At 40.4% G+C, this 72,089-nt stretch overlaps 2 protein-coding genes across 2 annotated transcripts; one reads left to right on the top strand and one right to left on the bottom strand.

Moving 5' to 3' along the window:
* The first annotated feature begins 13,320 nt into the window (after nucleotides 1-13,320).
* Nucleotides 13,321-45,955, top strand: LOC134215783 (LIM homeobox transcription factor 1-beta). The gene is made up of 4 exons (XM_062694900.1): nucleotides 13,321-13,714; nucleotides 41,514-41,718; nucleotides 43,860-44,566; nucleotides 44,903-45,955. Exons 1-4 carry the CDS (start codon nucleotides 13,606-13,608, stop codon nucleotides 45,202-45,204), a joined length of 1,323 nt encoding a protein of 440 aa, XP_062550884.1. The 5' UTR covers nucleotides 13,321-13,605; the 3' UTR covers nucleotides 45,205-45,955.
* Nucleotides 45,956-66,076: 20,121 nt separating this feature from the next.
* Nucleotides 66,077-67,593, bottom strand: LOC134215782 (U6 snRNA-associated Sm-like protein LSm2). Its single transcript, XM_062694899.1, has 3 exons — nucleotides 67,437-67,593; nucleotides 67,316-67,383; nucleotides 66,077-66,346 (listed from the first exon to the last, which is right to left on the bottom strand). The coding sequence occupies exons 1-3, from the start codon at nucleotides 67,437-67,439 to the stop codon at nucleotides 66,130-66,132; spliced, it is 288 nt and encodes a 95-aa protein (XP_062550883.1). The 5' UTR covers nucleotides 67,440-67,593; the 3' UTR covers nucleotides 66,077-66,129.
* Nucleotides 67,594-72,089: the final 4,496 nt, after the last annotated feature.

Below are 72,089 nucleotides of genomic sequence, written 5' to 3'. Positions count from 1 at the left end.
AGTAGTGATCTAACTATTATATACAAGTGGTTAGTAGTGTAAAAAAAAACGATAGATACCAAAAAGAAATCTAAAACCTATTGTATCTTAAAGCTAGGGTGGTGTTTCAATGCTAGTTCCCCCCGTGGCGTGTAACTAAGTACACTGAAGATCGAATAGAAAAAGGTAAATTTTCAATATGCCGTATGAATTCGAAGATATACTAGTCGTTTTAAGTGCGCTTGTGTTCTACGAAAAAAACGTGGTCTAAATCTAATATGGCGGGTAGGTCCAAGACAGGACCTTTTTCTTTTATATTTCGGTCCAGCTATTGTCTGCGACGCCATCGCGGTCGGGCAAACAACGGATAGCACATTATAATAGCGCAGTGACGAAAGGCGAGAAAGAGAAGGAAAAATCACGATACGAGGTCGCCATCTTGAACTCGGATCAGAAGTGCGGAGTGGATCGAAAGTCCAGCGGCAATATCGAGGCCAAGCCGGTCTGCCCCCGCAATAATTCGCCAGCCTCGGGAAGGGTCCTGAGTAATCGCGAGCACCCTGGGGTTCTCACAACAAGACGCTGTGTCATCCGTTTCGTCGCAGGCGCTCAGAGAGTGTCCTACCGTCTGACCTCGAATTCCGGACCACTGGTCCGAAACCGTCACCATCGTCTGCTATCACCATCACGTACCACCAAAACCTAGACCTAACAACCGCAAGTAGAAACTGTGACGTCACATAGTTCGTAAGAAATGGCCAAAATTAGATACCAAATGTAAAGTTTGTAATTATACGTATGTGCATGAATTCGATCGCTTTAGTACAATTTCAGTGTATTGAAAGTTTCACTATTAGTCTGGTTTGTCCCGTTTTATCCCGGACCCAGAAAGGGGTCACCATGCCTCACTCTCTAACGGTCCTATTAGAATTTTGTTCGCCGTGTGGCCTTTGAGTGGTGCAATCATAAGAAGTGGCTTGGGAGTTTCACCCATCCGAGTTATGCTGATGGATATGTTGCACCTTAAAGTGAGTTCCCAATAGAGGTGGATCATCGAGTGACGTTGAGTTTGTTGTGTCGATTCCCCTTCTTCCGACCCTGAAGATCCCCTTTTCCACTGAGCATAGTCTAGGGGGTTATAAATTGGCGCCCAGCATAAAAAACTAGAATATTAAATTTGTTGAGTCGATTACAACATCGTTCCACTCCGGTGAGAGGGAGAAGAAAAACAGCGAAGTCTGTTTTCAGAGCTTTGCGTTCTCTGAACGGCAATTTATTAGGTTTTATTTTACAATTTGCATGCGTTGCGTTTCGAAGCGTTCATCGATGCACCCCCGGTGCGATTATTAAAATTTGGTTTGGTTTTGTTGCATGTTTACATTCGTGTTGAAGTAGATTTTTCAAATTATTTTATGATTTTAGGTATTGGCGGAGAAGTTTTCGTGCTTGTTGAAGGTGTTCAGGAGGTAAGAAGTAAGCCCGTGAATCACAGAGGCCGTTTTAAAATCGTCCTGGAGTCCGGTTGAATGAAATCGCGACTGTGAAGGGTGAGTACAGGTGGATATAAGAGGGAGTCTGCAACGGGCGCAGATGATGATCTGGCCGTGATTCAAGCACTACCTACATCCTGACCACCCCAACATCACGCAGATTATTCAGCCATGGATTCGGAAATCCAGATAAAATACAAGAGCCTACTGGTACACCATTTAGAAAAGGAAGAAGTAGAATTCGAGCTAGATGTAAGAGCCGTAGCTTTCGAACAAACGGAAAGTGTAGGAGTTCTAAGGAGGCGGTTGAGAGAAACCTTGAAGCAGGAAAAGAACAAGCAGATTGAACTAGATTTTGCTAGATGCGTAAACCGGTCAATAGACAACGAAATTAAGTTGATCGATGACAGTGTAAGGGATATAAAAGACATTCTAGAGAAGAAAAAGAACTTTGAGGGTACTAAGGATGCGTTGAAGACTCGCTTAGTACATTATTTTGCACGATGTTCGACCATTCAAGAAGCCGCCGAAGAAGATGCAGATCTTGAAGATCTGGATAAGATTTTGAGCACAGTTCGTCAGTTATACAATAGTTTTTTCACCATTTTCACACCAAATGAATCCATTCGGAAGGAAATCATGTTGCAAATTTCGAATTCTCTCACTCAGCTTCAGTTGGCCCAGCCTGGTACCTCGGGAGTTTCGAAGGAAGTTCAAAGTAGGTCACAGGGTACGCAGACAGATGATGATCTGGTCGGTCATAGCGATGATGGCGCTGGAGCTCGCCCAGCGAGAAGACAGCTTAAATCAAATTTTGACCAAGTCGAGGAATTTCGAACTGCTGATCGAGTTCCAACACAGTCGCAACTACAGTCGGGATTGAATTCCAATCGATCGGAAAACAGAGAGATAGTTTTAAACCGTTTTGATTTGTCAGGTAACGTTCGAAATTCTGCCAGAAAGAATTATCGGAAAGTAGATTCGGATTCGTCCTCGTCATTATCTCCACCGAATAGATTCAATTCCAGATCACAAAGGTCCCATGCGAGACGTAGTAGACCTGTGTCGGATTGGAATTTGCGATACGACGGCAGAGATGGTGGTCAAGGTCTAATGCGGTTTATTAAGGAAGTGGAATTCTATGCCAACTCAGAAAACATTTCTGAGAGAGAGCTGTTTCGTTCCGCAATACATTTATTTACGGGCGCAGCCAAAATTTGGTTCATGTCCGGCATGGAAAATGGAGAGTTCGCTTCATGGAAGGACTTGGTCTCAGAAATGAAGAAAGAATTTCTAAGCCCAGACCATGACCATGTCAGTGAGTTTAGGGCTATTGAAAGGAAGCAAAGACCCAAAGAGAAATTTCAAGATTTCTTCTTTGATATGCAAAGACTCTTCAACTCTCTTACAAAGCCGATTTCCGAGCGCAAGAAATACGAGATTGTTTTCAGGAATCTCAGGGCTGATTACAAAGGTTACGTTGTTGCAGCTAGCATCGATAACCTGGCCGATCTGAAACCATTTGGCCGAAAGCTTGATGCCACATTCTGGTACAAGTATGAGAGCCGCAACATCGAAGAAAACACTAAAAATCGACATCAGGTTAGTGAACTAAACACAAACCTCAAGTCTAAACCGACGAATTCGGTTAGTCGTCCAGAGAAATCCTGGCTGGAACAGAAACCAATCAGCAAAGCTACCGAGGAGAAGAATTCGAAAAAGGCTAATGCGGCAGAGTGTCAATCCGTCGAGAGGAATCAAGGGCACAATAATATTCAAGACAAGGGATTATTGGTTCGGCTGGAGAAGTATATAGTTCCCAAGCCTGGTATTTGTTTTAACTGCCGGATATCAGGCCACCATCAATCGGAGTGCAGGGCTCCAAGACACAAATTTTGCTTTAGGTGTGGGTTCTATAATGTCGAAACGGCGGATTGTCCATACTGCGCAAAAAACGCCTGAATACCCGTCTGAAGGGGCAGGCGGCAGTAGAAGACATTCCCAAAATCCCTACTATTTTAGACTGTACAGTTTGCTCACTTGGTCAACGAGAAGTAGACGAAGATGAATACATGCACTGCTCGAGCGTAGAGATCAGCGAGCATTTTCTTAAAATTGCGGAGGATGATAGACCGTTTGTGAGAATCAATATTTTGGATATACCCTTAATCGGCTTGCTCGATAGCGGAGCGAACCGGAGTATACTTGGCTCAGGAACCACATCACTAATAAAAGCCTGCAGACTTCGCATTCAGCCGGTGAACATAGATATCTCTACCGCCAGCGGTCAGAAATTGAATGTTGTTGGTTGTGTGGCATTACCAATTACGTTTAGAGGAGTGACAAAGATTTTGTCGGCCCTCGTTATCCCATCAGTTAAAAGAAAACTGATACTCGGTTCAGATTTTTGGCAATCATTCGGGATTGTGCCAACGGTGGCAATCCAGGATGAGTCAATTGAGGTGAATGAACTCGACGATCACGGAGAGGAAACTCCTCTATCGGATTATCAGCAAAGAAGGCTTGAACAAGTGATGGAATTATTCAAACCAGCGATTGAAGGTCGACTCGACACTACGTCGATGATCAACCATCGTATAGAGCTATCGGAAGAGGCCAGAAAGCTTCCCCCGGTACGTATCAATCCGTTCCCAACTTCCCCTATTCGCCAAGAAAAGATAAACAAGGAACTCGATAATATGTTACAGTGTGGCATTATTGAACGGTCATACAGTGACTGGGCACTCCGTCTTGTACCCGTTGACAAGTCGGATGGATCGGTACGCCTGTGTCTCGATGCCAGAAAGCAATGAGCGAACTGTCCGAGACTCCTACCCTCTCCACATGCAGATAGAATTCTTAGTCGATTGGGACCCAGTCGTTACATCTCCACTATAGATTTATCTAAAGCGTTTCTACAGGTGCCGCTACACCCACGGTCCCGGAAATTTACTGCATTTTCTGTGTTAGGGAGAGGGCTGTTCCAGTTCACTCGAATGCCTTTTGGTCTGGCCAACAGTCCAGCAACCTTGTCCAGACTGATGGATCGGGTATTGGGTGGGAGTGAACTGGAACCAAGCGTATTTGTTTACCTCGATGACATCATCGTGGTAAGCAATACGTTTGAGGAGCACCTGGACAAGCTCACAGAGTTGGCAAATAGGCTCAGAGCCGCGAATTTGTCCATCAATCTGGAGAAATCCAAATTTTGCGTACCAGAGGTTCCTTACCTAGGGTATATTCTTGGTCGAAATGGACTCCGTCCAAATCCAGATCGCGTCGAAGCAATCGTAAATTTTGAGAGGCCCAAAACTCTCCGAGCTGTTCGGAGATTTTTGGGCATGTGTAATTACTACAGGCGATTTATCGCCACTTTCAGCGAGATAGTTCGCCCTTTAACCGACCTATTGCAAAATCGACCCAAAACTGTGAAATGGAATGACGAATCAGAGGCCGCATTCATCAAAATCAAAGAGCTTTTGATCAGCGCGCCTATTTTGTCAAACCCGGATTTTGCGAAACCGTTCAGCATCCACTGCGATGCTAGCGATTCAGCGATAGCCGGAGTGTTGACCCAATTACACGACGACATTGAGAAACCAGTAGCGTATTTCTCACAAAAATTGAGTGCTACTCAACAGCGTTACGCGGCGACCGAGAAGGAAGCCCTAGCCGTTTTGAACTCGTTGGAGAAGTTTCGATGCTATGTTGAAGGGTCAAGGTTCACGGTGATAACCGACGCCTCCGCCTTAACCTACATACTTCGAAGCAGCTGGAAAACGTCATCCAGACTTAGTCGATGGAGTCTCGAGCTCCAAAAACATGATCTAGAGATCAAACACCGAAAGGGAGTAGACAATATAGTCCCGGACGCTCTGTCTAGAGCCGTTGAGGAAGTCAGTTTGGTGTCGGAGAAGGCCGACTGGTACAATTACATGGTTAGAAAGGTTCAACAAGAACCAGAGAATTTTAAAGATTTCCGCGTTGAAAACGGCATCTTGAAAAAATTCGTTTCTAATCCCGAAAATATCGACTATCGCTTCGAATGGAAGGTTTGTGTACCACCCATTCTACGTGAGAAAATCTTGTTCGAAGAGCACGACGAAGTCTTACACATGGGAAGCGAAAAGACACTGGCAAGAATCCGTAAGAAGTTTTATTGGCCACACATGGCCAAGGAGATTAAAAGTTATGTGCAAAGGTGTAGAATTTTCCAGGAGAGCAAGCCCAGTAACCAGTCCCAACAACCCACGATGGGACAGCAACGGGTCACGACGAAACCCTTCCAAATAATCGGATTGGATTTTATCCAATCGCTTCCCAGAAGCAAATCCGGAAATTGCCACCTCCTGGTGGTGATGGACTTATTTTCAAAGTATTGTTTATTGTTTCCGCTAAAGAAAATATCTACGTCACAAGTTACCAAAATCTTGGAAGACAATTGGTTCCGCCGCTACGGCGTACCAGAGTGTCTTATTTCAGACAACGCGTCGACCTTTCTATCGAAGGAATTCAAAGCGCTCCTTGAGAAGTTTCGCATACGGCACTGGGCTAATTCCAGACACCATTGCCAAGCGAATCCCGTCGAAAGACTTAACAGGACGATTAATGCGTGTATTCGTTCCTACGTCCGAACTGATCAAACTATCTGGGATTCACGTATCTCAGAGATAGAACACGTCTTAAACACAACTCCACATAGTTCTACTGGATTCTCGCCATATAAAATCATTTTCGGCCACGAAGCTTTGGGAAGAGGTGACGAACATCGAGCAGATAGAGACGAACAGGAAATTTCGGAACAGTCTAGACTAGAGAACAAATTTATGATAGATCAGTCTATTCGCGAAATAGTTATTAATAATCTAAAAAAAAGCTACAATAAAAATTCACACTATTACAATTTACGTAGAAAACAAGCAGCTCCAGTGTATAAAGTAGGCGAGAGAGTCCTGAAGAGGAACTTCAGACAGTCCTCTGCCGTTGACAAGTTCAACGCAAAATTAGCTCCGTGTTACAGTCCGTGTATAGTCAAGGCTCGGGTGGGTACAAGCTCCTACGACCTTGTCGATGATTCAGGAAAGTCGATCGGTATCTTCTCATCAGCTGATTTGAAACCGTGTACCTAGAAAATAGAGAAAATAGAAAGGTAAAATAACTAAACTTTTTGGTCAACATCAGCTTGACGTGAATGGAAATAGGATACTTAGCTTGATTGATGATTTGATGTTTTCCTCGACTGCAGACCGGTGGAAACTGAAAAATTGAGAATGAATGATTGAATCAATGAGACAGTCAACAGGAGTTACACAGTGAAGGATAGAAGTACTTACCGATGGTCCAAAACTACTTGGTCCGGGGAATTTTGATTCAAAACGATCTTCAACACGAACGCAGAATGGCAACAAAACCGGATAATGATCATAGATGGAGGAATCGTCAATATTGAGCTCTAAATGATTAATTTTCCGCGGATCGATTTGTTTTGTTACGAATGAGATTTAGGATGAACGATAACTGACAGCTGGAAATACTGAAGTAACTCACGTAGGTTGAACTTCTCAGCTTGAACTCACGGGAATTAAGTAGGGTGAACTACTAAGTTTTGACGTGTGTAACGAAAAAAAGAACGCAAATTGAGCAACTATAACTTATTCTATGCCGTTTGTTTAATTCGATGGTAGCTCTTACTGGGCGAAAAATAGTATTATTTCGCAGTTGGTTGGAGGAGTATTGTAACCGACGGCTACATAATTCAGGTTTGTGACTCGGTCACAAATAATTTTCTATAAGTACTTGATGCGACTCTGGGCAATGCTCAAGGGAAGAAATGAGCGATCTCCCATTCTCCCACTGCCTCTCCCTATTTCCACGACACACTCACTCTCGTTTCGGTAGATTTGCTGACAGCGGTTAGAACAACTGTGGCAAAAAACTCAGCCAAGATTCCGTGCAACATCCAGGGCCGGACAAGGAGCGGTAGAACTCACGTAGCACGTATAGAAAATTCGTCAAACTCGGGTTTGGTCGGATTCTTATGAGAATGTATTAAGGTCGTACTCGGCATGCTAGCACGGTGAAATTAATTCTGCTCGGAACGTGCTAGAGAGCAGTAAGTGCGCGACGTGAGTAAAATCAAAGTTCGCAAAAAGTGCGTTTTCAGACTTATAGTGATTTTTTTTAAATATATCTGTATTGTTCTTTCTTAGGTCTAGTGGCATTAAATAGCTAATTACGCTATAAATGGCAGCTAAATAAATTTTCCATTTAAAATTAGAAATTTTCCATAAACAATTAGGAAATTGCCAATAAAAAAATCAGGGTATGAGCAATAAATAATTATAAAATTTCCACAAATAAAACAAAATTTCCATAAACTATTAAGAATTTTCCACAAAACAAAAATAAATAAGCACTTTTAAAAGCAAAAATAGCAATTATAAAAGAAGAATTTTCCATGAAGAAATGAGAATGTTCCATGAAAAAAATACAAAATTTCCATAAATAAATCCATATTAGCAATAAACAATTACAAAATTTTCCACAAAATAAATATTTTTTCCCATAAAAAATTAAAAATTTTCCACAAAATAATCAATAAAGAGCAAAAAAAAATTAAAAAAATTCCATAAAAAATACAAGAAAACAATAAAGCTGATGAAATTTTACATGAACTTTAAACGCTTTTGAATAAGGGGTTATCTATGGAAAAAAAAACACAGTTTGATTGCTTTTTTATATTTCTTTATGGAAATTTTCTTATTTTTTTATTGATCATTTTGTGGAAAATTTTTATTTTTTTATGGAGAAAATATATTTATTTTGTGGAAAATTTTGTTATTTTTATTGCTAATATTGATTTATTTATGGAAATTTTGTATTTTTTTTCGTGGAACAATTTAATTTTTTTATGGAAAATTCTTCTTTATAATTGCAATTTTGCTTTAAAAGTGCTAATTTATTTTTGTTTTGTGGAAAATTTTAATTGTTTATGGAAATTTTGTTTTATTTGTGGAAATTTTATATTTATTTATTGCTCATACCCTGATTTCTTTATTGGCAATTTTCTATTTTCTTATGGGAATTTTCTAATTGTTTAGGGGGAGTATTTATTTTAGTCCGCTATAAATAGTATGAGTAGTGATCTAACTATTATATACAAGTGGTTAGTAGTGTAAAAAAAAACGATAGATACCAAAAAGAAATCTAAAACCTATTGTATCTTAAAGCTAGGGTGGTGTTTCAATGCTAGTTCCCCCCGTGGCGTGTAACTAAGTACACTGAAGATCGAATAGAAAAAGGTAAATTTTCAATATGCCGTATGAATTCGAAGATATACTAGTCGTTTTAAGTGCGCTTGTGTTCTACGAAAAAAACGTGGTCTAAATCTAATATGGCGGGTAGGTCCAAGACAGGACCTTTTTCTTTTATATTTCGGTCCAGCTATTGTCTGCGACGCCATCGCGGTCGGGCAAACAACCCGGTAAAAATCGTTTACTCATTAATGGGTACTTTTTCTCTGCTATCTCTTTCTCTCTGCAGAAAAATTCACCCCATTTTGGAAGAATAAGTGGATTTACTCATTTAAATGAGGAGATCCACTTATGCTCCCAAAATGGGTAAATTTTTCAGCAGAGAGACAGAGATAGCAAAGAAAAAGTACCCATTAATGAGGAAACGTGTTTCTCCGTGAACGGACAGCACATTATAATAGCGCAGTGACGAAAGGCGAGAAAGGGACGGAAAAATAACGATACGAGGTCGCCATCTTGAACTCGGATCAGAAGTGCGGAGTGGATAGAAAGTCCAGCGGCAATATCGAGGCCAAGCCGGTCTGCCCCCGCAATAATTCGCCAGCCTCGGGAAGGGTCCTGAGTAATCGCGAGCACCCTGGGGTTCTCACAACAAGACGCTGTGTATTCCGTTTCGTCGCAGGCGCTCAGATAGTGTCCTACCGTCCGACCTCGAATTCCGGACCGCTGGCCCGAAACCGTCACCATCATCTGCTACCACCATCACGTACCACCAAAACCTAGACCTAACAACCGCAAGTAGAAACTGTGACGTCACATAGCTAGTAAGAAATGGCCAAAATTAGAAAAATGTAAAGTTTGTAATTATACGTATGTGCATGAATTCGATCGCTTTAGTACAATTTCAGTGTATTGAAAGTTTCACTATTAGTCTGGTTTGTCCCGTTTTATCCCGGACCCAGAAAGGGGTCACCATGCCTCACTCTCTAACGGTCCTATTAGAATTTTGTTCGCCGTGTGGCCTTTGAGTGGTGCAATCATAAGAAGTGGCTTGGGAGTTTCACCCATCCGAGTTATGCTGATGGATATGTTGCACCTTAAAGTGAGTTCCCAATAGAGGTGGATCATCGAGTGACGTTGAGTTTGTTGTGTCGATTCCCCTTCTCCCGACCCTGAAGATCCCCTTTTCCACTGAGCATAGTCTAGGGGGTTATAATCTTGAAGAATTTAATACAGAATGTTATGTTGAAAACCCATCAAAAAAATTGAATAGGTGTTTTTTGAGCCACCTTATTGAGAATATTGACCCTCCCTTCCACCCCCTCCTATACCTTATGCTCGGACAATAGCCACCCAACAAACATTTACTAGTTGAACTAACATCAGTGTGATGATTTAATTCAGCGCTGTGTTGAATTATGTCTGTACTATTTCTTATCACAACTTCTGTTCGTTCAAGCTATGTTCACACAATTTTGGCGAAGTTATACAACTACAACATCCCATTTTGAAAAACTACTTTATTAACTGATTCGTTAAATCTTTAATAAGCATTTTACTAAGCCTCAATTCAGCTACATGTGAATTCTTCGAAAATAATAACGCATAGAAGGTACCATCAGTAAGATCTCCAATGAATGTATTTTGAAACAATTGCTATTTTTAAATAATCATTTTAAAATTTTCCTAAATCGGGTCTCGAACTGCTGTCATTTGATCATCCGCCGGTAACGTTGTCATCCGCGCCATCCTTGATTTGTTAGATATGGCTCACTCAATGCATAACATAAATAATCTTATTGCTGAATATGAATCATAATTGGACACTTATTCAATAAGTCGATCTTTCAAACTACAGTTTGTTAATAACTGTACAAGATTTTTATTTCAACCATTGTTCAGCCAGTCATAACCATCGCACACTAGGAAAAATACGTAAAAATAATGTCGATAAGCGATAAAATAAAATCCATCCCCAATGCTATTTATGAATTTATGAAAATAAAATCAATGTATATTCGGCCTTCCTCAGAATCTCTTGATGATCGGTGGGGATATGATTGTCAAATGCTGAGATTTTTCCAATTTCGCCGCAATAAAGATCAATATCCATGCGATTGTATTGGGATTCTACACATCAACGATTCAATAATTTTCCGATGTTATTCAACGGCGTTATGTCCGGCTTTTAGTAAATTTAGTTCCGCATGAACGCATGATTTTTTTTTATTGCTCCAGAAGTTTTGTTCGTTATAATCTCCGACAGTTTAATAAATCACGAAAATAAAAAGCATGTCTTGAAAATAAATCATTATTTTTCTATAAATCAAATTTCCCAGATCTAGAATCCAGATTTTCTCTCAAACTGAAAAAGCATGTGTGATAGATCAGATAAATGTGAAATCCAATGGTTAAGAAGGACAAAGGTTAAGAAGGATGTCTAATTCCTGCTTATTAAATTACTATTCAAACTCAATTCGACCACCCTTTCAGAGCATCACATCAAAGTCGAACAGAAAACTTTAAAAATCATTAGTTCAGTACATTGTTAAACTTCCCCAATGTGCTGAAATGTGATAAAACGAAAACGTAAGTTCGACTTCAAATAAAGGTAGTAAACAAATAAATAGGCCATGTCGAATATTAGTTTGATTAAATGCTGGAATGAAATCTGCCTAGCAAATTATTCAGCATCCATTTGATTCAGCTACAAAGATCACAAATAAACAATAATTCAACCTAGATGCTTATTTGTAGCTTGTCGTTGTTTGTTGGGCATGTATATGACCTACAACACCTAAAAAATGCGGTAATTGATCTTCAGGAATTTTGTAAATTCTTACGTCTTTGGGAGTCTCCACTAGAATCTCTTTATTATTTTCGCATGAAATTAGTTCAGAATTTCTCATGAAAATTGATAAAAAAATACTACTACTTTTAGAGTTTCTTCGAGCTCGTGGAAATTTGATGGAAACTCTGTCAAGAATTCTTTCAAAAAATCCTCCAAAAATTCTATCAGGAAACACAGACTCAGACATTTTATCGTAAGTTCCTTAAAGAATTTATCTATACATTCCTCCTTAATTCAATTAGGAATTACTTTGGGATTTTTCCAAGAATTTCTTTGTAAAATACTCCACGAATTGCTTCGGGAATCCTCTTAGGAGCTCTACCCTCAAAAATTCTTTCAAGAATTCTTTCTAAAAGAACTCCCGGGGGTATACTGCAGAAATTTTCTAGGAATTTTTGTGAGGATTTTCTGTGGAACTCCCTCTGGAATTTGAAGAGTATCCGCCAGAGAAGCTCGATAAAAAAAACTGGATACTCAACAACTCAACAGAAGTGCGGACCAGTAAAACGAAAAGATCTTGGAAACTTTATTTTCCGCAAGAATTTCTGGAGAAATTTCCGGAGAAATTGCTGTATGTGGAGGAATTCTCATGTGAATTTCTAAGGGAATTCCCGGGAGAATACTGGAAGAATCCCCGAAGAAGTTTCTGGAGAAAATCTCTGGGAATTTCAGAAGGAGCTCTAGAGGGAGTTTCTGGAGGAATTCCATCGACATTTCTGAATAAGAGTACCCGGGGTAATTTCGGGGAAATTTCTGGAGGAGTTCAGGAGAAAATTTTTGGAGGAACTCCCGGAAGATTTAACAGACAATTTTTCTTCAGGACTTCGATTATAATCTTATTCAGCAAAACAATTCAGTCTAGGTTGCAACAACTCAAATATGACCAAAATAAGTTGCTGATGGATACAGACAAATCAGTACAATATATGTGCTGCTCAGACAATGTCGTAAGTATCTATGGATACTTACACTCCATTGAATGCCTAATCTGTCATTGTTGCCATAAAACTCCCAAAGAACACAGTGCGATGTTTTTCCATCAAAAGAGCATTATTCAAAGAGAGATTTCCCCTATAAAGAGTGTAGCACTACCACATTCATACATAATTACCAATCCCTGTCCAGTGGGCGTTTCCCTACGCTTTCTCTCATTTCGGATCTCCTCTTTGTTCTTTCTTTTGAACGGCCTTCCGCTGGTTTATCGAGCGACATGCGCAATAATGGGGGCCGTATAAATCCGAAACACAAAGTTCTCTGCGATAAAGGCGAAGAGGATGAGTTCGTGTTTTTCTTATCGATTTTCCACCCAAGATAACGTGGCCTGGAGGAATGCTGCTCTTCTTTTTTGAATCAGGCCCCTTCCATTCACTGTTTCGTTTGATTCTTCATTCTGGGCTGGATGCAATGTGCGCCGGAAAACGCTGAGAATTGTTATCGATCGGAACACATGTGACACCCAACCGGCTGCCGTCATCGTCGCCCGTCGTCGCCGTAACAGATTGCGGCGTTTCTGTGTTAGTATCCGACCCTCTTTTATGCTTTCAATTCATTTTCCCTCCCTTCTGAATTCGTTTACAACATGAACGTATATCGTTGTTGTTGGAAAGTCGATGCCTCTTCTATACATACTAACTGCCGTGAATGTTGACATTCCTCGATTCCACATATCCATACCCTAGTTTTTATTATTCTTTTATTCGTTCCATTCTGACGACTGAGTGCTGCATTCTTGGGATTTCATTTGAAGAAGAGCCCACATGCGGATTGTCGCTCGTAGCGTTCGGACGTGATTGTTGCGCGCGCGTTGTTTCGCCACCCACCGGCTACAGTTTGTCGTGCGTGAGTGATAGTTGTTTTGCCGGAAATTCCGGGCGTGAATTCTGAGGATTACAGTGATATTGTTGGATCCTAATCCACTTGAAAGTTGCATCGAAAACAAATCATGTGCTAGTACTGGATGCAAGTGATAACAGTGTGACAAAAGATTGGCGTAAATTAGCTAAGGCTGGATAGATTTCTGAGCTGACAAAAAATGTTGGAGTTCTACCATAACAACATAAACCTCAATTCTGGAATAACACAGGGACACGCGACGGAGCCAAATCAACAGGACTGTGCGGCGGACAGTAATGAGCGAACAGGTAATCGGTCATGCTTTTTAATTTACGACGAGTGAATCCCTTTAATCTCTTTCAAGACTAGCATGATTCTAAGTCGCTAACGCACTCTAGCCGTGCTGTGTACAATGAGCGTAATTTTTGGCAAGTGAGGTACTTCGTTCTACGATGAGAATTTACAATTGCTAATTATGTTGCAGTAATGTTAATTTTGCAATTTTTTTGTTTTCATGATTGACAAAATAGTAAATTTTCAAATAAGTGTAGGTAGACAATTGAACCACATTGAACTTTTACCTCACCCGTCGGAAGAAGCTTTCCACAAAGAAACAAAATACTGTGTTAGGGTAACGGAATGTATTGTTAGCCTAGGATGTAACGTTGGCTCATTACGCAAATAATCAATAATTCAGCTATATTACATCGTCTTATAGAGAAATATTTATCACTGCTTCGTTAAGAAGTGTGTCAAGCTTATTTTAATTGCATTACGCTTGATTCATGCACTTCAACTGATAAACACAAAAATAAAAAACTTGCCATTTAAGCAGGCAACAGGCAGCAGAGTGTGCAAGAGTTTTTTCCTTTGTTCAATAAAGTAGTTTTCTGAATGGACTTACCTATTTTCGCACATTAGATCACACTCAGAGCAAAAAATATTCACCTTCACGAAGAACTTTCGGCCCGAATTTTGACAAACGCCGCATGTTTGTTCAAAACATAGAATGAATTACACAGTTTTCCTAGGTTCACTCATATGTTGGTACTGAAAATGGTCAATGCGTTCGAAAAAACATAATTAGCCTTGATTATATTGACTTTTGGCACTAAATGTGTCTCTCAATTAAAAGTCGGAATCAGATGTTTGTGGGTAATTGTTCAAGTAATTATACAAGTGTGTAGATTTGAAGTGATCAGAAAGTTTACGAAATCTAAACAAATACTCACTGACTGGTGTTCATTCGGAAATTGACAGTTATGTACCAAATATGAATAGGTATGTTACGAACTGAGGGTTACAAAGAAGGCTGATGGGCTTCACCAAAAACATTCGAATAATTGAAGCTTTGCTCTGATTACACTACCTACTTTAGCATTCGTATTAAATTCACTATTTCCATTAGTGTAGCGACAAGATTAAGCAAAACTTTTTGGGACAACATTGAGATAATGTGCGGAAAATCTACCCCAGTTAAAAGACGACCTCTACTGTATTGATATTGGAAAAATAGCAGTGTTGAGAAAAACTCAAATTCTTAAATCTCATCCAAAATTTAAATCAAGCGCGAGTCAAACATCACCCGACACATGGCACAGAGAATCGTTCATGATTCGACTCGCGGTTTGCATCATTGCTTGATTTCTACGTGATATTCACCATTGAATTAATCGAGTTTACTTTCTTTGCTTAGAACAATGGAAAATAAATCCATACCATAAGTAACATAAAATACGCTTTTATTGGGTTTTGGTGCTTTTGAAGCGAAATCTTTTTTTAGCGAATAAGCGGAACGATACGATTTTGCATGCAAAACTCAAGCACGATGCTCTCCCTGCAGAATCACAAGTGATCTGAAATGGGACCATTTTTATGATTTTCTGGGCAGATATCTATTCAGTCTCACCTGTTTGGAAATACATTAGAACAAAAACCGTTGACCATATTCCTGAAGGCGAACGCTTCAACCAGAATAAACTTTTAGAAAAATATGATCTAAATAATTCATAATCACAGTATCTACTTTTGTTAGGTATTTTAGAAAGAGTTATTTAGGTTATTCGGAAAATAATTTTCGAGGTTCGATATCATTGCTTCTATCGCTACAAAAAAAATATTTTCTAACAAAATTCTATACACTAGACGATCAACAGCTGAAAGTCATTTAACTGCAACGCTTTTCAACTGCAATTCGATAGTTGCAACAGTTTTGCAACAGTTTTTTGGTTAGAGCTTCAATATATGAAAATTTACAACGATAAATGTGCTCAACCACAGCTTACTGGGCTAAGGTTTGAACCATATACCCTATGTGAAAAACAACAAATAACTACCACTGACTCATAAAGGTACTCATATTAGCTGATACTGTGGATGAGCATGGAAATTAACAGTGATTGGTTGCCTACGGTTACTAATCCGTTACTAACAGGTTAACTATATTTACACAGATAATCAAAACAAGATGTTTGCGACCAATATCATTCTTCATGTATAAAAAATGATTACCTAAAATTAAACAATACCAGAGCCGCCCATTTCCAAATGCAGGTCAATTTAGTGATTGATAGGAAAATATTGACGATATGCTTTTCTTTAATACAGTGGAATATTTTCAAAATTAGATCCGAAAGAGAAACCTGCTGGCATAAAAAATCGGTTTGAAAATCAAAACCTTTAGCATCGTGCAATCAAAAACAAATGTTATTGTAAATCCTTCTGGCCCCCGTGTAGTAAAACAAGTACCTAGGTAATGGAGGAAAAGTACTTGTACTTGTAAATTTAGCCCAAAAGTCAAGGATTGTTCTGGATTACGTACATTCAACGCACAGAAGGCACCAGACTGCGATGAACAGCAGGCACTATCTCTAAAATACGTGCACGCAAGCTGTGTACAAAAAAGGTTGAGAATTAACATTTCTGCTGACGGATTATAAGACTAAGTACAGGGGTTAGACAAAAATGTTGAGATAGGCAAAATTTTGTCGAAATTGAAATTAGCACAACTTTGCTAAAAATAATTAGAGATTGCTCTACGTCTAGCAGAGGTGTTCCGGGTTTTCCGAGAGTATGATTAAAATGCATTTTTTACTTCTTCCTGTCTTTATTTGTGGCTTGAGCTTTCATTATGTTTTATGCTTTCCTCAGAAACTAGAACTAATGTTCCATCCAATGCTGGCTGTATATTTTTGCCTTTCTCGTACACCAAGGTGTAACGAAAAGGCTATATATTCACTTCCAAGAGGATTTTGCGATAAAAGGTCCGGAGACCCATAGTGTTATATACCAATCGACTCAGCTCGACGAATTGAGATGATGTCTCTGTGTATGTGTGTGCACTGTGCGTGTGTGTATGTATGTGCGCAAAATAAAACTCACTCATCTTAATCCGATTTGTTTGCAATAAGTTGCATTCGACGGGGAATCCTGTCCCATTGTTTCCTATCGTAAATTGGTCAGATCGGACTATGGGATCAAAAGTTATGGCCAAAATACGATTTATATACAGCGCAATTATGCGAAAATGAGTATCAAACTTTATAGTTTTGTGAGGAAAAACGTAGTGTGCTATGCAGGAAAACGGACGTGTTGAGGTTTTCATTTCGCATTTTCTCCTGCTGTCAAATAAAGAATTTAAAAATTTCGTGTTTTTTCTCTCGTAGCACAGATTGTGTATCCTTAAGAAAAAAAATTGTTAAAAGTTTAATTGACTGTTTCCAAAAGTGGTTAAAAAATAAAATTTAGTCAAAAGTAAAAAAATTAGAAAAGAGTGATGAACTTTGTTAATCTTAAAAATCACTCTAATAAAGAATAAAAAAAAATTAGAAAATAAAGCATATTCAAAAGGCGAGTGTGCGTGTGGTTCGGAACATACCACGGATGTATTGAACACAAGTGTCCGATCATCGGCGAGAAGATTAAAATAAGTAGTGAAAGAACGAAAATAGTTTGTATTCTAGCCGATCCCGAGCAATAATGTCACAGTGGGAATGTGCTACCTACCGATGAGATATTTCGCGGTGGTTGATGAAAGCAAATATATTATATTAACAATATGGTTCACTTCGAGTTTTTCCATACAACGAAATGGCGAACAATTTGCCGGTGATAACAACATCATCTAGCGAGCAAAGAGGAATCTAAACATGTTTTTTTCTAGCTTGTGCTGGAAAACCCTCCTGCCATCTTCCGGTGAGTAGTCATACATTTATTCGATGACATTTTACAGTGTGGGGATGTCCATACATTTTTCAATAAATCGATTATCGACTTTGTTAAATGCAAAATATCGACTTTGTTAAATGCAAACACTACTGTAAATATTTCGATGAAGCAGTGCAAAGCAGACAAACTACACCTTTGCTTCAATCGTTCAAACTGTGAAAGCCGTTCCGCAAACATTAAAATGATTGTTCCACTGTAAACATTTCTATCATTTTCTTCAGCAAGAAATTTGATTAATTCTTTCTGAATATTATCGATATTATTCCAATGCATCATTCTTCTTCCTCTTCGGTGTCCTAAATTCCTACTTGAACTTAACACCTGCGTTGCAACTTATTATGAATTGAAAACTTTTGCTGCCCACCATTGATTGAATGAATATGTATCTTGAGTGGAAAGCCATGAAGATGACACTCATCCGATTGGGTTTTGTTATGTTACGCTTATCAGAATGGGTATGATTATTTTGTTACATTTAGACATGGAAAGTGAATTGAACAAGTCGCTTGGATTAAACGCGTCCAAACACCTTCGCTCAACTCACTTGAATGGACAGTAAGTTGAACATGTTCAACTCTTGGCAAGTAAATTGCATTAAACTAAGCTGTTCAATTCACTTGCCCTTTCAAAACACGGTGAGATATTTCGGCTAAACTTAATTACGCCTATTTTATTGTGCTTTCTCGATTTCGTATCCAATATCAGATATTTTTTGGGATTTAATAAATTATTTTTCGATACTTTCGCAAGAAAAACTAGTTGAACGTACCCGACCTTGCTCGGGATTATACTACAGTCGCTCTCCACATCTCGATATTGAAGGGACCATCGAGATAGGGAGAGATCGAAGAATGGAAGGAAAATTTAAATGGGTACTAGATCCAAAACAGCTTGTTGCTATGAAAAACGACAACAAAACAAATATCATTGCTTATTGTTGATCTGTATTGTTATCGTCCAAATATGGTCTTGTAGCCTAAAAATTTGAACATATCGACATAAGGAGAGTGAATCCAGAACAAAATACGATTACAACACATCGGGATAGAAAGATTTCAAGATAGGGAAGTTATCGAGATGTAGAAAGCCAAAATGTATGTAGATTGAAGGGACCGAGGAAACCATCGACATAGGGAGAGATGATTATGCATGCGAGTTAATTTGAAAAGAAATCATCATTGATTTTATAAAATCAAGATAATTCAACGCGGTGTGTGACAAAAAAAATGAGCATCGCTAATACTTTCACTACGTGAAAATATAGCTCTTATGGGCCAAACACATGGGAAAACTGTCAAAACACACGCAAACGTGTCCATTGTGTTTGACCCTTTAGGCGTTCATTTCGTGACTATTTGAAAAAAATCTACCGAGGGTCCCAAACAACTTTTTTTTCTCCCTTAAACGGAACCTTTTAGTTGTAAAACAGTCAATTATTTACCACGTCACTACTAAATGAGTTTCTTCGATTTTTTTCTTTCGATCATCATATAAAAATTAAAGGGGAATCGATTATTACCAAGTTATATTCTTAATAACTTGTTTATTGGTGCTCAAGCGTCAAAGAGCATAACGAAGCCAAACTCGATAAATGTATGAAATCCTCTGAAAATAGCTGAGAAACGCTTGGATGGAGATTATGCACTGGTTCGATATCTTTTTTCATATATACCCAATTCTTTCTTAACACCTGCCAAAATTGAAACTTATTATGCGAATGAATCAGTTTAACTGATGTTAATTATTCAAAATGATTGATCATGCTAAACAATAATCTACCATAGTAATATAAAAGCCTTCCTTAGCCATGCGGTGATATCCCAAGCAACATTACAAGTTTTATTCCGCTCTAGGGATGGTTTTCAAATATCAATTTAAAATAATTGTAACAGCAATATATAATCTCCCTTGAATATATTGATATTTCTCCCTAATATATTTAGAATGCAAATCAACTACCAAAAAAGTGTTTTACGTGGTGAAAACATTGTCTAATCATGAATTATTGGAACGATTAATTGAGATGCGGTTTACACTGAGTGAAAGCTGTTGAGTATCCCTTTTAGCTATGTAGGTTTTCTTTTAACCTGCACTTGATGGGGAAACTTCATTAACAGTACAACGAAGTGGGCCCTCCTTAGCCGTGCGGTAAGACGCGCGGCTACAAAGCAAGACCATGCTGAGGGTGGCTGGGTTCGATTCCCGGTGCCGGTCTAGGCAATTTTCGGATTGGAAATTGTCTCGACTTCCCTGGGCATAAAAGTATCATCGTGCTAGCCTCATGATATACGAATGCAAAAATGGTAACCTGGCTTAGAAACCTCGCAGTTAATAACTGTGGAAGTGCTTAATGAACACTAAGCTGCGAGGCGGCTCTGTCCCAGTGTTGGGATGTAATGCCAATAAGAAGAAGAAGAAGAAGAAGAACAACGAAAAAATAATTTTCTCCATACTAATTTGCATGCAAACTTGAAACGGCTTGTGCTAAATCAGTTTTAATCCAAATGAGCTCAAATTTTCAGGGGAAACTCAGAACATGGTAAAGAATCAGATGAGTCTAATCACCCTAATGCTCATCTCACAAGTAGGTAAAATATTTTGATCATATCATCCTGTGATAAAAATCGTTACGTTTTCAAAAATCCTTAAGTCTTGAATGTCGGAATTCCATCGTTTTTCGAGCTCAAACAATCATTTTGTAAACTCTTATGCATCTATATATCTATAAATCATAAATCTATAAATCTCTACGAATTTTGTTAATTTACATTTAAATTCAAAAAGTGTAACAAAACATAAGTAAATTGATCAGGGTCACTTCCTTGCTGTTAAAAATACCAGTGAGTTTAACCATTGCCTAGCGGTAATGTTTGCTAGCCAAATGTTGAATTCAATAAATTCGGCTCCGTAAGTGTGTGTGTATAACGATCGTCATATGTTGGGTAGTTTAATTATAACGTGTATCGTGTATCGTGGCGCCACATGTGGGGTCGCCAGAATTTCGTGAGAGTGAATCATATTGTTAATATATTATGCATCTCGAGATAAAATAGAATACTGCGGCTTCCTGCTTCCGAGTCTGCGAGTGTAAGACCGCCGCAGCATTCTAGGAAAAGATTAGCGCGACAATAGTACATTTGATAAAAGTGTTGCAGTCAAATGAGCAAACAGCAACATGGAGTGCGAAACAGAGAGCGAGTAGGTGCACCGGCATGGTCCCGACGGATACAGTTCAACGAGCTATATCAAATTTATTATACATTTCCACAAAAATATGCCTACCACACTTCTGCTACAACATTTGATTTTCCATTTGCATTCGATTAAACATAATCGATTAAGTTTGCAAAAAAAACATCAAGCATCCCTATTTATTTTTCATGATGACATTTTGAAGTCTGTGTAAAACGATCGTCATATTTTGGGTAGTTCGATTTACGTGTGTATCGATCCTTTCGGACGCGAGTTGGCGCCACATGTGGTGTCGCCAAAATTTCGTGAGAGTGAATCATATTGTTAATATAGTATATTTGATGAAAGTTCAACAGCTATTTTCCGAGTCATGATTCGTGGACAGTAGCAGTACAATATGATTTCTTGATTCAATTATCCGGAGGAGGATTACTTTGGTGAGATTGTTCCATTATGTTTTACTGTATTATCAATATATAAAACTGGATACGCGCCGGATATGAATATCCGGAAGTTTGTTTATGGATCCATTATCCAATTGATAATGGTAGCATAATCAGGCAAGGCTTATTGTAAATGAAAGTGACCTCGGACTGGTCATGAAATACCAGGCAGTCTGAAACGGGTCACTGGAACTGCAGTAGAGCCAACACTTTCTAACTTCCGGATTAAATCTGACTGTAATACAGACAGCTTTCTTTCATAACATCACTGCCAGCCAGTGGGGGTTAGTTTGGACACAAACACACACAAACTTTATAGTTACGTGAGACGGTTCTGGAGATAGACTCATGACTCATGGTAAAGAACTGATTCGGGAGGCTATACTCTATGATAAATTTCTTTTAAAAAGCTCCAAACGCGGGAAGGGGGTCACTAGTTCTGTGGATGCATTACTACTTGTTTTACAAAACTGTTCGAAAAAATATGGTCCCCAACCAAAATGAGCGTTTTATCATCACTTCTCGGTGGGGGCTGCCTATCCGATTCTGTTTTCCGCACTTGTATACAAGTTTGATAAACGTGTTTTCAAGGCTTTCAATAATTCGAAACAGTTTTTGCATCTCTTATATCGTAGTTCCTTATTTAATTAGACCGATTTCAGCAAACCCTGCAAAATTATACTTATTTCAATTTTGCCAAAATTATGCCTCTATCAATCTTTTTGTCCAACCACTGTACATAAGAGAAAATTAGGCAAATCTTCTAAGTTTTGATCAATTGAAAAGTTCTGGATCACAACATCATAAAATAGTGAAATCGAATAAAAAATCCTAGAAATCGAGAGCCATTGCGCAACTCATGTTGATTCTAATGTTTTTTATGCGAAGCTTTTATAAAAAAAAGGCTTTCCATGTTCAGAGCTCCTGGATTGTACTGAACTGACACGCTGGCAATGTAGACTTATTTTCCAGTTGACAAAAGGTATAACCCACATTCTATGTTATGTTAAAGAATTAATGATTATAATTCTCAAGAAGATGTATAACATAGAGAGCAATGGCAGATACAGGTCGGACTCGATTATCCGGGGTTCGATTATCAGGAATTTTAGACTCGATTATCCGGAGTATTTTTTTCTTCAATATGATTGATTTTGCAATATGATTATTTTAACAATCGGACGTATCTAGGTTGTGGGAGGGGGTTGAAAAGAGGGTCGTTTTGTATATTGAAATTTGACTATAGGCTTGTATATAAACTTCCTGAATTCAAATGATTATATTACTGTTATATACATACAAAATAGGATTATATGAAGAAATATGAACAAAGCTTGTATGGGAGGGACTGAAATACGGGTGTTCTACATATTTAATGTTATTTCCATGAATCAATTATTTTCTTTAGAACATATCCACAAATTTCTCGCTTCAAGAACTTTTCCGTGGAAGTCCGTTTCCTATTTTCTCTTCATGCAATTACTTGATTGATTGTCAATTAAGCTATTGCATTTGAGACAAGACAGTCGCTCATTCGACAGATGAAAACGTAACCTCCCCACTTTAGAACGATGTGCTTGGGTGCATAACATGGGTTGCATAATTCGCTCTCAATTTATAATTAACGACGATGGCTTTTTGGCATAAGGCTTTTTTTATCATAACAAAACATGAAAACGAATTGCTCGTCACCTGAAACAAATGCGAAAAAAGGGGCCGAGAATTATTTCTCCCAAGGACGTTGTGATAAAACGCTTCTTTCTAGTACAATTGCCATAGAGGATCATGTGTAAAACAACTAAAAATGCTCCATCAGCATCAATGTCCTTACAATTGGAGTACCGTCAACTGGGGGGAAGATGATCATTGAGGTGAAGATGATCATTTGATGTGTCAGTCAAAAGTGCCAAATTTTTTTATGAAACGGTAGTCAACAATATTCGCCGTTCAAGTAATGTTACCGCTAGGTAGAAATCCGAGTTTTTCGATTATAATCATGAAAATGTATTTTGTGGAAGAAAGAGAGAGATAGTCATAAATGACGCTATTTTCGTTTCAAATATTGACTTCTTAGACTTCTTTACGTAGTAAATTCAACATTTATACAAATAACCTAGTGTATTTTGACTACTAGGTCATAATGGTTTTAGTAGAGCTGTCTTGATCAACTTCACCCCAAACCAGATTATTCAAAAAATGTGTGATAATTTAATTTATTTTAATAAATGCGAACGCATTTTAGAAAACTAAAGTTGTTGATTATTGCAACGTATAGCAGTACATGTTTTGAAAATATTTGTTTCGATTTAAAATGTAAACACACATTGTTATTGCATGTTTTGTCTTAAAAATGATCATCTTCCCCCCAGTTGACGGTATTTCTAAAGGAATTTATTTTGCAGAATACCACCCTTTGAGGAATAACCCATTAAGTTCATAACGCAAAAATCGCGAATTTCCCCGGGAAATTTTTCAGCAACAAACGGAAACACGTTACCAAAAAGAGATTGGGAGGACCTGTAAATAGGTATTTTATGTGCGGATCATTGCTTAATGTTTTGATTCTAAAGACCCTGTTTTGTCTCCATCGGAAACGAAGTGTACCGAAAGGCTATATGTTCGCTCCAAAAACAAACATATTTTAGATGGCTCGGTGATCCATATACTATAGTATTATATACCGATCATCTATGGTCGGCGAATGGGGGCCTATTTTCTGGCACTTATCTTTATCCAATTTGCTTGCGACTGGTTGCATTTAATGGAAAAATTCTATCAAGGTTCCCCCTAACGCACGTCACCGAAAAATCGCGACGCGATTCTAACGCTTGGAGAATGCGATTCTGTCACCGTTGGAGTGGAAGAGTAACTGGAACATTGCCTACAGCGACCCAACGATAAAATCGTGGCGACTAGCTTTCGCCGTTGAGGCGATGAAATCACTATTTGTTTCCTATTGAAAAATTGATAGATCAATAGATAATTGACTCAAAATTTTCATAGCTTTCTGTTGTAAATTGACTAGATCAAACTTTAGGTTTCAGAAATAATGGCCAAAATACTATTTTTGGTACAAAAAGTTCGTAAATAGTCTAGTTATTATTTTGGTACCTATTCTCAACCAAAAAAAATCGATTCGAATGGAAATCCTGTCTAATCATTTCATATTGAAAATTGGCTGGATCGGATTATGGACTTAAAAGTTATGGCAAAAATACTATTTTCTCTTATACACCAGAAAGTCACTGATACCGTTAGGCGGATTAATCAGAGTTTTTCTAAAATAATTTCTGACTACACCATTGTTAATACAATAAAATATAAGTTTTTCGTCATTTAATTGCAGATTTGATTTTTTTTTTCTAGTGATTCGATTATCCGGAGTGAAAAAAAAATCGATACTCGGATAATCGAGTCCGACCTGTATTCGCAAAATCAGCATCATGCTTATTTGTGTCCTTTTTCGCATCAAGCTAAACGGGAAGGAATCAACAAGAATGATTAAGAAGTTTCGATCAAAACAACAATGAGCTGCATATACCAAATATAATATTCTCTGATAAATTTGCGTACGAGATCATGATTTGCAAAAATCGCTCTCAATAGATAACGAACAACGATAGAAGCGATGCAAAGTTCGTTTATTTGGTAGGCTTGACTTCACGAGAGTGTTCACTTTTAAAGCTTTTTAATTCGATAACCAAGTCACCCACAAAGTGCAAACACGTCAGTTTCTTGTTGCTACTTTATAAAGGGGTGTAGTGTAAGGGGTTGTGGGCTTCGTGGCCGTGCGGTTAGCGACGTCAATTGTCTCTAGACGCATGTGCTGTGGAGTGTGGGTTCGATTCCCGCCCCGGTAAGGAGAAAACTTTTCGTAAAGCGAAGAGTTCTCCACTGGTCCACTGGGTGTTGTGTGAATGTCCTGTCCGTTGTCTCATGCTAGATGTTAAGTGTTCAGTCTGTGCGACCTCTGGTCGAAGACGGTGATTCTGTCTTTAATGAAGTGTTTTGAAGCTGTTTATAGAACATATTACTCTGTTATGAACAAGCCTTGCATAAGAGGTAAAATACCAAAAAATATTATCAAAAATGATATGCAGAATACTTTGGGCATAACATACTTAGGTATTTCAATACCTAACGAATAATAATTTGTGATGCGTTTGGTATTGTAGTAACAGAGTATGTTATGTCTGAAGTATTCTGCATATTAATTTTTGGTATTATTTGTTGGTATTATTTTTTGATATTTTACCTCTTATGCAAGGCTGATTCATAGGGTAAAATGCCCAATAGTGGACCCCCTAGTAGCGAAATTTTGCTCTTCCTGGCATAAGGAGTGGAAATTTTCAAAATATTAATTCTGCGTGATATCTAATATCAAGCTCTGCATCTCCTCTTCACGATACATACATGAAACACGCAAATACTCGACGTTATTCGTTGAAATTAACATTTTAAAGTCTGACTGAATTTGCCCTATAGTAGACCCCCTGGGGGTCCATAATAGGAAATTGCTTCCCTATAGTCGACACTTCATTTGATTTTTATGTTCCGTTTCGGGACGTTCTTCTTCCCTATTATGGACCCCCCAAAATATTCCTATAATGGACACTCTCGTGTTTATTTTTTATAGAATTGTAAAAAATCATCTATTTTTACTTTCCATAGCATTTCCAATGCATGTAATCAAATCATAGAACTGTAAGGTAGGTTCTCCCGATGGAATTTCATAGCAAAATGTTTACATTATGCTGTAACAATGCAAAAATGGCTGGAGGGTCCACTATTGGTTGGGGTGAAGTTTCATGCCCTCATGTTTAAATGTTTTAATATGGATTTTTTGGCTCGTACAAGTTCTTCTAGGAGTATATGACACAAGCAAAAGTTCTTTCGTCGATTTCACCATATTGTATGACGTCATATGACAATTTTTTACCCGTATTCAAATGGCGAGTGAAGTTTCATGCCCTCATGTTTATTTTTTTATATGGATTTTTTGGCTTAAGTTTTTCTAGGAGTATATGACACAAGCAAAAGTTTTTTCGTTGATTTCACCTCACATACATAAAATGTGTTGTTTGTATCTATGTTTTTCCATTTTCTGAAACTGCAGAGAAACTGATCCTAACACCAGTTTTTAAGAGATTTTAAAGCACTGGTAATATATAAGTGCCGTATCGCAGATAGAAATATCAATATTTTAGTAAGCAAATAAATAACGGTGGTTATCGGTTGTACTTACTGCATTTCATAAATCAACATTAACATTTATTTCAACATTATGTAACAAACAATTATTTGATATGCGTATGTGCCTGTATCTGGGCCACCACATGTTTCAATGATTAACAATATGATAAAGTTATGAAAACTCATATGTGAATATGTACATTATGTGGAAGATATTGATTTGGAAAATGTATTGGAGGTAACCATTTTCCCTTCGATGGGACTCGAACCCATGATCCTACAGTACGCTAGACTGATGCTTTAACCAACTAAGCTACGAAGGACCTCCGTCGGCCTTCGCAACCTAGCGGCTACTGAACGAGCTCGAGATTCCCAAATTGGACGCATAGTCAAATCACTCGCAATCCATTTTCTCAAGCCAATACTTCCACATGTGTATAGTACACGTCCACATTAGAGGAGCGTGAGTATTTAGAATGTCTGGCGGCTGTACAATATGATAAAAAAAACGAATCTAATAAAACATTCAACGTGTTCGTACCTTCAAATGTGTAACTGCCAGTGACGTCCGTACCTCTGGGCAGCGGACGTCCACACGTCCAAAACCAGCTCACTTCAGATTTTATTTCAGATCTGCTCAGAGGACTCACATTACGAAGCGTACATAACACAGACAAAAATAAACAAGAAGAACACACATACTAAAGCTTTGTTGTTGTGTTTTGATTTAGTGATTTTTATATTTTTTCATTTTTCAAAGTTAGGGTTAGTGATTTAGAGTGTGTAAGTTAGTCGAATGTTGCGGCCGATCGGTTGGGGCCCATTGATGACATGAGGACATGTGACGAGGTTGCATAAGCTTTCATGAATAACTCACGTGCGTTGACATCTGGGGGGGCTTGCATTCGCTTGTATCCTACGTAGATGGTTGACCTCCCTGGGGGGGGGGGATTTGGTGCATCTCGAAATAATGGGCACCACGTTGGTACGATCCTCGGGCGACTTGACGGAATGATCATAGGTCTTTTGGACAGTGATTTCAAGCCCAGCCACAGTGATGACACTGGCTTTGGTGGCAGTAAATATTCGTCGGAGCACCATGCCATCAAAACAATTCCAGTGTACATGTCCAGGAACATATCTATGAGCTTTCTACCAAATGCACCCGTGAAATCCGGTCACTTCCAAACTGCACCTTCACTTGGATATCGGCGGAGAGGCGTTGAACAATAGGGCTACGGACGCCACGTGTTTACCCGGGAGCTTTAGAAGGCTCCCAAAGAATTCTGCCAACGAGCCATACGAATTCACGATTAACTAGTAGACGACTTCCTCTTCGACTTTTTCTCGGCACATTAAACCGAAACCGAAACCGTATTCGGTCTTCTCTATTCCAGAGCTCCTTCATTACTCCCCCTTCGATCGTTTTTTTTTCATCTCCAATCCTCCCCATACCCCATCTCCTCGACCGCTCAACTCGTTTTTTTCCTTTTTTTCCTTCTCCTCATATGTGCTTCGGTAATCATACCACTGGCTCCCATTGAATTTTCCAATGAGAGAGATGTTAGCCGATCAGGATTTACACGATTAATTAAATAATTTAAAATCTAATCAAACTACGTGCAATATCTTACAATAATCTTTCTGGAGTTTTAAGTAGATAGTTAGTAAATAAGTAGTAGATAAGTGATAGTAGCATAGTATCTGTGTGTCAAATTCGTTTTGTCAGATTGTTAACGTGAACGGTAACAAATGATTGGAAGCATTGTTACAACCTCGACCATACCGGTTCCCCAAAACTAACATTATTGAATAAAAATCTTAAAAAATCGTATTTAAAAACGCTCTGTAATGCTTCACGGGAAATGAGCCTTCCAAATAAACAATAGATTAAAAAAAAACATTCTAACAAAAATTTCTAATCGATTGGTAAGGAAAATGGAAAATCAGTTGAAAAATGAACGGCTTCTTAACTACCGAAGTCTATATTTTTTTCGTGACGCGCTCATTTTTAAACCCTGCATCCGAATCGAAAACAAATAAGAATTCTGCTTCAAAAGGATTTATTTTTTATATTTCAAAATGTAAACTAAAGGCTTACAACTAAAGTAAAAATATTTGGAGATTAAAAAAACGTGCTATATGAACCGTTTGTTTGAGAAACTGCATATGTAACATTTTTGGCCAAATTTAGATTTTTATGTATTCTGAATACTCGTCCAATGTGTATTTATTCTTGCAAAAAACATGAAAAAAAAATTTGTTCAGGAATGTATGAAATTTGTTTCGTTAATTTGAGAAACTGCACATATACGCACTTTGAAAAGCAATAATGGAGTACTGCTTGCAGTTTTTGTACTGGAAGTCACCCAGAGTGTTAAGTTTCCGTATCGAAAAAATCGAAAGATACGGTGCCAATTTGACTTAATTGAATTGTTTTCTCGAAATTGTGTGGATATATGGATATATGCAGTTTTTCAAACAAATGATTCATATATTTGTAATACTGTTGAAAACAGAATATTCTCTCGAGCTAAAACAACCCAATTGTTTGCGCTTTACCACATCCGAACAAGATAAGACAATGGAAACTTCGTTTACGTTTGATTTCCTAAATAGGTAAGCTGAATACTGCAATGGAATTCATCATTTTAGTTATTGTGCATTATGTAACAGTAATATACTTTGCTAGCATCTAAAACTGGTTATCAACAAGCGAAATTTCTACCGCTTAACATTTGGTGACATTCCCGGCATCTTCTTGCCAATTGTTTTCCTCCCATTTTCCACGGAAGTAGAGCAATTCAATCCGCTATCGCCACCGAAATAGGTCGTAAATCATAATTAATTTCCCGACTCAGCTTATCGTACGCTACACATCATCTGTTTGGTTTCCCGTGCGTGTGCATGGTGATAACGAAAGCAAACATAAAATATTCGCGTACCGATCAGCCGATACCATAAAGTTATCAGAAATAGATAGTTGTATGTCTGTCACTTATGTCCCTTCTACTGATTAACAAAAAAACATGTAGCCAATACACATCCTACTGTGATATTGCCGTCTCACAGCTTGGAGTTAACTAAGTACTTTCATAGCAATACTCCGGTCTATGTTCTGTCCTATTTATCGGAAGCAGGGATATAATTGGTTAAAACGAACTAAATTCACCTAGCAGTGATGCCTTCATGAAATAAAATAGGACATTCGAGTGGTCAGGAGATTATAATTTATATGGTCCAACCAGGGCCGGATGTATCCGGGAATGGGTCCCTATAGGTATAATAGGTAATAGGCCAATTATTTACAGGGGCCCCCAATTGTACCAAAAATGTGTGGGTTTGGTGCATAAATGTCTGTGTGTGCTTGAGTGGATGGGAGTAAACTGCATATCTAGACCAACATTTGAAAAGGGCGTAACAGCCAAAATTTATTCCTTCTAATTCTTCGTCTACATATATAGCTAGCTATATGTGTGGAAGAAGAATCAGAAGGAACAAATTTTGGCTGTTATGCCGTTTTCAAATGTTGGTCTAGATATAACGTTCGAAATTAGTTAACAAACGTTCTTTTTTGTCGAAATTCTGTTTTGAAGATAAAATTATTTAATGAAAATGAAGGTTCCGATTATTTGATTACACTCAAACACTACGAGCTACTTGCAAATGAGTACGAATAAAGGTGGCCTCACACCTCCGTCTCATATTGGGTCTCATGGCATTTCAGTACATAAAAACCAAAATTTCGGCTAGCTTCAAATCTATGGGGACTAAAAATCAGCGACAAAATTTCCATAAATTGTTCCGTGACCCATAGGAAACCGACAGGTAATTCCGACAGGCTTCGGGGCATTTATCTGAAACTGGATTTTACCTTAATATCGATTTTAAACTATAGGTGCATCGTTATCGTCTATTTGGATTGTATATACATAGTCAAATATGCTTTGAAATCCTTAGTTCTGATCATGTGCTGAGAGTACCTTACCCATATCCATTACTATATCTGTCGGGGTTCGAAAAAATACTAAAATGAACCCAACATGATTACAAAACAAACTTCGCTTAAAATGTTCTCAGTTGAGCATTATATGATGGAGGGGGTCTTGATTTTTGCTTTAGAAAATTTGTGAACAGACCATAATAAACAGAGAGGACACCGTCTATTGTTGATGATGAGCTCACAAAGGAAACAACTCGCACAAGCCTGTAATTAGTGCATGGTTTCAAATGTAAAGCAGCACTCATCAAGTATCGAACTATATAATGCCGAAACATTTTTCCAATGAATTAAACTTAAAGCTACGTAAGTAACGAGTCTACTGCTCTAAAGCAGAAGATGGCCATGGTGTGTAATAGCACCGCCGTTGGCTGAGTGCTTGAGCTTGACTATTCAACGTCGATGGTGGATGGAAGCGATTAAAATTCAAGACTTAGTTCTGGCCCAAGAAGCAAGACGCCAACCTACAAACGTGGGATTTGTTTGTCAACCGACGATAGTCTGTCGGGCGGAAACAGACGATGACAACGTTGACGACGACGAAATGATGGTTTTCTATATTTGAAAGGATAGCAGCATTATTGTGGCGCAGAACATCCGAAGTGGTCGGTGTACTTTTGCGGGTGGAAGCCTTTTGTCAAAGGAAATGAGACTGTTTTCGTTTCAAATATTTGTACTTGGGATGTTCCTGCTGCAATCGGTGGAGTAAAAAGTCAAGATTGAAACGATATTGATAATGTTTTTGCACTTTCATTTACATACTGACTAGTGCTTCGTCTTAAGTGGAATGGAAGAAGAAGTGCTTTTACAGCGATAGTGGTTCGCAGAGCAGGGTGATATTACCGCTCTAGCGTCAATCTGGCAAACACTCTTGAAAAGACACGATTTCATGGAATCTTTCGGGGAGAGATTGAATGTGTTTAATGAAACTGTTCCATTTTCCATCTTACACTCTCATATTAATCATACCACGAAACAAAAGAATAAGCATCCATTTTATTGACTCTTTTTGTTAACGCATGACTGCTTATACTAATCATAAAAGTAACTACTTCGTTTGTTATTCATTCTTTCGCTAGGATGAAAATAGGAGCAAAAAAACCGAAACAGTCCATGTGGCATGACCTTGACTGGAAAAATCAATAATGTGTACAGAGTTAGTTTTGTCCGTATTTGTAAGTGGTGAAGGCTACGCAAACCGTAGAAGGTTCAGCCGCAACACGTTTTTTTTCGCGGCTAGCATCATTATCACATGTAACGAGTGTTCCAAGATACATGCATTCGTCGACAACCTCGAATAGCATCCATTTCATTTCTACATCGGGACCAACACTGTTTGGACTGCACCGTTTTCTGCCAGCTACCAGATATTTAGTTTTTATTGAGCATAATCGAGTCTGTGCCATTTCTTTTAGGAAGAACATATAAGTCCATCAAGCCAGCGATTTGTTTTCCTTTCCAGATTATTCCAATCACTTAGTGCAGGGCTGCCCAACGTACGGCTCGCGGGCCAGATGTGGTCCACGGCTACATTTTTCGAGGCCCGCGGTGTGTAAGAAAAAATAATTCAAAAACCAGCCGGCAAGCTTTTCTATCTGGCTCGAAAAGCTACATTTTTATTATTTATTGTTAAATGCTGTAAGTTATTACATGAAGTCATTACTACCGTGGACCCCCGATAATTTGAACGGTACCTCATTCAAATTAACGGGGCTCATTTTTAATTCGAACTTCTGGCTACTCTATGAGCATCACAAACATTGGTTTCTGGCTGCTCTCTTTGCTGGTTTGTTTTGATTCTGCGTTCCATTTCACGATGTTCCATTTTTCTTTTCTCGATTCCACGTATTAAATGACGTTTGAACCATTTTTAATTTGAACGATGTTCAAACCAACGGGGTTCAAATTAAAAAGTGTTCAGATTAAAAACGGTCATATTACCGGGGGTCCACGGTATTCTATGTTTTATTGTGAAGATATATTGGAATATCATTATCTGGAAAATAATGTCGGAGTCTCTACTGAGTCTCTAAATGTTTCAAATGGATATTATTGACCTCCAATCCAAAGACGGGTTTAGATCTAAATTTTAGAAAGAAACATCTTTCATGAGATATTTTCTCTATTCGTAAGCACCTGTGTGAACAGCTCTTTTAAATGGGATTGAGCTTGAGCTTGAGCTTGAGCTTGATGACCGCACAATTCGTAGTTGCTACTCCGTGATTGACCAGAACAATCGAAATTGCACAGGGAACCAATAGTTGGGGCTTGGGATTAGCTTTCCAACCTCAATGTGCACAGACCGAGAGTTCAGTAATTAAAGGATCAATAACGGCGCCGGCCACGTCCTTACGGTCATCTGGGAAGGGAAGGAATAGTTGGTGTGACATCTGTTGTTACTAGAGACCGAGATCACCTCTGCATCTCCACAGTTGCCACAGGAAGGATTCTTATTAGTGGGCGGGTTAGGTAGTTACACGGATCAGGATTCACCTTGGTAAGTGATGCGATCCATGCAACTTTGATAATATGAAAAAAATGCTTTTAATTATTTTAACCGGGATATTAATGCTTATATGAGTCGTCATCTATTATGACGAACTATTCAATGAATTATGAATACGAACTTAAATGCAAAAAAAAGAGAAGCATGTTGAAAACCCTATCAATTTATTCTATTTACTAGAAGAAAAATGTTCTGTGTATCAAATATATATATACAGGATTATTCCTTTACACGATTTTTTTCGCTCGTATTTTTGATCGTGTGACTTCAATTTGTCACCAAAACCATCGCAACATGTTTAAAAAAATCTTAAATAATTCAAAGCAAAATCACATGGTAATTACGATGCGTTAAACATTTGGGATGACTGCAAAATTGAAAAAATGTAAACTGTGTAAAAACAGAATCCTGTGTAGAAAGTCCATAGATGTTGTGAAAAATAGTCTAAAAAAATAAACGAAGTCTGGCTACTACAAAGAAAGTTATTCAAAATACATCTGCTTGACCTTCTCAGGGGTGGTTCTATTGTGAATTTAAAACTAAAAAGTTACTTCTATATAAATAGCCTGTAATAGATAAAAAGAAATATCTTGTATCGTATTCACTTCATTACATTTAAGATGAATGTTTATATATCAAATACCCCAAATCAGCATTCATAGCACTGATGAAGCCACTAACATCTTTAATAATGACATTGAATATAACTACATAATGAGAATTTTTTTTTGGAGAACTCTAGTGCTTTAATTAAATCATCCACATAATAATGAATAGATATTCTGCTGGACTCTAACTCTAACAAAACAGTATACAATCAAAGTTTTTTGCTCATTCATATTCACTAATTATTATTTTGGTAGAAAATGAAATTACTCTAGAGAAATTAAGTTGTATATATTTGTATCAGTTGATTACCGCCTTTAACAGTATACAGTTACAACGCAATAGGAGGCTAAGTAGAACTGACTGACTAAAGTTCCTTTTATCTTTATTCAATAAATTCAGTCGAATTATACTTTACCTCCCTTAGCTTCGATCTGCGACCGGTAGCACGCGCCCTGTTGGTCATTGAAAAAACGGTATAGGAGAGTACGTGTCAATTTAATTCCCAAATTTACACAGCTTTATTCCATCTACGGAACGGTACTGGATAGGTTCCCATTAAGCCCATTTCGTACAATCCTACCAGCACAGGATTACATCCTCCCGAAGAACCATTCTGCATTACTCGAACACCATAGAGCCATTGAAGATCGCGCTGCAAGATGTTTATAACAAATTATATTGACTGAACTTCAATGACCCATGAGACCGACTGCAACACAGAATTATTCCTACCACATGCGTCTCCTGAAGAGTTATAATTCATAGCCCAGGGTATCGATCGACCCGATATTGTAGTTCAACCTTCAAACGTGGCAACCTAAAACCATGTTTTTTTAATATTTGATTTCTTGAATGTGTCAGTATAGTACGAAAACATTGATTCATGTCATAAAATATTAAATATAAAACTTTATTCCACCGGAAGGATAAACTCTTTAGTGTGGAAGATAAATAAATTTAAATTTATGAAAAACAATTCAGGGTGAAAAATGAAAAATGAAAAAAATATTAAAATAGAGCGTTAATGAATAAAGCTTCCAAAGAATGATTAAATTGGTTATGATTAAATCATTTAACTCTATGATTAAAGATTTATATGTAAATCGGAAAGAACTCACAGGATTCCGTTGGCGATGATATCTAGCTTCGTACTTCAACTTATTCCGAGAGGCTTTCCTCGTCCTTCATGTCTTCGGGATATCCAGGATTGAAACAAATTTTGATGATATAGCAGTTCTCCTAGCCACAAACAAAATTCTCCAAAAATTCATCGTAAATATTAAGGTAGCACTTAACAGAACTTTTATTTATTTTTTTCTGAACAGCTCTTTTAAATGGGATTCAGTAAAAAGTAATTGTTGATTCTCGTTATCTGAAGAAAACTTTAAATCCTGCTTGCGAATTTTGGTCATTGATAGCGAAATCAATATGTGTCGATTTTCTGGCCGTTAGTAGGTGTTAGTACCGAAAATTGGCCCGTAGCTTGAAAAGGTTAGTCTTAGTTTCGTTCAGTCGGTCACTCCCCACTTTTAGAAGCTCAGCCGGGGTCCGTTTTTCCCAGGGGCCTTACCGTTCTATAGCTCTTGAGCAGCCTTCCTAGCGTGGGTGGCTCCACTGCTTGTCCATCATCCTCGATCCTGATTCTGTTTGTACCCTCTCTGCCCGATTGTCCATTCAACAGTAACTCAAAGTGCTTCATCCACCTAGCAGTCACCCGGTCGTTTTAGTGATGAACTTTATTCAATTTTCAAAAATGCCGGTCGGTCAACATATTTCCTTGTTATCAAAATTAAAATGACCACAACTCCGTGAAATATCAACCGATTTTGTTGGTTCTGACAGCGTTCGACGGGAAAATAGTTTTAGAAAACTGGTTCAAATTTATGGTCAGACCGCTGGATACCGGGGATAATCCGGATTATTTGAAGGCATATCAAAAATGTATTTTTTTAGCGCTTGTATTTTTCACTTTAGTGAAATGTTTTTATATTGTTTACAGAAACTAGAGCTTTTCCTTATTTAATTGATATGTTGATGTCACAGAATCGGATAACAAACGCCTGAGATATCGCCGATTCCGTTAAACCGGTTCCACCTATTGTAGCACGCACGCTGTTCTTGTAGACAGCGTTCTTGCACCAAGTGGTACCTTATGAAATAACGCCTGGTGCAGTGTTTCTGAGCAAATATTTGAAGCACAATTGTTCTAGAGGTTTGCGTCGGTCCGAAAATCGTCGTTGGCGACGGCGGTCAAATCTTCTACATTTGGTAAGAAAAATCGTATGAATTTCTCGGTAATTATCTTCTTTCGGATTTTTCAAAAGAGTTTACTTGAGTCTGATATTCCTTGAAAAAATAATTTCAATTATGTTTAATTTGAAAGAAAGCTTGAAATTTAAAAAAAAATCTTTTTTTTTTCGAATTTTCATTGGATTTTTTTTCACTTGATATTTTTAGGATTTTCCAAATTGTTAGAGACAATGAGTTCAGTGTTTCTAAAATAAATTCTTTTCACCTTGGGGCCGTCCAGAAACCACGTGGTCATATATGGGGGGAGGGGGGGTTTGGAAAATGACCACGATAAGCCACATGGGGGGAAGGGGGGTGTTGCTCTCGAACCACGTGGTTTTTTTACACGAAAAACTTTTGGTAAATAACAATAGCGGTGTAAAAAATACAAATCAATAAAATTTAATGATTTAATCATTAAACGCAAAGCGCATCTTAGAGCCTATGCCCACGTAGCGTCTTTTCAAATCAGCGTTAAAAAGACGCAGGTATGTATCGAGAAAAACCGGTAACGCAGCGTCGGTCGTAACGCCGATGCATAGCTGCACTATTTGACCATCTGAGCCTTAGATCCTTTTTCCATAAAAAAATATACGAAAAAACAGGTTGCGATTCAGTCTCAATTTCCACAACAAAAATTTGGAAAGGAAAAATGGGAAAATATAAAAAAAATCCGCCACGCCACCGCCGCAGATGTTTTTTGGCATCACGCCGCCGACACTTTTGCATCAGCGGACTGCAGCTACAAATTTGAAAAATATTCATGTTTTTACAATAATCCAAGAAAAAAACTTCAAAAGAATTTCTTGTGGATATTCAGGAAAAATCCAGTAAAGAAATTTCCTGTAAAAACTTTGACATTACTTCATATAATCCTGATAAAGTGCTGGCATTCAGAATGAGTTTTGAACAATTCTCTCTGAAAAATTTTGCTTGGAAATTTTGCTACAAATTGTTAATGAAAAAAAAACAAAACATCTCCAGTGTAAATTGAGAAAAAAATTCTTTAAAACTCCGAAAAAAATTCCATGTGAATTCTGTCTGAAAATTCAAAACAGTCCCGTGGGAAATACATATAATTTTCGGTGGAAAAAAATGTTCAAATTTTCATATTTTTTTTACATTTTAATGAAATTTTCTACGACAAGTTCTTTCAAATCTTCACCAGAAATTCTTCTTTATTTCCAAAAAAAGTTTTTCGAACATTTTAAGGAGTGCACTTCAAAATGTTCAGTCTCCAGTTAGCTTTGCGAGCAAAGGCGTAGGGTTGTTAGGATGTGTTCGGGTGGGAAACATTCTCGACATCCTAGGTATAGTGTATCCATCGTACTAGCTACACAAGATATATAATCGTGCAATGGCTGGCATATAAAAGCTTTCAATTTATAACTAAGGAAATGCTAATAGAATATACTAAGTTGAAAAGCAGACCAACTTCCAGTTGGAATATGGAGCCATAGAAGAAGAAGAAGAAGACTTCTAAATTTTTCAATAAAAACTCTTCTGAATTTCCGAAAGATATTAAACAGCCAATGCCACATGAAACACTTTGATATTTCCGTTGATTTTTTGTTTTTGGATTTTTTTTTCAAATTTGGAATTTTGAAATTAAAATTTTTCGGAATACTTTTTTACGCTCTTTGTGAATTCTATCACATTTTTTTAAATTTTCCAAGTATTTTTTTTATTCGAGACATTATTTAGAATTTCCACGGAAGAGTCTATAGATTATCTTCAAAAAATTCTTTGGATTTTCAAAAAATAAATCTTTAGAATTCTCGAGATTCTTGTTTTTTTAATTTGTACCATAAATTCTTCAAAAATTTCATCGGTAATTCATTCTTCTTCGGGAAGTCATTTTGATTTCTTTGTAGGTTCAGCTAAACATTGCTTCAAATCTTTACCATGCAAAGATGCACAGGAAATGATTTAGAAATTTTAAAGAATTTTCACAACAGAAAATCTTTAAAATTTTGATTTAATTTTTTAAGGAATTCTTTAAAAGTACAATTTTTTCGTTAGTTTCACTTGTAAAAACATCGGAATTTCCTCGGGAAATTCATTATTGGTGTTGCAGATGAACTTTTTTCGATTTTCTACTGGAAAATCTCAGGAATTTCCATCGGAAATATTTTGGCATATTCCGAATAGTTTGTTTTGGAAATTTAAAAAAAACTGCTGAAAATGTCTAAGAATTTCTTTTGGAAAACGAAAAAAATTTCCATTGGAAATTAAGAAGAATTTCCTTTGAAGATTCATTCAAGTTGCCCAGGATTTTGAAAAAAAAATCTTCAGAGATTTTGTAAAAAAAAGTAAGCTGGATTTTTTTTTCTAATTTATATTGAAACCTGTTAATACCTGTTAATATTGGAATGTAAACTAATTTGATGATTCTGAAAGCAAAACTGGAATTTCAACAGGAATGCTACTCAAAAGAAAAAACAGTAGGAGGTTTTATTTGCATCTCTAAGATTACATATTAACTTTGTGATTCTCTGATAAACATTTTGTTGTAAGAGTTCAGTTCAGATGCTTCGCTGAGGTTAATATATCTTAAGAATTTCCTGTACCTCCAGAGCTACGGAAGGTCCCAAATACTCTTAGGAATCTATAGGGATATTCAGTGATGAACTTTATAATTATTTAAAAAAAATCACTGATAAAAAAAATTAAAAAAAATTAATATAGGGATATTTTGGAAAATTTCTAAACCATTACAATTTTTTCTCGAAATTTTTATAACATATTCGCGAGTCCACATTTTTTTGTATCCTCCTGATGCATCGAAGGTATACGAGTTCTAAATATCCTAATACCCGATACACATTACAACATGATAACATCATCAAAATGTTCGAATTCATAAAAATTAATAATTTCCATGCCGGGTTTAGTTTGATTTTGAATCAGTTGAAATTGTCCATCTTCAAAATTGATCGGTTTAACCATATGTTTTAGTTATTCAAGGTTTTTTTTTTAATTTTTTTACTTGAGAAAAAACCACGTGGTCTTAGGGGGGGGGGAGGGGGGTTCTGCCAAAAGACCACGATAAGCCACATGGGGGGAGGGGGGTTGAAAATCTTCAAAAATATGACCACGTGGTTTCTGGATGGCCCCCTTCCATAGATTTTTTTTGAATTTCCAAGGAAGTTTCTCCGGACACCTTCTTAGGACACCTTCTTTGGCAAATTCAGAAAAGCTTCAGAAGAATTTCATTTGGATAGGAAAAAAGAAAAGCTTGAGCGTTTTTTTTTCTTATTTCTTACTTACTACTCAGTACTGAATAGTTAATGTTAAACAGTTATTGTAAAATGATATTCTTTTTCCGAGATCTTCACAGCAAAGCGCTTAGTTAGTAAACATCTGCGGATATATCAGCAGAAAGAAACGTTTATTTATTGTGACAGTCAAAGGGGCCGCCCTTATCGTACGTTAATTTAGTCGAATTTTAACCGAGATTTGCACAGCCAAGATCGGTGGCAAAATTTAAGTGTGTAAGTAATAGAAACATTCGCTCAAAAATGTAGTGTAAACGATTTCGTTGGGCTATTTTTCCCATGGGTACATTTGAGACCATTCTCCCCTACAAAAATATTGTAATGACTTTTACAAACCATGAAGATAGATACCCATATTTGTATACACTGGATTTTGTTTTTACACGATTTATATTTTCTCAATTTTGCACTCATCCTAAATGTTCAACGCATATCAATTATCGTGTGCTTTTTCTTTGATTTATCCTGGATTTTTTGAAACATGTTGCGAAGAGTTTGGTGGTAAATTGAAGTCACACGATCAAAAACACGAGCGAAAAAAAATCGTGTAAAAACAAAATCCTGTGTATGTAATTGGGAAAAGGTATTACTATGGCCATGGGGTACTATTGGCATAGAAACCTCGCGGTTAATAACTGTGTAAGTGCTGAATGAATGAGCAGCGAGGCGGCAATGTCCCAGTGGGGGATGTAATGCCAATAAGAAGAAGAAGAACAAATAATTAATGGATCTTCCCCTAGAGATAGTTCAAATTGTTTTTTTTTATTTGTCGTTAGCTTTAATTTGTTACTGTTGTAATTTCTAACCCACGCTAACGGAAGGTCCCTGGGTTGAAGCTGAGGGTAGCATCTTTAGCGTCCTTCGCACAGTTTGACTGAGCCGGACAAGCACATATCATTTGTTTGTTGGAGTGATATATAGATCTATCTACAACTATCTTCAAGGGTAATTGTGACTTACAGCTTCCTTGGTGGTGGTGGCCCAGCTACTACGCGTGATCCTAAGCCTCTTGCGCTTTCAGCAACTGATAGCAGCTTAGCTTTACCAGCAGTTTTAAACGTATACGACTATTCACAACGTGTGCACATTGGTGGTGCTATAGGAGAGACGGGGGTGAAGCGAACAGGGGTCCCGTTTGAGCTTAATCGTTACAAATTTGGCAATCTATCAAGTGGATCTTGCTTGCTTTAACTTATGAGCTGGGCATGTTTTTTACGATATTCAAATAATGAAAACTATTCTGATTTTTCGGGTGAGACGCGCGACTACAAAACAAGACCATGCGGAGGGTGGCTGGGTTCGATTCCCGGCGCCGGTCCGGTGGACCATATGAAGTACATACATTTTTCACCGACATTTTATTTTGAAAATCACAAAATCTGATTGTTTTCCACCAAATAGGCTTCAAGACATCGTAGTGCTTCAGTTTAGGATTCACGTAAGTGGTTTACTGCCGCTAATCGCAAGTCGAGCACATCTGTATATGGACGCCATAGACAGATGTGTTCGACTTGCGGTTAGCGGCAGTTTAGGTCTTCAATACTTTAACTTTTTCCAATTGAAAATTATGCGATTCCTTAGGGTGTCCATATTACTCCCAGCCCCCATACAAATGTGGTTTCATCTCTGTATCGGAAGTATGACGCATTTCCCAGTCACTGCTGAGCGAAGTCTACGAAATTGCTTATAAACAATGTACACATATCCAAATCCTTCAAACCTTGTATCCAAATACGTAGTGAACGAATTCATTATGCACAAACAAAAATACTGAGAAAACTCCTGAATTCCATATCACCATTTGCTTATCGCATGTACATTCTGTAGCATCCGATATCAATCGCTGTTTTGCACCTGTTCAACTCCCATTGGAACATATGTACGTCCCCTTCATGCCGCTACATATTGATATGCAAAGCAAGTAGGAAGTAAGGGAAAATGTGCTCAGCGAGCAGCGGTTTATCCGTATGTATTTTCGAAGGCCACCACAAAGTTTTCATGCACCCATAAACAAACAAAATGCTACACGATGTTCGGGCTTTGGGCGGATAAAATGTATGCATGTTTATTTGAGTTTGCCTTCGTGTTCCAACAAACTGCTCGCCCGGTTTGGGTTGCTGACAAATCGGTGATATTAGCGATTAAACAAGGCCGAGAAGCCGCGTAGGCTAACCAAACGTAAACTTTATCTGTATTTTGATGACTTTTTTGTACCACATGAAATCATGTGCAGTATCAAATATTCGTTTTGCTATATTTTATTTATAGTAACATTGATTTACAAGATCCTTTTAAATAATAACCCTTACCAACTGTATTTATAAGTAAATAAGCCGTGGACTAATAGACTTTTTATTTCTAATTTTACAGACATCGTTGGAACGATCAAAAGCGAAAAGGCACAGGAAATCTGCGAGGGATGTGGCCAGAAAATCAAAGACCGCTACTTCATGAAGCTTTCTCCGGACCAGTACTGGCACGAGCAGTGTCTGCTCTGCTGCATATGCCACATTCAGCTCAACCAGTCCTGCTTCACAAAGAACACCAAACTCTACTGCAAAGACGATTACTACCGGTAAGCTACATGTTTAACAGAATTATCGTCAAATCGGCTAAGAAGCGTTAAGGCGTTGGTTTGCTTCAGCTGAAATATATCATAATCTGCATGCTACGCGAATATGGCTGTCTGGAGATAACTTTTCTCTATAAGCCAATTTCCCGTAAATCTGTACGTCAACTTTCTTTGTACAACATCGGAAAGTTTCCTGCCAGGGAAAACCAACTCAGATGAAAACTTTTGCGTCACAACACAGTGCTTGTAGAAAATGTTTAAATGTGGCCAAGATAATCGACATTGTTACTGTTTTAAATTGGGCTGTGACGCACGATTCCGCAGCTCTCGTGTCAATAACAGTCACAGTCAATGAGGAAGGGTTATTGTATTGCGAGTGGATGCCAAAAGGATACGTCCCATTATTGGAGCAAAACTTTTTCATTGGGAAGGAATGTGCAGTGGTATAAACCTTCACGGAAAGTCAAGTATTTCTTGTGCTTCATACAACACTGAGTTTGCCGGATAAACTCTAACCTTCTCGCAGCCTTCAGCATAACATTCTGCAAAATTGAAATAAGTGTTATAACTCTTCATCGTAAATGGAGCCATCCAGCTTCACACTACTGTTTTTCGTTGCTTCTCCATATATTTTTCCACATAAACGTTGACCGATTTGGCTGAAATTTTGCCCAGAGCATCAGGGTATCAAATAGAACAGAATAAGAAGGCGGTCCATCAGGAAATTAAAAAAAAACGTTTTAATTTGTACATGTTTATGGAACAATACAACGTATGGAATTGATAGGCCTAGGATTAAACCCATGAATTTCTTCATATGATACAGGTGCCGTTTAGGCCGAGGTAGAGCAATTATTCAGTGGTTGTGTATCAGGAAATACACTAAATTTGTATTATGAAGAAGATTTGCATTTTTACCAACATTGATCCCTGCAGTGCCAGCATGAAGAAACATCGTACATCTTGAGGAACCAGAAAACCACATCACGTCTTCCCCTATTTCATTCTCTTGCCTCCATTATTATAGAAGCACACAAAAAGTAGGAACACTACGGAGCAAAACTTATACACATAAGAAAAAAGCAAGAAAAGATAAACAGCCATAATCTTGAATGGTGGTTGCGCGCGAATGGATACGTCAACGACGTTTTTTTTCCTATCTGCTTCCCTTCTTGGTCGTATCACGTTTTACTGCCGACGCCATTTAGGTTACCACGCCTTCAAAACGAGCTCGTAAAACATTTTTTATTAAATCTTACAGCTCGTTGCTTTAATGGTGGCGCCACCGGTCAACAGTTCGTCGGTTCAATCGTTGACCACCAAGTTTTGCCGCATAATATTCCCAACGATGGCTACAAACGGTTATGATAATGGGGAACGTATTGATTGTATTTATATTATAGAAAACAATCCAGCTAAGATATTGAGAAAAAGTAGATTGATTGAAGTTTAACACACTATGGTATACAAAATGAAATATGTTTTTGTCATAAAACAAAAATCAAAGTTTTTTTTAACCTTGGTTAAGGGACTAGAATTTTGAACAATAAATACGTTATCTCGCTTTTTACATCTAATTTTTAAAAAGTAGCTAGTTCGTGAGATTGCTAAATTTCTAGCTCCACAAACCCTTATAAGGCAGAGCCAGGTTACCATTATTGCATTCGTATATCATCAGGCTAGCACGATGATACTTTTATGCCCAGGGAAGTCGAGACAATTTCTAATCCGAAAATTGCCTAGACCGTCACCGGGAATCGAACCCAGCCACCCTCAGCATGGTCTTGCTTTGTAGCCGCGCGTCTTCTGAGCTAATAAGCCACTTAATAACACTCATTCTAAGTCAAAGCTAATCCCAGACAATGGAACGCACGAAAATGCCTTAATCATTAATACTGAACGAGAATGTGCCAAATTTATCCCCAATATCCATGTTTGAAAACATGGTGAACAAGAATCCACATCACTCCATCATACCGCAATGATATCCACTGCATGTTTTCGGTACCTTCTTTGTCTCAACATCAAACGACCTGCCGCTATACATCGCGATTCCCGACCATGCAGTGAATCCAGATAACGAACAGGTCTAACTACTATGTGTGTATCTCTAACAATGTGATTCTCATTCCGGTTCGTTTCAGAATTTACGGCCTTTCGCCGCTACAGCAGCAACAACAGCAGCAAAACGTGTCCCGCGATTGTTACGGCTGCGGCGAACGAATTGCGTCCAACGAAATGGTCATGCGAGCGAAAACCCTGGTGTACCACCTGAACTGCTTTCTCTGCTATACCTGCAACAGGCCACTGCAAAAGGGTGAACCTTTCTCATTGAGAGCCGGTAAACTTATTTGCCAACACGACTTAGAGAAAGACATGTACAGTACACTGCACACGTTACATCCCCATCACAATCAGCACTCGTTGTACAGCGAAGACGATTACCTGCTGGAGGACGGTTTGCGGTCACGCGATGGCCGTCGCGGCCCTAAACGGCCCCGGACCATACTTACATCGGTGCAACGGCGTCAGTTCAAGGCATCATTTGATGTCTCTCCAAAGCCATGCCGGAAGGTACGGGAAGCGCTTGCCAAGGATACGGGCCTCTCGGTGCGGGTTGTGCAAGTCTGGTTTCAGAATCAGCGCGCCAAAATGAAGAAAATTTCCCGGAAAAGCAAATCATCAGCTCAAAGTAACGGCAACAGCGACGGCGATAAGAGCCACTCAGACAAGGAGGAAAAGTCGATCAAGCTGGAATCACCCGTGAGCGATCACAGTCACTATTTGGGCGTCGATGGATCATACGGATCGACCAGCCAACCGCTGAATCCCAACTTACCTTATTCACCAGGTATGAAATTAATTAATAACTTCATTATGCAGAATGACATTAAAACTGATTTATTTAAAATACTCTCACACTCAACTCATTTCACAGTATTCGGTAAATTTTACCGAAATCTCAACAGCAGAACTGTTCGGTAATTATTTTACAGATGTTTTGTAATTTTTTCCATTGTTCAACTGTCAAAATCACCGAAAATCAGTAAAATTATTTACGAACAGTTCTGCTGTTGAGATTTCGGTAAAATTTTACCGAATTCGGCGATTTATTTTAAGTGTGCTATATATGTCTATTTCATATTATAAACAGAATTTACATAACGACTAATGTTTTCAATTCCAGATTTCCCTGAAAACTCCGATGCCAGCATGTGCAGCAGTGACATATCGCTGGACGAAAGTTTCGACAACCTGGACGAAGCAACGTCCGATACCATGTCGTTGCAGAACTTGGACCTGCAATCGACTCTGAACGGTAACAGTAATAGCAACAATACCACAAATAATAACAATACCAGTGCCAGCTTAGTTAACCACAATAACAACAATATCAACGGACTTATACCAGGAACCAGCATCACCCACATAGATAAGCTGTATCTAATGCAAAACTCGTACTTTAACGGCGCCTCTATAGAGCAGTGATTGTGTGGACTAAAGTAGTTTGCAAAAAAAAACATAGACTTTTGTAAAAACAGGAGTTTTCTAAATAATAATTGAACAATTTAAGACGAAAAGCAACTGCAAAGATATAAACTTTTACACATTTTCGAAAGGCTCGGTTCAAAATGTATGTATATTTGGAAGATATGAATTCTGAACAAAACTCTAATTTTCATAATGACTAAACTGCTTTTGAACGTATTTCAGTTCGATGTAAATAGAAAATCCAGCAAAGACTGAACTAATTTGCGGTCATAGGCAGTAAAAGTATTCATTGTATATAACAATTTTAAGTAAATCATTTTTCATTATTTGATTAACAATCGAAAAACTTTTAGAAAACTGTGTTATACCATCTATTCAAAATAGCTGTCATAATTCACGTGAACATTGATGCTAGTCAAAAGCAATTCGATACAAGGATGACTATTTTTTATGTTTATATTAGCATGCAATGAAAATACTAGGCAACTTTTTTACTTTCCTATTCAGAGTTTTCCAACTAATAGGTAAAGAATCGTCTATATATAATGTAAATATAGCAGTTCCTCGATATATTTGGTTTGTGTCGGATGGAAACGCAGATTATTATATATTTTGTTATACACAATTATTTAAGGTAAAAAACAGGAAACAAGTCATTTGAATTAGTATGTTAAGTAACATAGAAACATCACTTTGTAAGCAATGTAAAATTTTAGGAAAAATTAAACTAATTGAAAATGAAAACTTATTTGTTTGTTATTCTACTTAATTCCCCTACATCACGCTTCCCGATCATGCTCCGATAAGTCATAGGCATATTGTATACGTTTGGGATAATGAACGTTAGGCATAATTCTGCCTTCTTTATGTCATGGGCAGTTCCTTGTGGTATTTTATGCCTGACGTATATTATGCCTAACGTCCATTATGTCTCACACACTTATGCCATATTCAGATCATTATTTTTGATGTACTCAAAACGCTTGAGTAACAGAGTGATTTAAATTTTGACTTTTTTACCCCCGGGGTGCTGGGGGTGCTGCCCAAATGGTCCCGCTCCCTAATCGTTTCGCAACAAAGACGGCCTGATTAATTGTGAAATTTCCCATGTTGCCGATGTACTTATAAAATTTTAGAGCTCAAACAGAAGCGTTAGGGAAAAGTTTTCCACGAAAGTTACTGTTTTCATAGTAATTTTCATACAAACTTCAAACCGTACGTGCTCATTCAAATTACATCCAAATTCGCTAAAAAATTGGGAGGATTATTAAAATGGCAAATACAATAATTTAAGCATCGCGGGGCAAAAAAGTCAAAATTTGAATCACTCTATTGAGTAGTCATATATTTTTGTGCTACGCTACTAACATTGCTCTTAATATAACATCTGACACTATAGAGTGAAATTTCTTTAAAACGGTACGGCACGTGCAGGGATTGAATCCTAAAGAGAAAGAACAAGTCTCTCACTTATTATCTCTGTATACATATAAAGGTTCCCCCAAACACACGCGACGCGACAGTCGCGACGCGATTCTATCGCTTGGCGACAGCGATTCTGTCGCCGTTGGTATGGAAGCGTAAATAGAACATTGCCAGCAGCGACCCAACGATAGAATCGCGGCGACTAGTTGTCGCCGCCGCGGCGATGGAATCGCTTAGGTCTGGGGAAGCCTTAAGATATGTAGCATACCGCGAGAGCCTTTTTTCGCAAGCTAGCATGGTAGAGAACTGATTCGGGAGGCTATACCCCATGATGAATTTCTTTTAGAAAGCTCCAAATGCGGGGAGCACTGGCTCTGATGATGCATAATTTCAACTTGTTTTACACAGCTGTGCAGTAACTAACACGAAAGAAGCGAAAACAAAGCGAGAATCGCCATTTTTCTGTGGGGGCTGCCTATCCGATTCTGTTTTTTTGTATTTGTATACAAGTTTGATAAATTTGTTATCATAGCTTGTTATGAACAGTTTTTGCCTCTCTTTTATCGTTGTTCGTTATCTATTGAGAGCCATTTCTGCAAACCCTGGTCACGTGTCATTTAAATGAAATTTTGCCTCAAACGCCTCAGATAACATATTTACAGCAATGCACTGTGACTAAAATCGCGGTTTTAGTGCGTTTATTTAATAGTACCTTCATTATGTGATTAAGCGTAATGGCGTCTTATCGACATTTTAGTCTTTGGAGGTATTCCGCTTTATGAAAAATCCCACTGGAAGTGAGATTAAAAATATATTTTTTCCTCTTTACAACATGTAAGGTGTATATGTATTTACGAGAGTTGTAGCAAAAGTTATCCTGAAAAACTTTGTTAAAGACACCAAGCTCGTAATATTATTACTTTTGGAGATTTATTGCTTTTTATGCCAACAAGCTCGGAACATGTTCGACGTATAAGCATACCACGGTGTCTTTGTCTAAAGAAACTTATTTTCCAAAAAATAGTATCTCTGAAACACCCACTACACGATATTATAGGCTTCCCTCTTTCACGTAAGTGCAATTATAAAATGTTCTATCGCGGGTCATTTGTCCATATATTTTTAGTGGAGGTGAGTTTGGTGGTGAATAAGATTTATATGGAGTTTGCACTAAAAATACCCAAAAAATGCAAATTGTTTTATATCCCCCGATAGAACATTTTAGTTTACCCACGACGTGAAAGCCCAAGTAACATTTTAAGTTTTATAACGCTCTTGAAGACCATAATTTACTCTACACGAGTGTTATAAAACTATCAAAAAACCAAAATGTTACTAGGAAGAGGAGACCATACACTTTCGCTTGGTGGGTGCTTCAGAGATACTGATTTTTATAAAATAATATTCCCCCATAGATACACCGGCTAGGCGCAGCGTCTCTTGAAGATGGCTGGAGAGATATTCGATCCGCCAATTGGTAGCACCGCAACCGCTGCACTTGGCACGGTGCCCCCGGATCAGAGAAACGACTGGTATGACGGCGAATGTGAGCATTTGGTAGAAGAGAAGAATGCAGCATGGGCGAGATTGCTGCAACACCGCACGAGGGCGAACGAGGCACGATATAAACAGGCGCGGAACAGAAAAAACTCGATTTTCCGGAGGAAAAAGCGTCAGCAGAAAGATCGAGACCATAGAGAGACGGAGCAACTGTACCACACTAATAACACACGAAAGTCCTATGAGAAGTTAAACTGTTCACGAAAGGGCCACGTGCCACAGCCTGATATGTGTAAGGACATAAACGGGAACTTTCTTACGAACGAGCGTGAGGTGATCCAAAGGTGGCGGCAGCACTACGAAGAACATCTGAATGCCGATGTGGCAGACGAAGATGGCGGTATGGTGATGGACCTGGGAGAACGCGCGCTGGACATAATCTTACCGGCTCCGAATCTCCAGGAAATCCAGGAGGAGATTGGCCGACTGAAGAACAACAAAGCCCCTGGGGTTGACCAACTACCAGGATAGCTATTTAAACACGGTGGTGAGGCACTGGCTAGAGCGCTGCACTGGGTCATTACCAAGATTTGGGAGGAGGAATTTTCGCCGCAGGAGTGGATGGAAGGTGTCGTGTGTCCCATCTACAAAAACGGCGATAAGCTGGATTGTAGCAACTACCGCGCAATCACATTGCTGAACGCCGCCTACAAGGTACTCTCCCAAATTTTATGCCGTCGACTAGCACCAACTGCAAGGGAGTTCGTGGGGCAGTATCAGGCGGGTTTTATGGGCGAACGCTCCACCACGGACCAGGTGTTCGCCATTCGCCAAGTACTGCAGAAATGCCGCGAATACAACGTGCCCACACATCATCTATTCATCGACTTCAAAGCCGCATATGATACAATCGATCGGGACCAGCTATGGCAGCTAATGCACGAACACGGTTTTCCGGATAAACTGACACGGTTGATCAAAGCGACGATGGATCGGGTGATGTGCGTAGTTCTAGTTTCAGGGGCATTCTCGAGTCCCTTCGAAACCCGCAGAGGGTTACGGCAAGGTGATGGTCTTTCGTGTCTGCTATTCAACATCGCTTTGGAAGGGGTAATACGAAGAGCAGGGATTAACACGAGTGGTACAATTTTCAATAAGTCCGTCCAGCTATTTGGCTTCGCCGACGACATAGATATTATGGCACGTAACTTTGAGAAGATGGAGGAAGCCTACATCAGACTGAAGAGGGAAGCTAAGCGGATCGGACTAGTCATCAACACGTCGAAGACGAAGTACATGATAGGAAGAGGTTCAAGAGAAGACAATGTGAGCCACCCACCGCGAGTTTGCATCGGTGGTGACGAAATCGAGGTGGTAGAAGAATTAGTGTACATGGGCTCACTGGTGACTGCCGAAAATGACACCAGCAGAGAAATTCGGAGACGCATAGTGGCTGGAAATCGTACGTACTTTGGACTCCGCAAAACGCTTCGATCGAATAGAGTTCACCGCCGTACCAAACTGACAATTTACAAAACGCTCATTAGACCGGTAGTCCTCTACGGAAACGAGACCTGGACGATGCACGTGGAGGACCAACGCGCACTTGGAGTTTTCGAAAGGAAAGTGCTGCGTACCATCTATGGTGGGGTGCAGATGGCGGACGGTACGTGGAGGAGGCGAATGAACCACGAGTTGCATCAGCTGTTGGGAGAACCATCCATCGTTCACACTGCGAAAATCGGACGACTGCGGTGGGCCGGGCACGTAGCCAGAATGTCGGACAGTAATCCGGTGAAAATGGTTCTCGACAACGATCCGACGGGCACAAGAAGGCGAGGTGCGCAGCGGGCAAGGTGGATCGATCAGGTGGAAGATGACTTGCGGACCCTCCGTAGACTGCGTGGTTGGCGACGTGTAGCCATGGACCGCCCAACAAGCATTGGAGGCTGATAAAGAGCTTATTTCGCCACAATTTGGCTTGTTCAGCTAAAAAACTAGCTTTTTATTTATCATCAGACTAAGGCCGGAGTGGCCTGTGCTGCACATAAAAGACTTTTCCATTCAGCTCGGTTCATGGCTGCACTTCGCCAACCACGCAGTCTGCGGAGGGTCCGCAAGTCGTCCTCCACCTGATCGATCCACCTTGCCCGCTGTGCACCTCGCCTTCTTGTTCCCGTCGGATCGTTGTCGAGAACCATTTTCACCGGATTACTGTCCGACATTCTGGCTACGTGCCCGGCCCACCGCAGTCGTCCGATTTTCGCAGTGTGAACGATGGATGGTTCTCCCAACAGCTGATGCAACTCGTGGTTCATTCAAAACTAGCTTATTCAACTTAAATTGTTTGTTGGGCGAGTCGAATGGAGAAGACTCTTATATACCGCACAGGCCACTTCGGCCTTAGTCTGAATAAATAATAAATAATAATAATTGAGTTGCATAATGTTCAATAATGCACCCATTTCGTTGGTATGGAAAAGTAGGCTGTTTTATGACTCAAAGACGAACTGTAAACCAGATATTATGATCAGAAAGTGCAAAAAATAAATTCTTGGATTGATCAATAAGCTGAATACCTCTAAAAAAAACATTAACTTACCGATAAAATGTCTTGTGGACAATTTTACGCTTAATTGCATAATAAACGGACTTTTAAATAACACGATTTTAGGCGTTGTGCAATGTCTTATTATACAAAGTTTTATGCACAATTTGGGCCGATGTCCACGTAACCGCGTCCACGCAAGGTACTCAGCAACAAATGGAGTAATGCACACGTATGCGTGTGCACGACTACATTTCATACTGGGTCCCTTGCGTGGACGCGGCGTACACGCAGCTTAAGGACATAGTTGGAAGAGTACCACGATGGCAGTCAATATGGCACCGGACCTTCCACGGCTCAACCCCACACCTCCCGCACTCCTCTCCCATCAACATTCGGATGCATCGAACAGCATCGAATAAAAGTCTAATATTAAAATTACTAACCTGTTCACAGCATATTTATTCACTTCCTATGATAATGGACATGTTTATCCAAAGAGTCCTTTGTATTTCGGCTCGAATATTATCCTAAATCAGCAGTTTCGTACCAATTTAAAAGCGGTTCGCGATTTGGTGGGTTTATCACTGCACTTCACTTCTTCTCAAAGGGAACGCAAAAAATCAAGTTTTTACTCACTTCTCTGCACATGAGCTGCCCGAAATGTCACTTTTCGAAATCAGTCACTTGTTTACACCGAAAACTTAATATAAACTGCTATTTTTGCCTTAAAAAACGATTAAAAACTGATCGCGGAGCGAATGTAAACACCGCGGTGCACCGGCACCGGCAGCAGCAAACTAATAAGTAGGGTGGATCAAATGTTGCTCCTCCACGCTCAGTCGATTATGATTTATAAATTGGGTGTCATCCAATGGTTTGGGCTAGTTTGAATAGAGGCTTACCGTGCACAAGTCGTTTCAAGTTTGTATGACAGTTGATATGGCGAGGTTGAATTTAACATTATTCTGAATCTGGCACTCCGTCATTGGGCACTAGCGAGGGGGGAGACCATATGACTGGATGAAATATTCAAGAGCTTCAACTCCATAGACAATCCATAGTAAATGGTCGTTCCAATAGTTGGGAGTCGATTTTAATCGAGGTTGTGAATCTATCGGCATCTCAGAAGGCATCAGTGAAACGTGCAATTCAACAAAAAACCCAGAATTTGTCTGTGATATCTATCGCACCAGGGGCAGACACTTCTAGTCTGGTCTAGTCTACACTATCGCACCGGGGGCAGATGCTTCATACAAAAAGTATGACATAAGGGTGAGTGGGGTATAAAATGCTATATTTGCATTACGTAATCAATGGATCTTTCCTGCTGTGCGATTTTCGTTCACTGAAGTCTCTGGAATGTTGCTTTCAGCTATGTGAGTTCTCTTTTCGCTAGCGTTTGGAGGGGAGGCGCCGTAGCCAGTGTAATAAAAGGTTTAGTTTCTCATACTAGTTTTCATACAAACTTGAACCGGCTTGCGCTCAACCAGTTTTTGTTCAAATCGGTTTTTTGAGGACACTCGGAGTATGGGACGGAATCGAGTGAGCGCGATGGAGCTGGGTCGTTTTTTGAACCACCCTACTAATATTCTTTGTTATTTTATAAATACGACACCAATACTACTACAGTATATGACAGTTTTTAATGTACCAATACTTTCAAAGCTTTGTTTTGGTACTCAACCCACCTTCACCTTAAAAAAGGCAAACTGGGCATCAGCCCTTATGAGCTATTAGGCTCATGAATTGATATCTTGTTTCTGAAAAAAATATGGGAAAATAAATAAATGAATGCCAATGTAAAATGCACACTGGTCCAAATGCAGGTTAATCAAATAATGGGTAGAAAAATCCACTCGCTTTATTAACCTTTTTCTTTCCACAACAAAATATTGCTTGTTGTTAAAACATTTTTTATAGAAGTTGAAAGGTGCAAAATTTGATGGCTACCATGGGAAAGAATGGATTAAAACCTATGGAAAACCGACTCGTTTGCTCTTCGAAGAGAAATCACTGAGTCAACTAAAGGTTACGTACATAGCTGGTAGTTCATCAGCTGTCCACCAGGAGGTGCGACTCAAACAGCGTCTGACTGGTATCCAGCGGATGATTAACGCGTCAGCTATACTCACCAGCGCGATGTAGGTAACGCGACACCGTTAATGTAGCTTACTGACTCCTTTCAAATACCACGAAAAATTTGGCAACCGACCCGGCATCGAAATAAGGACTATGATTAAAAACTCGGTACCTGGAATGTCAGGACCCAAAATTAGCGTGGATGAGTGAGCATGGCTCGTGAACTGCATATGGTTGAAGTGAACGTAGTCGCTATTCAAGAAGTCCGGTGCCCTATATTCGGATAACGTGAATTCAGAGTAGTAAGTACCGTGGATCCCATCAGTGTTGGTCGTGAAGTGGCATTTAAATATAAGTTGGTTTCGTAAGTAGTGATGGGCAAGCAGATGAAGCGGGTAATGAGGTGGAAACCCATCAGAGAACGGAGATGTATGTTGCGAGCACGGTACAAACTCTTGGGGAACATTGGTGAAAAGGCGTATTGCAGCTGCGAATAGGACTTATTACGGACTTTGTAACCAGCTTAAGCCCGTAGTCCGCGAACAAAAACGCTGTATACTGTATACTACTTTGATTCTTCGAAGAAACGAATCTATGACAAAAGGTCGAAAGACAAAAAGTCGAAATGACAAAAGGTCGAAAAGCACAAAAGTCGATCAAAAACAAATTGATAACAAGCTGGAAGTGTTCCAAAGGAATGCATTTGACTTCAAGCAGAAGTAATATACTCATCTCATCAATCAAAGTTGAAGAATGAGCAATTTTCAAAGAAGGAGTAATTACTATGAAAGTAAATTATGAATATCTAGATAGCTCAGTTAGAAATAAAAAATACTGTTGATTTAAGAAATGAATAAAACTTGTATTGTGGGAGATTGATTCTCTCCGTTTCAGTTTCTTGCCTATTTCGACCTGTCGTCCCTTTCGATCTCTTGCCTATTTCGACCTTTTGTCCTTTTCGACCATTTGTACCTTCAACCCTTTTGTCTTTCGACCTTTTGTTACTAACCCAAAAAACAGCTTTAAATGCGCATTGATTATATAAAAATAAACATGCCCCAGTCGAGATAAATTATTCAAATCTTAGAGTAAAATCAGCAGTGATTCAAATCGTTCAGGGCTGTCAGTTTGAATATGAATCTGGAACATTAATTTTACCAGCAGCTGTTCTAGATTCAGTTTTTATACCAGTCAACTGTCAGAAAAATAAAACCGGTATAACGCTCCGTTCTATTTTCTGCAGATTTGAACCACGATTGAATCACGAGATTCAAATATTTTTCAATTGTTTTGGTGTATGAATGCGTCATTTTATCTACGGATCAATCCACTTTGCAATTACGGCGTCTTTCTTGGCAGTAACATTATGATTTCATTTAATTGAAAATTTGAAAACATGAATGGAACACTGCTGGAGAAACCAGCGAGTTTGTTCTATTTTGTTCCAGATTCAAACTAGAATAGTGGTCGAAAATTTAGAATGAAACTGAATCACTACTGATTTCACTCTTATGAAGCATGGTCAAACATTTCACTGTGAATATTTTAAATGCCCCTAAAATATTCTTTGAAGACTGATAATATGTGTTCTTGGGCAAGATTTTCATTGAAAAATATTATTGTTTCTAAAAATTTTATATTCTAATTCTCATTTCTTATAAGAAAATCCAAATTTTCACCATTTTTTGCTAATTTATCTGTACAATCAAAGTTAATTGCCTATATTCCGAGTAAAAGCCACCCGGCAACCGGGCGGGTTCCGAGCCCGAGGACGGAGAGGAGTCCTCGTCAAGACTGGGACGGGCGTAGGCACCGCGTCGGCAAGTCCCTCTGTGTGTTGGCGAATAGGCACTATCACAGAGAGGTCAATTTGGTTTTTTGATACCAGTCGTGCAGAGGGAAGCAGGCGCGAAGTCGACCCTTCCCACCTTCCGAGGACATAGGGCGTGGTAAGGCCACCTGGAAAGCCGGCAACGCGCTGGCACGATACCATGGTGTTCTTCTAAAAAAGCGAGTCACGATGTTCAATGCTGCAAGGACACGCAGCTAACCTCGAGGGTGCGTTATGCACTGGCCCCCCTTTGAAGCATTACTTTCTGGTTGTACCGAAGGGACGATGCCCAAGTAACCATGAAGCTATATATGCTTGTAAATAACACAGACCTTAAAGTGGACTTAAAGTGGAAAAGGGCAATTATAACACCGAATTAATAGTTCATTACTTTGAGATGTTGAAATAAAGCATTTTGAATGCATCGCTGCATTCGTAATGCTGATTTAGAGTATTGTTGTCTGACAGTTGATAAATAAATGCAACATATCGTTAAAACTGATCTAATGCAATTTGCATTTAGCATGCCGATTTGTGATTGATATACAGTACAGTGTTACTTGGGTGGGCTTGGCGGCAATGGAAACGGTTTAGCGGGTCGGGGATATAGTCCTGCCTCCCTCGTTTGCTGTTGGAAGTTGTTTTCTAAACCCGCACTTCCTGGGCAACCCAGGATATCTGTTGAGCAGATTCCCCCTCCATTGCTTAGGAACAGGGAATCAATATTCGAGCAACGCCTAACAATAAAAATTTTCGGATTTTTGTCATTATTATCTCTGACAAAAACAAAGCTTTGTCGTTGGTTTTCTTTTGTCGCTTGTTTAGCAAGCGCATCCAAAAAAAATTGATTCCCTGCTTAGGAAGAAAAAAAAACACCGAGGCATGGCTGAAGTTTGTGTACAGACTACACATGCTGAGGTCAGACCCGTAATGCCGGGTGAACACCTTTACGTGGTGTGTTACGGGGTAAGATCTACCACGGTCACATTGCCAGCTACAGGCAAGTCCTGACCCAACGATTACCGATCTCATTATCCATCTCCGTGGTACTTATGAGGGTGTCACTAAGTCGGTGGCCTCTCGTTAAGTAAATACTACATCAACACTTCCTTCCTTTCCCTAGTTACGGAGAAGATGGGCGTGGCCAGGAGTAGTAATCCTCATGCTTTTGTTATTTTTGTTTAAGACTGGAATCAAGGACCACTCCCCTTCTTGATTTCTGATAGCAATCTTGATAAGGATCTTCCACACTGATATTCTTCCCTCCCCCTTCATGCGGGAGCTTGGCAGAAGGAAGGTCGTGTGATATGTGCCATCACAAATATTGCCCTCCGCTCGCTTTCAAATCGACTTCTATAAAAAACATTCTTCATGCCTGCCGTATCCTAACGGAACTATCAATTCTATACTTTCGCCTCTAATTCTATCATGAACATGTGCGTCTAAGTTTGCAAAATTGTTTGTTGGGATGTGATGCCAGTGTGTTTTTGTGCACAGGGGATGCATGGAGAGTTGAGGCGCACAAGTGCACTTGTGTACGTCATGTGGGAGCGCAATGCTCAATAGTCTTTCCCCGAAGTAATTCCAGTCTGGGGGAATGATTGGAGAAGAATGAGTTGGTTTTAATGGGTTGGGAGTGATGATGCTATCCCCATACTACTATGGTACGCCTCCCCAGGTGTCTGGTTGCGGATTTCCTTTACCTTCGTCAAAAAACACGTTGGTCCCCCCTATATTTGATGCCGGGGTAAGCTAGATGTTCACTGTATCCAAGGCAGCATCACAGTAGTCTCTACTGCAGTCGTAGCTTTTGTTCAAAACGCCACCGCCGCTGCAGCTTCGACGTAGGGGCAGTAGGGACAATATGAGATACTCTCAATTTGAGCAAATTGACAAGTTTTATCATGTGAAAGTTAGATGATCTTTAAGACAATGCTCCACATATGCCTCAACGTGAAAACAGCATTAAAATTCAAATCGAACATGAAAATACACTTGAAAATGTAAATTTTTGCTGAACAGGCAGAATTGTTTTAAGATTTGTAATTCATAGGGAAATAAGGTTTTGACACACAACTGATCAAAATGCAGGTAAAAAATGCATCAAAATCAAAAGATCTATTATAATTGAATATTGTGCACACATGTTTGTACTGATACAAATCTGAATCATAAAACTTTTTTTTCCAAAACCACTCTCTATGGAGCAATATGGATTATGGACATACCTGCACGTAGAAAGATATTAGGCCTTAATATGCGGACAAGCTAAAATTTCAGCTGCCGAATACAATAATATTATCATCTATGTTAGATTCATCCCGGCCCTGTGTATGGGTGTGGTGGAGGGGTCTTCCAAAATCTGAATGCAGGCAAGTACATATCCGCATCGAGCAATTCGACCTCCTCATCCGTTCACAGACCGACTCGAGACTTGCGAGTTTATTATCAAAACACAAGAGGACTGCTAACCAAATTGGACGACGTTTATCTCGCTGCACTTGATGGCGAATACGATGTGTATGTGTTCACTGAGACCTGGCTGGACGAGAGGATTAATTCCGTTCAAATGTTTGGTAACTCCTTCAGTGTGTACCGAGTTGATCGAAACAGTTCTAACAGTAATTGCTCACGCGGCGGTGGTGTCTTAGTAGCTGTTTCCAACGCGCTTGCTTCATGTCAAATCGCCGTTGGCCGATTTACTTCAATTGAAGCGGTCTGGGTAAAAGTGAGTCTCCCAACAAGGAATGCTTCCATTAGAGCATTGTATATTCCTCCGGACGGAAGGAATGATAGTGGTATAATTCAACAACATCTTGATGCCATTGAATATGCTTCTTCTTTGACTGACCTGGTGGATGTACTTCTCTTGCTTGGTGACTTCAATCAACCTGGGCTTACTTGGCTGCAATCTGGCCATAGGTATGCATTTCCTGATCCGGATAATTCGACAACTACTCCTGCCAGCCGTCTACTCATCGATGGAACTGCTTTCCTTGGACTAAGCCAGATTAGTTTGATATCAAATTTCTAAAATCACTTCCTCGATTTGTAAGCGTAAGCGAAAATTTACTTCCTGACTGTGCGGTCGATAAGGCACCGGATGCCATCGTTCCGCTCGATAATTATCATCCTGCTCTGGTGATATCTATCGCGAACAGTGATCATGTCAGATTCGATGATAGCTCGAATGCTGACTGTTTGAATTTTCGCAATACAGATTTCGAACTACTCCGGCGCAAGTTATCTCGATTTGACTGGAATGCTTTGAATGACTTGGATATTGACACAGCGGTTGGCCGTTTTAACTGTTTTCTCAGTGACTGCGTATTTGCCTCCGTACCGAAGCGCCAACCTCTAAGAAAACCACCATGGACTAATGCTACGCTACGCAACCTCAAACGGGAACGTGCTAGGACTCTTCGTGCTTTGACTAACCGACGTTGTGCTATCACTAAACGAAATTTCTCAATCGCTAGTAATTGTTATCGCCGCTATAACAAGCATCTTTACAAGCAGTTATGTGTGTCGCATGCAGCATAATCTTCGCCGTCATCCCAAGGGATTCTGGTCGTTCAATACAATGAATGCCGAGGACAAATGTAATCTCTTCGCCAAACACTTTTCGACCATCTTTTCTAATGCTTTGCCATCTCAAGCTGACATCGCAAGAGCAGCGAGAGATGTACCTAACAATGTCATCAGTATGGATATTTTTACCGTTGAAACTGATATGGTTGTCTCGGCGATAAATAGGATAAAATCGTCCTTTTCAGCAGGCCCTAGTGTTATACCATCAGCGGTTCTGAAAAAGTGTTCCGATATCTTGGCTATCCCTCCGTGCATGCTTTTCAACTTATCACTCCGTCAGCAAAAGTTTCCTACTCAATGGAAGTGCTCTGCCATGTTTCCGGTGTACAAGAAAGGAGACAAATGCGACGTGAGAAACTACCGAGGCATTACTTCTCTTGGCGTGGAATCAAAAGTGTTCGAGTCACTGATCTACGAAAAACAGTTTGCCTCATGCAAAAACTACATCAGTTCGTATCAACATGGCTTCTTTCCGGGTCGATCCGAAGAAACGAATCTAGTCAGTTTTACATCATATTGTATGGATAATATGCGCAAAAAGCTCCAAGTCGATGCCGTGTATACTGATCTACAAGCAGCATTTGATAAAGTGAATCCGACATACTGCTTGCAAAACTTGAAAAAATGGGATACTCTACAACATTATGCAACTGGCTTCGATCATATCTAGTGCAACGTCAAGTGACCGTCATCATTGGAGATCACTCATCCCACGGTTTTTCGAACGGCTCCGGAGTACCCCAAGGAAGCACGCTGGGTCCATTGTTGTTTTTGCTCTTCGTGAATGACGTAACTTTTATCCTGCAGCGTGGAGGCCTGCTGTTGATGCTTGCAGACGATCTCAAATTATACATCGTTATTCGAAATCTGGCGGACTGCCAAGAATTGCAGAAGCTCCTGGATTTATTGAAATGTTGGTGTGAGCGTAATATGATGGTCCTGGCTGTTTCAAAGTGTTACGTAATAAGTTTTCATTGCATTATAGCAGCGGTTCTCAACCTTTTCCTTGAGAGGTACCCCTTCGAACTTTTGCATGAATTGAGGTACCCCTGCCGAAAATAGGCTTCCATTCCTCTTGAAAATGTAATTCCAAGCCCTTTTGAAGGGAAGCTCCTTTAAGGTTTTAAGTCCCTTTAGAGCAGGCTTCCACGCCTCTTTATTAGAGGCTTCTGAGCCTTTTGTAGAGAGGCGGTTTTCGAGCCAAAGGAAGCTTCCGTTGCATCTTGAAAGAACGCTTCTGAGCCTCTTAGTAGTATGCTTCCAAGCCTATTGAAAGAAGAATTCTGAGCTTCATGAAGCGAGGTTTCCGAGCCTCTTGAAAGAAGGCTTCCGAGCCTCTTGAGAGGAGGCTTCCGAGCCTCTTGAGAGGGGGCTTCAGAGCCTCTTGAGAGGAGGCTTCCGAGCCTCTTGAGAGGAGGCTTCCGAGCCTCTTGAGGAGGCTTCGAGCCTCTTGAGAGGAGGCTTCCAGGCCTCTTGAGAGGAGGCTTCCTGAGCCTCTTGAGAGGAGGCTTCCAGAGCCTCTTGGAGAGGAGGCTTCTGAGCCTCTTGAGAGGAGGCTTCCAGGCCTCTTGAGAGGAGGCTTCCAGGCCTCTTGAGGAGGCTTGAGCCTCTTGAGAGGAGGCTTCCAGGCCTCTTGAGAGGAGGCTTCCTGAGCCTCTTGAGGAGGAGGCTTCCAGGCCTCTTGAGGAGGAGGCTTCCGGGCCTCTTGAGAGGAGGCTTCCAGGCCTCTTGAGAGGAGGCTTCCAGAGCCTCTTGAGAGGAGGCTTCCGAGCCTCTTGAGAGGAGGCTTCCGAGCCTCTTGAGGAGGCTTGAGGCCTCTTGAGAGGAGGCTTCCTGAGCCTCTTGAGAGGAGGCCTGAGGCCTCTTGAGAGGAGGCCTCCAGGCCTCTTGAGAGGAGGCCTGAGGCCTCTTGAGAGGAGGCCTGAGGCCTCTTGAGAGGAGGCTTCCGAGCCTCTTGAGAGGAGGCTTCCAGGCCTCTTGAGAGGAGGCTTCCAGGCCTCTTGAGGAGGCTTCAGGCCTCTTGAGAGGAGGCTTGAGGCCTCTTGAGAGGAGGCTTCCGAGCCTCTTGAGAGGAGGCTTCCGAGGCCTCTTGAGAGGAGGCTTCCAGGCCTCTTGAGAGGAGGCTTCCAGGCCTCTTGAGGAGGCTGGAGCCTCTTGAGAGGAGGCTTCCAGGCCTCTTGAGAGGAGGCTTCCTGAGCCTCTTGAGAGGAGGCTTCCAGGCCTCTTGAGGAGGAGGCTTCCTGAGCCTCTTGAGAGGAGGCTTCTGAGCCTCTTGAGAGGGGCTTCCAGGCCTCTTGAGGAGGGGGCTTCCAGGCCTCTTGAGAGGGGCAGGCCTCCTGAGCCTCTTGAGAGGAGGCTTCCAGGCCTCTTGAGAGGAGGCTTCTGAGCCTCTTGAGAGGAGGCTTCAGGCCTCTTGAGAGGAGGCCTGAGCCTCTTGAGAGGAGGCCTGAGCCTCTTGAGGAGGAGGCTTCCAGGCCTCTTAAGAGGACCCTTCCGAGCCTCTTAAGAGGAGGCTTCCGAGCCTCTTGAGAGGAGGCTTCCAGGCCTCTTGAGAGGAGGCCTGAGCCTCTTGAGAGGAGGCTTCCGAGCCTCTTGAGAGGAGGCCTGAGCCTCTTGAGAGGAGGCTTCCAGGCCTCTTGAGAGGAGGCCTGAGCCTCTTGAGAGGAGGCTTCCGGGCCTCTTGAGAGGAGGCTCTGAGCCTCTTGAGAGCAGGCTTCCGAGCCTCTTGAGAGCAGGCTGAGCCTCTTGAGAGGAGGCTTCTGAGCCTCTAGAGAGGAGGCTTCCAGGCCTCTTGAGAGGAGGCTTCGAGCCTCTTGAGAGGAGGCTTCCAGCCTCTTGAGAGGAGGCCTGAGCCTCTTGAGAGGAGGCTTCCTGAGCCTCTGGAGGAGGCTTCCGAGCCTCTGGTGGGGAGGCCTCCGAGCCTCTGGAGAGGAGGCTTCCAGGCCTCTTGAGAGGAGGCCTGAGCCTCTTGAGAGGAGGCTTCGAGCCTCTTGAGAGGAGGCCTGAGCCTCTTGAGAGGAGGCTTCCGAGGCCTCTTAAGAGGAGGCTTCCGCACCTCTTGAGAGGAGGCTTCCGAGCCTCTTGAGAGGAGGCTTCCGAGCCTCTTGAGAGGAGGCTTCCGAGCCTCTTGAGAGGAGGCTTCCGAGCCTCTTGAGAGGAGGCTTCCGAGCCTCTTGAGAGGAGGCTTCCGAGCCTCTTAAGAGGAGGCTTCCGAGCCTCTTGAGAGGAGGCTTCCGAGCCTCTTGAGAGGAGGCTTCCGAGCCTCTTGAGAGGAGGCTTCCGAGCCTCTTGAGAGGAGGCTTCCGAGCCTCTTGAGAGGAGGCTTCCGAGCCTCTTGAGAGGAGGCTTCCGAGCCTCTTGAGAGAAGGCTTCCGAGCCTCTTGAGAGAAGGCTTCCGAGCCTCTTGAGAGAAGGCTTCCGAGCCTCTTGAGAGGAGGCTTCCGAGCCTCTTGAGAGGAGGCTTCCGAGCCTCTTGAGAGGAGGCTTCCGAGCCTCTTGAGAGGAGGCTTCCGAGCCTCTTGAGAGGAGGCTTCTGATCCTCTTGAGAGGAGGCTTCTGAGCCTCTTGAGAGGAGGCTTCGAGCCTCTTGAGAGGAGGCTTCCGAGCCTTTGAGGAGGAGGCTTCCTGAGCCTCTTGAAAAAGGCTTTCAGACCTCTTGAAAGGAGGCTTTGAGGCCTCTTGAAAGGAGGCTTTCGAGCCTCTTAAAAGGAGGCTTTCGAGCCTGTATAAAAGAGGCTTCCGAGCCTCTTGAAAGGATGCTTCCAAACCTCTTGAAAGGAGGCTTCCGAGCTTCTTGAAAGGAGGATTCCAGGCCTCTTGAAGGAGGCTTTGAGGCCTCTTGAAAGGAGGCTTTCGAGCCTCTTGAAAGGAGGCTTCCGAACCTCTTGAAAGGAGGCTTTCGAACCTTTTGAAAGGACGCTTCCAAACCTCTTGAAAGGAGGCTTCCGAACCTCTTGAAAGGAGGCTTCAGAGCCTCTGGAAAGAAGGCTTCCGAGCCTCTTGAAAGGAAGCCTTCGAGCTGCTTGGAAGAAGGCTTCCGAGAGGCGCAAAAGGACGCTACTAATCCTCTTACAACAAAGCAACCGAGTTTAAGTGAAAAAAAAATCATTTTGTTCATTCGATGTTTTGTTCGTTTGATCTTTTGTTCCGCAACCCTTCATAAATTGTGCTGGTTGTGTCAATAGGGATTTATTGATCGCATTACATATTACGTACAATATAATTTTTTGAAATAAAAAATACACAATTATCAAAACTATATCAATGAATTTTGATTGAAATTGTAATATGTCCGCCATTACGCATTTTTGTCCGAGGTACCCCCTAGGGCCAGCGAAGGTACCCCCAGGGGTACATGTACCCCGGTTGACAACCGCTGGATTATAGTATCACAGGTACAACTTTACATCGTGTAGATCATGTTAAAGATCTAGGCGTCGTGTTGGATGACAGGCTAACTTTCAGACGTCATTTTTCAACTACGATCGACAAAGCGAATCGCCAGCTTGGTTTTATTTTTAAAATCTCAAATGAATTCCGCGATCCTTTATGCTACAAAGCCTTATACTGCTCATTGGTACGCTCTCAACTCGAATTTGCTTCTGCTGTCTGGAATCCATATCAAGCTGTTTGGACTGCTCGGTTCGAAGCTGTGCAACGCAAGTTCGTACGATATGCCCTGCGCCATCTCCCATGGACGGACCCGCTGAATTTACCACCGTATGCTGATCGCTGTAGTCTGCTGGGGCTAGATACTCTTGATAAGCGGAGAAACGTGGCGCAAACCGTTTTCATCGCCAAACTTCTGTTATCCGAGTACGACGTGCCAGATTTGTTGGCAACAATTTCATTGTATGCATCCTCACGATCCCTTCGACCTCGAGATTTGCTCTTCGAAGAAAGGCATAACACTAATTTTGCTGCCAATAGCTGCTTTGTCGCTATGATCCGCCATTTCAATGAGGTGTCGGACCAATTCGACTTCAACATCAGTTCATCCGCGTTTCGTCAACGGCTAAACAGATATTTTATCAACTGACCTTTAGTTTTAAGTTTTCATGTAGACGACACAGTCAGATGAAATAAGCAAAATAAATAAATAAATAAATTACGGATAAATTACAATATCACATTACTGCGATCGCAACATCAAAAATGACCATTGACCAATTGAAAAGTATCTGTGCAAGGGGTGAAAAGTGGCAAATCGATTCGGTCCACAACACCGGTTTATGATTCTCATATTATATGTAATGGGTCTGGGTCATTTGGCATAAAGTCATTTGGCATAACGCCATTTGGCATAAGGTCATTTGGCATAAAGACCATTTGGCATAATGGTCAATTGGCATAACGGACATTTGGCATAATTTTGAACTACAACAAAAGAGTGGGTCATTTGGCTTAACGGACAATTGGCATAATTTCAAAATGTGAAAGCTAAAGGGATATTTCATATATTGCTTAGCGTAAATAAAGTAGGCCGAGGCTGTTTTCTGATAAATTTAGACTGATGGTAGACATTCTCCGGAAGAACGAAATAACAAAACGGCAGAATTACTTCCGAGGGAAGGATCACATCCATCATTGACTTATTCCGGCCCTATGCCTACTTTGGAAGTAGGGATTACATCCACCATTGATTCATTCCGGGCATGCGCCTTAAGACCGGATCAAAACCACCATTGCCTTAATCCGGGCAAGCGCCTAACTTTAAAAACTCAAGCAACACACTTGTCGTAGACGAGTTACTAAAACCAATCAAGTCACATATGAGTTATTGCAACCAAATCAATCTGAATTGTTCTATTCGGGGAAAAGATCACATCTACCATTGATTTATTCCCGGAAAGCGCCTACATATAAAGAAGGAGTCACATCCACCATTGCCATAATTCTTGGCACACCTACTTTTAAAGAAGGGATTACATCCACCATTGCTTCAATCGGACAAGCGCCTACTTTTGAAGAACAAATCCACCATTGTCAGAATTCGTGCAAGTGCCCATTTTTAAAAAAGGGATTACATCCACCATGGCCTCAATCCGGGAAAGCGCTTTCTTTTAAAGAAGGAATCACATCCACCATTGTCATAATCCATGCAAGCGCCTACTTTTAAAGAAGAGATCGCATCCACCATGGCCTTAATCCGGGCATGTGCCTACTTTTAAAGAAGGAATCACATCCACCATTGTCATAATCCGGGCAACCACCTACTTTTAAAGAATGGATCACATCCTTCATTGCCATAATACCATGGCCATAATCCGGGCATGCGCCTACTTTTAAAGAAGGGATCACATCCATTGCCTCAATCCGGGCAAGCGCCTGCTTTTAAAGAAGGAATCACATCCTCCATTGCCATAATCCATGTAAGCGCCTACTTTTAAAGAAGGGATAGCATCCACATGGCCATAATCCGGGCATGCGCCTACTTTTAAAGAAGGGATCACATCCACCATTGCCACAATCCGGGCAAGCGCCTTCTTTTAAAGAAAGAAACACATCCACCATTGTCATAATCCGGGCAAGCGCCTACTTTTAAAGAAGGGATCACATCCTTGCCATACGCCTATTTTCAAAGAAGGTATCATATCCTTATTTGCCATAATCCAGCCACACGCCTTCTTCTAAAGAAAGGATTAATCCGGGCATGCACCTACTTTTGCATTGCATTACAAATACATTCTTTGCAATGTCTTTTTAATATTGTTATCGACGGGTGTTGTGTAATATTTACTATTCCGGGGTGTTTCCCGCATCACTTAGTCTGTTTAGCGAACGGAAAGAAAAATTATGCCAAATGTCCGTTATGCCAAAAGACCTTCACAATTATGCCAAATGTCCGTTATGCCAAATGACCGTTATGCCAAATGACCTTATGCCAAATGGCGTTATGCCAAATGACTTTATGCCAAATGGCCCGCTCCCGTATGTAATATACTGTTGTAGAAATATCATATTCATCCATACTACAACACTTTTATCTCCCAAAAAAAATTTCCCCCGTATAGTCGGGATTCTTCTACGTAATATTATCTACGTAATATGAAAGGTAACACTCCCTAGTATAAGTCAACTAGATCTGACTGATAGTTTTTGGAGCTTTTCAGTGCTTTTCGGAACGATTTCCTTAGGTGCCCCATATTGCCCAGATCACCGCTATATGTTGCCATATAAACAAAATATTCTAAATCGGTTGAAAATTGATAAGGTTAGGGAATATTTCAATGAATTATAGGCAGTGGCTGATTTTCGACCCGCCGCTTCCACATCCAGGCGCTATCGTATATGCGAAAATAGCCAGCATGAGTTAACCGACAGAAATTTGTATGGCGAAACACATCTAACGCGGGTTTTCTCAAAAGTAGGAACTTTTGATGAAAAACTATTTGGTACCGGTGATGAAGGATGGTGTCCGCTACTACGCCTACCAAATATTTTTTCGACTAAGGTGCTTAATTTTGAGAAATCGAGCTTTAGATGCCTTTCGCCATACTGATTTCAGAAAGCTAACTCCTAGTGTGCCGCTGTAAGCACGCTCAAAGCAGGCGATTCATTCATGAGTGCGCTGATGCCTCGTTGCCTAAGCCTCGATGTCCACGTATTGTCTTTTTAACGGCACGGTAAAGGTAGCCTCACACCTCTGGAATTCGGTCCGCGGATTTTTTCCCATGTATTTTTAGATTATTGATTTTTTCGGAATTTGGGCACGGAAAATAAAAATCCCGGCCCTATTTAAATCACACGGGGCGCCAAATCCGGCGGAAAATCTTCCCGAGGTGTGAGGCTACCATTAACGCAACGTTGTTGCGTGTATTTAAAAAGCTCTGCGTGAGTATCAAGCCTTACACGTGTCCTGCCGCATAAGGGCAAATAAAACAAAAAACAAATATGGGAGAATTGGTTTTATAGTATTATCATTATATCAGATTTTTAATTAATTTTATCGGACGCTTGTAACAGCTTCCTTGCGAGCAGCATCCTGCAATAGTTGTGTATCGACTTCATCTCCTGGAAGCTGCACATATCGCACGACCGATCCTCGGATGAAACAGTTTTTGACAGATAGCATGTGTGGATATTTCTCTGGATCGGTAACACTGATATCGGTCAATTTAATGTTTAGATATTGATCAACAGAATGAAGTGTACCACAAATGCTGAAAAATACAAAAAAAAATACACGAAAGGCTAAATTTATGATCACTACAAGTATCAGTACCGTATGGACAGCACAAGGTATTGGAAGGAATAAACCGAAAATAAATAAATTGGGCTAAAAATGGATTGAAGTTGTTGAAAATAATATTGTTGCTTTTTGGGAGTGTGGACGTTAATCGACCGGAAGTAAACTAATCAGAACCGAAATATTGATGGTTCATTTAATATGATTATGATTGCAATAATAATTTAACAATTCAATCTCTAGCTGGAATAAGGGCAAATGTCACAAGAAAGAATTCTCTTCATCGACTTCCCCTCTTTCAACTAAAAGCGACGAGCAAAGGTGAGGTTTGCACTTCGCCACTTCAGCACAATACACCTAGGTTTTTTTTTACATGGGTTTGATAACCACACAAAAAAGTTCACAAAAAATCAAAGAAAATTCAGGTGTTTTTTTTTAAAGCTGTGAAACTTCTGGTTAAACGAGAAAAAAAAGGGAAAGTGGACGAAAAGATGCTTTTTAGGCGAAATTCGCCCTATTACAACATAGAGCATAGATTACAAATAGCGAAATAGCATAAACTATTCAAGATACTATTTTTGAAAACAAAATAAATAGCTCATTTCCGTTGACATTTAATTTTCAATCGGTAATCTAAGTTTTAATTTTAAAGTGCATTTAACAAGTTTTTTTCGCTTGAGCGCAAATTGCACGTTGGTGGCGTTCAACGAGTCGATAAATTACGTTGAACAAGATCATTCACTCACAGATTCATCAGTCTTCTGTTCAAAAATCAGCTTTTATAATTTTACTGCTTCTTGTTTTGTAGTCCTGCATCCGGTAATAATGATATATAAGTCCAGCGTTGACAAGAAACAATTATTGCAAGTTTTCAATTTAATCATAAAGTCGCTTACTTGGTCTTATATACCAGCACGTACCAGCCCTGTTCACATTTGTTTACCTGAGATCGTTTTTCAGCTCAACCACCACATCTTTTCCGACTAGCGATTTGAAGAACGAGTAGAACAGCTGAAAATAGTTGCATGTTATTTGAAATATCAAGCAAATGTGTAATTAATTACCATTATTCAACCAATATTTTCACTAGGTACTTTGCTAATAAGCTTAACAAAACAAAATCCAATTATTTCGCCAAATCGTTTCGCGGTTGCCGCTATGCTTCGACCATTAAATTTATTTATTACAGTCGCGCAAGAGAAACGTCAACGACATGTCGACCCGTCACTCTGATAAATGATGAATATGTCCCTTAATTTAGTAATAAAGAATCGTGTCATTGCGAACTGTCCCTGAGAAAATTTGTGTAGAGATTGATTAGTGTTGTGTAAGGGGTCGCTCAAAAATTACGTACAAGGTTTGAGGGGGGGATGTGGTCAAGTTTTGTGATGGGGAGGAGAGGGTTCATCATCTTGTGATGAATAGCATAGACTACAATGTTGTATCGTTCTATTTTACGCTGTTTAGTATTTTCACACGGTTTGCTCCATTATCAAAAGATTGCCCGATTCGGAAGAACTCGTACTCAGAATGGTTCTCTCCGACTCTTATACAAGTTCTCAAGGATAAACGGAAAGCATGGAAGAAAAAGCGGAGAAACCCTACTCCGGAGAATATGGCCTCCTACAAGCAGTTTCTAGCAACTTTCAAAGTATTGCACCGAGTAGCGTATCAGGTGTACATCGCACGGGCTCAAAATGAAATTAAAGAAAATCCTAAATCTTTCTGGAAATTAGTAAACAGCAGACGGAAGAATGTCGGCATTCCGGAGGAGAAGAAGTATGGAAACAAATCTTCCATCAATGGCCAGGACACTGCAGAACTTTTCGCTGACTACTTCAAGAGTGTTTACCGAAGTGCACCCGTAAATGAAATCAATTCTCCAGACGTTGCCGCCACGGACTCTATGAATTTGTCACGAGATGAAGTAGAGCAAGGACTGATGAAGCTAGACGCAAGCAAGTCGGCGGGGCCCGACAGAATCCCAGCTAAGCTCCTAAAGGATTTTAAGGATGAACTTGCAGGACCATTGTCTTTTCTCTTCAATTCATCGCTGTCATCTGGCTACTTTCCGCAACTATGGAAAATTTCGCACGTCACTCCAATCCACAAGAAAGGATCCCGCTCTAATGCTGAAAACTACCGTGGTGTAGCAATCCAATCCGCAATGCCGAAATTATTTGAACGACTAGTTTACTCACATCTCTATGAGCGCATCATCGAACAGGTCTCGACATCACAACATGGTTTCCTGAAAGGTAAGTCTGTTGTGACGAACCTATGTGAGTTCAGCTCCATGGTTACAGACTATATGTCTAAAGGCTATCAAGTTGATTGTGTCTATACGGATATGAGCAAGGCATTCGATGTTGTTGGGGTGGATAGCATAATGCGCGCAGTAGGAGACTTTGGTATCAGAGGAATGCTGTTCGAATGGATTAAAACATATCTGTTGAGCAGAATTCAGTATGTGAAAGTTTTCAACAATTCATCGGCTTCCTTCGAAGTTAATTCAGGAGTACCGCAGGGTAGTCATTTGGGCCCACTACTTTTTGTCATGGTCATGGATCAGTTGCCTTCTTTCATGACTAACGCGATAGTGCTTATCTATGCTGACGACGTAAAACTGTTCATGCCAGTGAAAGTCCTTAATGACTGCATTTTGCTGCAAAAGGATCTTCGCAACTTCGAAAGATTTGTAAGCGAAAATGGACTAAGCGTTAATCCAAGCAAATGCTCGGTGATTACTTACACCAGGAGAGTTCAGCCGATATCATTTACGTACAGTTTGGGACATGCAATTCTTCAACGAGTAGATAACGTTCGGGATTTGGGCGTAATAATGGATCAGTCACTGACATTCAACGACCATATCAATGGAGTCATTAAAGAGTCACTGCAACTTTTTGCGCTTATCCGACGGTTTCGGTTACCGATCCTCACGCAATCCTAACAATATATACCGGCCTCGTTAGGACTAAACTGGACTTCGCGAGTGTGGTGTTTTTTTTTTTTTTTTTTTTTCTTCCTAAACAATGGAGGGGGAATCTGCTCAACAGACATCCTGGGTTGACCAGGAAGTGCTGAGTTACGGGCCACCTCCAATGAGGGAGGCAGGACTGCATCCCCGACCAGCTAAACCGTTTCCATTGCCGCCAAGCCCATCGTCCCTTCGGTACAACCAGAAAGTAATGCTTCAAAGGGGGGCCAGTGCATGACGCACCCTCGAGGTTAGCTGCGTGTCCTTGCAGCATCGAACATCGTAACTCGCTTTTTTAGAAGAACACCATGGTATCGTGCCAGCGCATTGCCGGCTTTCCAGGTGGCCTTACCACGCCCTATGTCCTCGGAAGGTGGGCAGGGTCGACTTCGCGCCTGCTTCCCTCTGCACGACTGGTATCAAGAATGATGATGCCACGTGCACCCCAAATTGACCTTTCTGCGATAGGGCCTATTCGCCAGCACACAGAGGGACTTGCCGACGCGAGGCCTACGCCTGCCCCAGCCTTGACGAGGACCCCTTTCCGTCCTCGGGCTCGGAACCCGCCCGGTTGACCGACGCCGCGAAAGCGACGATACCATGTTGTTCTTCGCGCGGCCACTTGTTCGATAAAAGGATCGAGTTCGACCACAGAGCATGACCACCGGTATGACCCATGAAGCCGACTCCGATCCCTTGGACCACCTCTTATTTGCGCCTGAACTAGCCATTCCTCGAGTCCACGCGCCACCTTCTGTGTAGCTCCGAGACGATTTGGGCGATAGCCGATAAAACGGCGTTCCAGCCAACTTCGTCTTTACACATCCTCCGAACTAGGTTGTCCGGGGTAGTGTCCAGACCACATGTGGCAAGCATGTGGTCACGCATTGCGCGAAAACGTGAGCACACGAACAACATGTGTTCCGCCGTTTCCTCTAGACCTGCGCACACCAAACACTCAGGCGAAGCCGAGCAAGCCAGCTGCTTTACCTGCACTTTGATTTTGCAGCACGCTTAAACGCCGGGCACATCAAACCCCCATGGGTGCTTGCTTTTCACAGCTTTGCTGGAACAAATCAAACAATTGGGAGGGTTCGTGCAGCATTGTGCCTTATGTCCCTCCAATCCGCAGCGCCGGAAGAGATTGCTTCTGTCAGGGCCTTTGCAGTCCCATTGCTTGTGCCCCGGTTCCAGGCACTTGAAGCAAACTTCGGGTTACTCGTATATGCGCACAGGGCATACCGACCATCTCACCTTGACGCTCCCTAACTTGACTACCTTGGAGGCGTCCGCTGCAGAGAGCCGAACCAATGCTACCTGCGTCCCTGCCGGACCTTTCCGTAGCCGAACGGCTGCGGTGGGCGTCTCCACTTCACACTGTCGCCGCAGTGCCGTGACGAGCTCTTCGACTTCAGTGATCTCGTCCAGGTCATTAACCCTTAGATTCACCTGGGTGCTGCGGATAGAGCCGCTTTTCTGCTCTCAAGCGAGAAGAGGGATATTTTGAAATCAATCCCATAAGCAAAATTATTTTGCAGTTACTTGGCTGTCAAACACTTCCCGCTCTTCGAATTTCTTTTTCCATGCTGCATGAAGGCGCACAAATGCGCGAGACTCTACATGACTTTACGATGGTTTACATACATTCCTGCTCCAATCAGCTGTTGAATCTCGTGAAATTTCGTTACAAGTGCTTTTTAATTGCATTCCTACTAATTTTCAACTCGAAATATAATGTGAAAATATTTGTTACAAAGACAAAACTCAATCTAAGTTTTTTTTTTCAAAAAATAACAATACTTCTCAATATAGCATCTGGAACGAACATAACCACAATCTTCAATGTTTGGCTCCGGCACAATAGCAAAGTTTGGCTTCAGCTTGACAACCAAATCGATTCCATCCGCACCACCCAGAGATTCACCTCCGTCGTGAGTGCCCTCACCTTGACCGTCTCGCCTAGGACCTCCTCCGCCAACTTCTTGTAGGCGGCGCCCTTTGCGAGACGCCCCGCTTCAGCTCGAGTATCATCTCGCCCATCCGGGTACGTCTTATTCGACGTACGTCGGCGCCGAGTTCACCGAGCTTGACGTCACTCCTCATCGCCTTCAAAACATCCGAGTACTTAGCCTCGTCCGCCGTGATGACTAGGGCATCGCCCCTGGAGCGATTGGCGCCTACCCTAGACTTCTTGCTACTGTCATTCGCCTGGGCCTTCTTTTCGGCCCTTGACGTCTTCGGTTTCCTCTTAGTTCAGTGCGTGTTGGCTCTTGTTTCGGACGGCAGAACGATCGCGCGATTTGCCGAAATTTTGTGTTTTGCATTGCGCGGCCGGTAATAAAGTTAATTAGTTCAGTGCGTGTTGGCTCTTGTTTTGGACGGCAGAACGATCGCGCGATTTGCCGAAATTTTGTGTTTTGCATTGCGCGGCCGGTAATAAAGTTAATTAGTTCAGTGCGTGTTGGCTCTTGTTTCAGACGACAGAACGATCGCGCGATTTGCCGAAATTTTGTGTTTTGCATTGCGCGGCCGGTAATAAAGTTAATTAGTTCAGTGCGTGTGGGCTCTTGTTTCGGACGGCAGAACGATTGCGCGATTTTCCGAAATTTTGTGTTTTGCATTGCGCGGCCGATAATAAAGTTAATTAGTTCAGTGCGTGTTGGCTCTTGTTTCGGACGGCAGAACGATCGCGCGATTTGCCGAAATTTTGTGTTTTGCATTGCGCGGCCGGTAATAA

The sequence above is a fragment of the Armigeres subalbatus genome, chromosome 2, assembly GCF_024139115.2.
Source record: "Armigeres subalbatus isolate Guangzhou_Male chromosome 2, GZ_Asu_2, whole genome shotgun sequence".
Lineage (NCBI taxonomy): Eukaryota > Metazoa > Arthropoda > Insecta > Diptera > Culicidae > Armigeres > Armigeres subalbatus.
Note: the sequence above shows the minus strand (reverse complement) of the source record. Positions and strands in the feature narration are given on the sequence as shown.

Excerpts from the sequence above, each read along its gene's own strand:
- LOC134215783 (XM_062694900.1), top strand. The coding sequence starts at position 13,606 with ATGTTGGAGTTCTACCATAACAACATAAACCTCAATTCTGGAATAACA. Across the intron at positions 41,719-43,859 it reads TGCAAAGACGATTACTACCG|AATTTACGGCCTTTCGCCGC; the intron begins GTAAGCTACATG and ends GGTTCGTTTCAG. Across the intron at positions 44,567-44,902 it reads CAACTTACCTTATTCACCAG|ATTTCCCTGAAAACTCCGAT; the intron begins GTATGAAATTAA and ends TTTCAATTCCAG.
- LOC134215782 (XM_062694899.1), bottom strand. Across the intron at positions 66,347-67,315 it reads GAGCTGAAAAACGATCTCAG|CATTTGTGGTACACTTCATT; the intron begins GTAAACAAATGT and ends TGTATTTTTCAG.